This window comes from Mustela nivalis (genome assembly GCF_964662115.1).
Source record: "Mustela nivalis genome assembly, chromosome: 4".
NCBI classification, from domain to species: Eukaryota; Metazoa; Chordata; class Mammalia; order Carnivora; family Mustelidae; genus Mustela; species Mustela nivalis.
The window spans coordinates 129,130,421-129,202,509 of NC_139023.1; positions in this window are offsets into that span (position 1 = coordinate 129,130,421).

Here is a 72,089-nt window from a genome sequence, read left to right on the forward strand (position 1 = left end):
AGATGAAATTATAGGACATAAATTTTTCTGTAAAAAATACAGTGTTGATCCATATATCCTCAATTCATCAATCCTTCTATGTGCTAAATTATAGACAGGATACAGAAAATATAAATGTTTTCATGCTAGAAACATTTTGGAATTATGGTGTAGAAATTAGTCTTCTGTTAATCAAGTAATTCTGCTTGGTTCTAAGATTGTTACTGAATGGCTATTAAATTCCTGGGAATATCATAAAAAACTTGAATAGGTCTCCATATCTCAAATGCTAAATGAGGGGAAAATGGTCAGTTTCATGGGAAAAACAGGTATTTTCAATAAAATGTGAATATGAGAGTTACAATGGCAAAGAGAATGTATTAAAGGCCGGAGGTGAGTCATTTCCTTCAGGAATGTCACATCATTGAGGGGGTTTGTCTGTATTTTAAGCCAAAGACCACACTGTCAAGGGGTTGTTCCTGGAATTCAATAGCCCCATTGTTGTTGAAGCCTGGTTAGAACTCTTAGAGTATCAAAAAAGTAAATATTTGAAAACAATATTCACATTACATTAAGTGAACTAAACTATCCGCAAATGAAGTGGTTATCTCTGGGAGGTATGGCCTGTCACAGCCTCCCACTGTCTAACATTTGCATGTGTTCCCCCTTGCACTTTTCTTTTTAAAAATTTTCTTCACTCTGTGTTGCAGGACCCATGATGTTGCTAGTATACTCACTTCCTCCTTTAAAATATATCCTAAGTCCTGCAAAGAGTAGTCTTTCTTTTCTTTCTAGATTCCATTTTATCCTTTCCCTATTTTCCATTTCTGATTTCCTATGTTCACTGGCCTTGCTTTGCTTTAGACATAATGTTATGAGAATTTATTTTAATAACTTATTTTCTAATCTTCCAGTTTCCATGCTAAACTCTTTTAATATCATCTTCTTCTTTTTTTTTTTCAAAAATGTAAATTCAATCACATCATTTCCTCATTAAAATTATTCAATACCTCTTCGGAGTATTGGTATGGTTAAACCCGTTTTTGTTTTATTTAATTCCAAACAGTCTATGTGACCAATTCTCCTCTTCATTTATCTCTTCTATTTTGCTCAATTACTTATGGATAAAGCAGGCTACTTACACTGTCCTCAATAAGCACACTTTTGTGTCTGTATGGTTTTTTTCATGTCATTTTTTATGCCTGGAATGATCTCAATCACCTTCATTTCATTATTCACTTGAATATGTTCTCTTTAGATCTACATCTCCAGTATCTTTTTTTTTTTTCCAAGAAAGATTTATGAAACCAAGTCTTATGCAGATGCTTCACACCAATCTTTGTTACCAGATATATCAAGCACTGCTGTGAAAAAGAATACCCATATGTTACTAAAAAATAGGAGACATGAGCTTCTTTTATTTTTTTAAGTATTTTCCTTATTTATTTGACAGAGAGAGGGAGGGAGGGAACAAGAGAGAAAGGAAGAGAGAAAGAGAGCACAAGCAGGGAGAAAGGCAGGCAGAGGACAAGGAGAAGCAAGTTCCCAGCTGAGCCGGAAACCTAGTGAAGGGTTCCAACTAAGGACCTGGGATCATGACCTGAGTCGAAGGCAGATGTGCAACTGTCTGAGTCACCCAGGTGCCCCCAACTTCTTTCCTTTTAATTAACCATTTTACTCTGAAATAACTGAATATCCATATGCAGTTACAAATATTAATATAGGTAGACTAGGTACATGTTTTCCAAATGCCTTTAGTGGTAAGTTCTTGCAAATGATAACAGAGGAGAACAATAAGGATAGTGACCTTGTTCTTGTTCAGATTTCTGCAATTTTAATGTACTTCTCTGAGGGTGTGTGCACATGCATGCATGTGTGTATTTAATCCTGAGTAATTTTATCATCTGTACTTTTGTGTACCCACCACCACAGAAAAGAAAGAGAACAATGTCATCACCATAAAAATCCTTCATGTTTCCTTTTCATAAATCCACCCACTTCCTTTCCCACTCCTAGAACCAGCAGTAGTGATTGAAAATAACTAATCAGTTTTATATTCCTACATATATTTTATGAAAAGGTTACATAATAAATGGATAAACAAAATGTGGTATGTACATGCAGTGGGATATTACCCTTAACAAGGAGTGAAATACAGACACAAGATACAACATGGTGGCATTATGCTAAGTGAATTAATTCAGTCACACAAAGACAAGTGTTATATAATTACAGTGTTATGAATTACCTAGAGCAGTCAAATTCAGAAACAGAGGGTAGAACAATGGTTGCCAGGGTTTGGGAAGATGTGAGAGTGGGGAGTTAATGTGTGATAGATAACATCATTTCAATTAGAGAGGATGAAAAATTCTAGAGATCTGTGCTGATCATTGTTGCACATTAATGGAAATTTACTAAAAGCTGTAAATGTAATAATGGTTCAAATGGTAAATTTTATATACATTTAACCACAATAAAAAGTGATACATAAATGGAGTCCTACAGTGTGTCAACTTTTGATGATGAATTTTTTTCTTCATCATAATTCTGTAGAGAGTCACCAGTTATATATATCAATAGTTGACTGCTTTTCATTTGCTGAATAATAATCCAAGGTATGCATGTACTAAGGTTTATTTACCCATTCACCTATTGAAAGGCATGTGGGTTGATGTCAGCTTTGGATATAGAAAATGAAATTCCTATTAAAATTTGTTCACAAACCCTCTGGACAGACATCAGTTTTTATTTCTCAGAGGAAATTGCCCAATTGTGAAATTTCTGGGTTGTATGTTTAGTTTTTTTGAGAAACTGCCAAACTCTTTCCTAGAGTGACTGTGCCATTTCACATACCTGGCAGTATGAGATGAGTGATAGGGTTTCTTGGCATTATCACCTGCATGTTGTGTGATTATTATTATTATTATTATTATTATATTTTAGCCATTCTGATAGCTGTGAAGTGATATCTCATTGTGGTTTTAAGTTGAATTTTCCTAATAGCTAATGAAATTGAATGTCTTTTCATGTACATTTATAAAATCAGTATATATATTTTTAGTGAAATATTTGTTCATGTCTTTTAGCAGTTTTCTAAGTGGGTTTTTATTTTTATTTATTTATTTATTAAAGATTTTGTTTATTTATTTGACAGAGAGAGAGATCACAAGAAGGCAGAGAGGCAGGCAGAGAAAGAGAGAGGAAGAAGCAGAGAGCCCGATGTGGGGCTCCATCCCAGGACCCTGAAATCATGACCTGAGACGAAGGCAGAGGCTTTAACCCACTGAGCCACCCAGGCGTCCCTCTAAGTGGGTTTTTAAAACTTTATTCTTGGGTGCCTGGGTGGCTCAGATGGTTAAGTGTTTGCTTTCTGCTCAGGTCAGGATCCCAGGGTCCTGGAAATGAGTACCTCATTGGGCTCTCTGCTCAGCAGGAAGCCTGTTTGTCTCTCTCCCACTCCCCCTCCTTGTATTTTCTTAAAGAAATAAAATTTTACTTTTGAGTTTTGAGTACTTTCTATATTCAAAGCTGTAGTTTGTATTGTACATGTAATATGTAAACAGCTTCTCCAAGAATGTACTCTGGCTTTTCATCCTCAAGTGAAGGCCTTTTGCAGAGCAACCTATAAATGTGTGTGTGTATGTTGTGTGTGTGTGTGTTCACATCTATATCTATCTATAGATAGATATAGATATAGATATTTATATATAGATATAGATAGATATAGATATAGATATTTATATATAGATATAGATAGATATAGATATATAGATATATCTATATAAAAATTATACAGATATATAATTTTGTGAGGTCCAATTTCTCAAGTTTTGGTTTTAGAAATCATGTTTCATTGCCAGGTTGAAGTCTTAGTTTAGTGAAATATCTTAAATATTTCATGCTACCTATTTTGTTTTTACTTTTTATTTTTTAATATGTTCAGTTAGCCAACATACAGTACATCATTAGTTTTCAATGTGATGTTCAATGAGTCTTTAGTTGTGCATAACAGGAGTGCTCATCACAACTCGTGTCCTCCTTAATACCCATCACCCTGTTACTCCATCCTCCCTATTCCCCTCTCTTCTGGAACCCTCAGTTTATTTCCTGGGTTCAAGAGTCTCTCATGGTTTGTCTCCCTCTCTGATTTCTTCCCCTTCAGTTTTCCCTCCCTTCCCCTGTGGTCCTCCACCCTATTCCTTATCTTCCACATATGAGTGAAACCATATGATAATTGTCTTAATTAACAGACTTTATATGTTGGAGCCAGTTTACATTTATAGAAAATATTTAGCCTAAATTATAGAGAGTTCCCATATAGGACCTCACCCTCTTATCACATTTTTTCCCAATTATTAACACCTTGCTTTAGTGTGGTACATTTCTAACAATTGCTAAGTCAATATTGATACATTAATACTTAATAAAGCACATAGGTTATCTTAGGGTTCACTCTTTGTTTTGTACATTTTGGATTTTGACAAAGATGTAATGGCAAGATTCCACTACTACATGTATCATATGGAATGGTTTCATTGCCCCAAAACTCTCCTGTGCTCCCTCCTCCTGACTGACTGGCAATTGCTGAGCTTTTTACTATCTCTGCAGTTTTGCTTTATCTTGAATTTCATCCCTGGAATCATACAGTATGTAGGTTTTTCAGACTGGCTTTTTCACTTAGTAGTATGTATTAAAAGTCTTTTCATGTCTTTTGTGGCTTGATAACTCATATACTTTTATCACTGAATAATATCCTATTTTATGAATGTAGCACAATTTATCTATACACCAATTAAAGGATATCTTTGTTGCTTCTAAATCTTGGGAATTATGAATAAAACTGCTAAAACATTGTGGGAAAGTTTTGTATAGATTTAAGTTACTTGGTTAAATACCAAGGAGTGAAATTACTGGGTCATGTGATAAGAGTACGTTTGGTTTTGTAAGAATGTGGCAAATGTTTTCAAAAGTGACTATCCCATTTTGCATTCCCATCAACAATGAGAATTCCCATTTTTCTACATCTTCATCTGCATTTGGTTGTGTCAGCATCTTGGATTTTACTCATTACCATAAGTATGTGGTCATATCTCATCATTTGTTAAATCTGCAATTCCCTAATGGCATTTGATGTTGAACCAACTCATATGCTTAAACATCTGAGGTTTTTTTTAAGGTTTTACTTACTTATTTGACAGAGAGAGAGAGTGCACAAAAGCAGGTGGAGAGGCAAGCAAAGGGAGAAGAAGGCTCCCTGCTCAATGTGGGCCTTGATCCCAGGACTCCTAGACCATGATCTGAGCTAAAGGCATATGCTTACCAGACTGAGCCACCCAGCTGCCCCAACTGTGTATCTTCTTTGGCCATGTGTCTATTTAGATCTTCTGCTCAATTTGTTAGGTTTTCTGTTGTCCTTTGTGGAATTGTAAGAATTCTCTGTATATTTTGGATATCAGTCCTTTATCAAGTAGGTATTTTTCAAGGATTTTTCTACTCTTCTCTCACAGGGCTACAATCAAGTTGTCTCGCAAAGATTTTTCTTCTACTCTGTGCCTTGTCTTTTCATTGTCTTAAAAATGACTTTTGCAGAGGAAATGTTCTTAATTTTAATCAAGTTCTATTTATCTTTTTGTTTATTTTTGTTTTTGTTTTTGTTTTTCATATGGTGCGCTCGCTTTTGGTGTTGTATCTAAGAAAAGTCATTGCCAAGCACAAGATCATCTAGACCTTCTCCTATGTTGTTTTCTTGGAATTTTATACTGTGTGTTTTACATTTAGTCTGTGATCCACATTGAGTTAATTTTTGTGGAGGGTTTAAGGTTTTGTCCAGATATTTTTTTTTTGCAAGCTGCTAATGCAAAATTTGCATTTTATTCCAGCATTGACTGAAAAGACAATCATTTCTCTATTTAATTATCTTTACTCACTTGTCATAGATCATTTGACTACATTTGTGTGGATCAATTTGTAGACTATTTTGTTCCATTGATCTATTTGTCTTTTCACCTGTACCACCCTGTCTTGATTATTGTTTTAAGTTGGGTAATATCAGTCCCCTGAATATTTTTTTCCAGCTTATCTTGGCTCTTCCAGCTCTCAATATACATTTTAGAATCAGTTTGTCATAATCCACAAGATAACATGCTAGGGTTTTGATGGCGATTGCATTTAATCTATATATCAAGGTAGAAAGAGCTTAAAGCTTAGTGGTATGGAATTTTTTAATCCACAAATGTGGAAAAGCGCTCGACTTATTTAGATATTTCTAATTTTTTTTCATTGGAGTTTTATGATTTTTCTCAAGTAAACCTTACACCATTTTTCCTCAATATTTTAAAGTATATTTCCATATAAATCTATAATCTACCTTGAATTATCTTATTTTTTTTTAAAGATTTTATTATTTATTTGATAGAGAGAGACACAGCAAGAAAGGGAACACAAGCAGGGGGAGTGGAAGAGGCAGGCTTCCTTCTGAGCAGGTAGCCAGATGCAGGGCTTGATCCCAGGACCCTGAGATCACGACCTGAGCCAAAGGCAGATGCTTAATGCCTGAGCGACCCAGGCGCTCCTATTTTATTTATTTTTTAAAGATTTGTTTGTTTATTTGTTTGTTTAGAGGAGAGAAACAAAGTGAGAAGGGGGAGGAGTTGAAGAAGAGAGTGACAAAGAATCAAACTCCCAGCTGAATGCAGAGTCCTATGTGGGGCTCAATCCCAGGTCCCTGAGATCATAACCTGAGCCAAAATCAAGTCAGACACAATACACTGAGTTACCCAGGAACCTCTTGAATTATTCTTCTTAATAAGTTATGAGGCTTTGGTGCTCGCTTCGGCAGCACATATACTAAAATTGGAACGATACAGAGAAGATTAGCATGGCCCCTGCGCAAGGATGACACGCAAATTCGTGAAGCGTTCCATAAGTTATGAGGCTTTGACTTAAGTTGTGTTGTTTTGTTTTTGTGTTTTGTTTTGTTTTGTTTTGTTTATAGGGACGATTGTTTTGTTTTGTTTTTGTCTGGGGATATCCAGTTGTTCCAGCACCATTCCCTTCTTTTCTTTTCTTTTTTTCAAAGAAGTTGAGTTTATATTTTTCCTTTTTATTTCCATAGTTTTCTTCCTTTTAAAAAATTGAGCTAAAATTGACATATAATCATATTAATTTCAGGTATACAACATAATGATTCAATATTAGTATATATTATGAAATGACCACGATAACTCTAGTTAACATCATTATCATATGTAGTTAAGAATTTATTTTCTTGCGATGAGAACTTTAAAGATTATGCTCCTTGCAACTTTCAACTATGCAATATAGTATTATTATACTGTATATTATACTGTATAATGCAGTATTAGTATCACTAACTGTAGTTGCCATGCTGTATCTCACGTCCCTATGACATTTTCTTTACAACTGCAAATTTTTACCTTGTGACTCCTTTCACTCATTTTGTCCACCACCACTCCACTGTCTCTGCCTCTGACAACCACTGACTGATCTCTGTATCTATGAGCTTGTTTTTCTTTTTTCTTTTTTCTATTTTAGAATCTATATATAAGTAAGTTCATCCGGTATCTTTTTCTCTGCCCAACTGATTTCACTTAACATAATGTCCTCAAGGTCCACGCTGTCACAAATGGCAAGATTTCATTCATTTCTTTATGGCTGAATAATATACACATTACAGTTTCTTTATCTGTTTATTCATTCATGAACATTTAGCTTGTTTCCATATTGGCTATTATAAATAATACAGCTGCAATAAAAAGGGTGCATATATCTTTTCAAATTAGTGTTTTCATTTTCTTCAGATGAATCCTCAGAAGTGGAATTGCTAGATCATATAATAGTTCTATTTTTAATTTTTTGAGGGACCTCCAAACTGTTTTCCACAGTGGTTGCACTACTTTATATTTCCACCAACAATGCACAGGAATCTCTTCTCTCCAAATCTTTACCAACACTTTTTTCTTGTTTTCTTTTTGATGATAGTCATTTTAACTGCTGTGAGGTGATATTTCATTGTGGCTTGACTTGTGAATTGTGATGTTAAACATCTTTTCCTGTACCTGTTGGACATTTGCATGTGTTCTTTGGAAAACTTCTATCTAGATCTTTTGCCCATTCTTAATCAGATCATTTGTTTGTTTGTTAGTGAGTTGTATGCCTTTTTTATATATTTGGAATATTAACCCTTTTTCGGATATATGATTTGCAAATATTTCTCCCATTCTGTAGGTTACCTTTTCATTTTGTCGATGATTTTCTTTGCTGCCTAAATATTTAATCTGATGTACATCAACTCGTTTATTTTTGCTTTTGGTGTCAAATTAAAAAAAATCAGGGCCAAGAATAATCTTAAATATGTTATTGTCTATATTGTCTTCTAGGAGTATTATGTTTTCAGGTCTTACAATCAAGGCTTTAATTTGTTTTGAATTATTTTTGTGTGTGGTGTAAGATAGTGTTGCAGTTTCATTCTTTTGCATATCATGATCCAGTTTCCCAACCCATTTATTGAAGAAACTGTCCTTTCCCCATTGCATATTTTTCATTGCTTTGTCATAAATTAGTTGACCATATATGTGCAAGTTTATTTCTGGGCTCTCTATTCTGTTATATTGATTTATGCATCTGTTTTTATGCCAATGACATACTGTTTTGATTACTACATTTTAAAAAATTTTTATTTACTTAATTATTTAATTTAACTACAGTGTTTTTATAGGGTTTGAAATCATACAAAGGGGATTGTTTTTTACCACCTTTTTAGGTGTAACATAGTAGATTGGCCTGTCCAGGTCCTGCGCTTGCCATTTCTATGGGAAGATTGGGTCACTTCAACCAGAAGTTGTGGCACAAAGAATGGTTTTTTCCCGAGGCCTGCTGATCACATTGCTGCAGGTAGGTTGGATCTGTTGTTGACATGAACATGGGTCTTCTCACTAAGTTCAGCTGAGATGTATCTTTTCGAGTTCTCCAGCCAGATAAACTATACTCTTCTTTTCTTTTTCTTTTTTTTATTTCTGTGTGTGTGTATATCTTTACCTGTTGACATTTTTAAGTTGTACAGCAAACTGCCACTTAATCTAGAAGTCACCCAGGTATTTCTCTTGAAGTCCTGATGTTTCTGGCTAGTTCGTCTTCCTTTCAAACTTCCTTTCAACTTCTTTTTAAACTTCTCTTTAAGATTGTGTTGAACTATTTCCTGTGTATTTAATTATGTATAGAGGAAAGGAACACGAAACAAATGAATATGTGACTTACATTCTTAGAATCAAAAGTTAATAATTTAATCAGCTCAAAGTAATAAAGAGTTATTTATATTTCAAAGGAATTGACTTCTGAACTGAATATCATAAGAAAAACTAGTCAACATGTCTTCATGCATCTTTACTTTAGTTTACTTTACTTTACTTTAAGACTTAATAGTTAAGACAAGTTTTGAAGTATTTAATTGTTTCTGAACTTGCAGAATTTTGACAAGTGAAATCATTATAGATAGGAGCAGATTGCAAAGAAATAGACAAATGTCAGACATGCTCTGTGAATTGTGCTTGTTTCAAATGTAACCAAAATCGAACAAACATAGATAAACATTGATGGTAGATGAACAGAGAAATAGAAAATGTGTTTTTCATAGTAAGGAATTCACCCATTATGTGGCAACCACTGACACTTTGAAAAGGGGGATTATATGATTGAGCTTGCTGTTTCTTGTCAATGTGATAATCCAGTTTGTATCAGCTAGGCAACAGGTGTGCTATCTTATACAAAATAGAACAATCAATAAATATCTGGTTACATGCAGAGATTATGGAAGAAGTAAAGAATAGAACAGAGAATTCAGAGAATAGAAAGTTATAGTGATATGCTATGATGTTCCTTTATTACAAAAATACATGTCTGTATTCATATGTCTCCCCATAATTCAACATAACATTAACAAGTGTTTATTCTGGACAGAATGCAAGCTGAAGGACGAATGTATTTATTTAGGTAGTGTCGTGAGTAGTGGCCTGAGTAACATTTTCAGTTTTATTTGTTGTCATTTTTGTCCTTTATTTATGTGGAGTCCTTCATCTTTTCTGGAGATTTTTTCTTGAATTTTGAGCCAGTTTTATTGTACTGGATATATTATTTATTTCATTCAACTTCACTTCTTTAGGTCCTTCATGCAGACCTCATGGAAATTAGCAAATAAATGCAACAGAAAAATATTCCTTTGACATACCCAAAGTCTCCTGAAGGACAGTGAAAATTTGAACTTTAAAGAAAATGAAAATAAGATAAATAAGCACAGACAAAATCTAATAAAACTTTCATTAATTAAACTCAATTAAAAATCCTGTTTGCAATGTATTTTGAATTAACTCAACTAAAATGTGATTCCTTCTGATTAGTGTCAAAGTAAATATTATGCATAAACTCTATACTATACGATTTTAAGTAGATATAATCTTCCATTTTTTTCAAATAGGTAAGTCCTATTTTTCCCTAAGTGTGAATATTTTCTTTTTTTATGCTCCTCTTTTTAAAGGAAATTTATTACATTATTTTTTACTGGGTAAGTAATTAGTAGCATTAACAATAATCTCAGACACTTCAGAAATAATCTTACATCTGTTAAGATTTTTGTTTTAAAAATGCTACATTTCATATACAGTATCTACATAAAATATAGTATATAGTTAATAACTTATTGACATATTTCCTAATCTATGTCTTCTATGCTCTGGGTGATGCCCTCAGAGCCTCTTACCCCTACTCTTGTGTACTAGACTTCTGTGGAGTTGTCAGTTAGGAAATGTTATCATTCTTCCCAGCTAGAGGGGTAAAGGTCTCACCAAATCTGAGACTTCTCACCTCTACCAAACTCAATAACCTCTCCTCTTCTGGTTCGTAAACCATCTGATTCAATCATTTTAGACATTTCAAATAAAAACAGGTCTTGCTGCTAAAGATAGGCAAAGATGTATGCAGGGCTGCATAACCCTCTATAAGCCTAAATCACAAAAACTGATCATTACTTAAGAACATAATGTTTTGATTGACATAATATTATAATTACCTAAAATATACCTTCAATCTTCCCACCTGCTCTCTTTCCTAATATATTCCAACTCATTTTGGTCTGGATATAAACTCTTCACTAACAGCCAATGCTTATTTTTTTTTAAGATTTATTTATTCATTTATTTATGTATTTATTTATTTATTTGACAGACAGAGATCACAAGGAGGCAGAGAGGCAGGCAGAGAGAGAGGAGGAAGCAGGCTCCCCGCTGAGCAGAGAGGCTGATGCAGGGCTTGATCCCAGGACTCTGGGATCATGACCTGAGCCGAAGGCAGAGGCTTTAACCCACTGAGCCACCCAGGCACCCCAATGCTTATGTTCTTCTAATCTTCTTTTATTTTTTTTTTAATGTTATGACACTAGTTACTAGATTTTTTGAGACTATAATACAATTGAATATCTTCAAAGTTTACTTCTAGTATTAAGACTTTATTTTTACAGTTTCTCATTTGAATTAGCTAGAGTCCACTGGACTATATTCTATACAGCATGTAATGTATTTAATACAGTTTTTGTGCAAGCATCAATTATAAAGCTAAATTACTTTTGTTTTTAATGTGTTTTTCAAACAACAGACTATCAATGTGTAGATGATAAAATCATTATTTTCCTTTGATTTTAGATGTTTATAATATATTTATGATAATTAAGTTTATAAGACCCCAATAATATCAAAGCAGGCTTTGTTGAAAGCAAAATTTAGATAAATGTCTTGCAGAAAAAGAAAGTAACCAATTTTATTTACTTTATTTACTTTATTTGGCAGAGATAGATCACAAGTAGGCAGAGAGGTAGGCAAGGGATGGGGAAGCAGGCTCCCTGCTGAGCAGACAGCCTGACATGGAGCTTGATCCCAGGACCCTGAGATCATTACCTGAGCCGAAGGCAGAGGCTTTAACCCACTGACCCACCCAGGTGACCTGAAAGTAACCAATTTTATAAAACAATTTGGACCTATGAATAAAGTGTATACTCCCAAGAATCCCCATAATCTCCACAATAAAATAAGCAAATTGTAGCCAAAATATTTGTATATTAATTCTGGACCAAATGACTAATTAAAATAAGTGGAAGTGGGGGGAAATATCTTATTCTTCCTTGTAAGCAAACTGACATTGTTTCCAAAAACCAAGTTGAGATACAGTCCATCATAATGTTATTACAAATAGCTGTAAACCAATTAAATCATATTACTTCAAGATTTGAGGATCAAATATAATTTATACAAATATAGTAATGACTACAAATTAGTATTAATAAGAGCAAATTTATAGTAGGTTAACTTTTAATGTATGTTTTATAAAATATTTTTAAATTATCATTATCTCATAACTTTATGGCTTAAAACAATCTACACTTACCATCTCAAAGATAATGTGGACCCATAAACTGAGCATAGTTTACTTAGATGCCCCTAACTCAAATTCTCTAGCATCCACCATAAGAGAGAGGGAGAGACATAGAAATAGAAACAAAACAGGGACAGAGAGGGGGCAAACATAATGAAGCTTGCAGTGTTTTGTAATCTAATCTCAAAGGTGACATTCAATCACTTTTTTGCCATACTTAATTCCTTAAAAGAGAGACAGAATGTTAGCTACTCCCAGGGGAAGGAAATGCATAAGGGTGTGAATACCAGGAGACAGAGACCATTGAGGGCCACTTTAGATGTTATCTACCACAACTTATTTGTATTTTTACATATGCATAATTTTGTGTATCATTAAAAGTAAATATTGAAAATTCCTCCCTGAGGCTACTTGGATTTAGGTTGTTTTATATATATAGAAAATAACTTCTCAGGATGGATATGTTTTCATTTTATAATAAAAAAAATGATGTGGACAAAATGATCCCCTAATAAATGTTAGCTAACATTAAATTAATGCAATATCAGCTCATAACAAAGCTGATGCAAATCTGTTTCATAAATTTACCAAAAAACAAAAAAAAAAAAAAAAGAAAGAAAAAAAGAAATTTTCCTAAGTGGAAAAATGTTGTTCTTTTTTTCCTGCAGGATTTACCAAAGCTGGCATGATTTTCATTATCAACTAGGGGAAAAAACTAACACCACAAGTAATCACTGCATGTGAATTATTCTTTAATAAAATGATTCTCTTGCCACACTTGAATTTTTTTGAACATATTCTAATTGTGCTATTTTTCCACTTATGTTGTCACTTATGTTTTCTTGTGGGCAAGAAAAACGCCAACTGTGTATATTTAAATGCTCCCATTAATTTACTAAAATGAGAAGCAGCCACACAGTTGCACTAAACATTGGAATTTGAATCCGTATTGTGTCAATAGTATCGAAATATCTTTTCTGGATAGTCTACATGTTTGTATGGAATTCTATACACATTAAGGAAAAAAAAAAATACACTAAATTAAAAGGATATTAGCTAAGTAGAATTAAATACTAACCAAAGATCAATGCTTCTTTTCTTTTCTCTTCTCTTTTTTTTTTATCAATATTTTTAATTATTTATTTGACAGACAGAGATCACAAGTAGGCAGAGAGGCAGGCAGAGAGAGAGCAGGGAAGTAGGCTCCCTGTCCAGCAGAGAGCCCAATGTGGGGCTCGATCCAGAACTCTGGTATCATGACCTGAGCCGAAGGCAGAGGCTTATACTGCTAAGCCAGCAGGCGCCCCTCAATGCTTATTTTCTAAATAATATTAAAACTTCACAGAACCGGCAACTGACAGATATTCTGTGGAGATAACAAGGTAAGCACACATCTATGACTCCTCCCTTTCATAAATTCCTCTCACCAATAACAACTGTGAAAACATTCTGGTAGATCCTGATGATGCAGTTAATCTGAATCTTCCCATGTGAGAGCTGTTGACTAATCTAAGGGTGCTAATAATATTCAACTGCTAGTTTGAAATATTCTCAGACTTCACAGTTGGTAATAATCATTATGCTCATTTAAGGAAATGCTTAAGAGTCTATTTAACAATGTGTAGGGTGAATTAGAAAAATTACCCAAAATTAGGGTAAAAAATGGCAACAAACAATAGAAAGAACACTCAATCTTGAAATATATAAATAAGTTAATGATAATGTAACTAAAAATGAATAATGTATATATTTAGTAAAACTGTCACAATAGAAAAATTATATAAAATAAAAGGAAATATTAACCTAGATCTAAAATTACTAATACAACTCAAACAAAGCTAGAAAGAATTTGGTAGACACAGCCAGGTGAGCAACTGACTCTTGATTTTGACTGGGGTCATGATCTCAGGGTCATGAGATCAAGTTCAGTGTTAGGCTCCTTGCTCAGCAGGGAGTCTGTTTGAAATAGTCTCTTGCTCTCCCTCTGCACACCCCTGCCACGGGCTCACTCTCTCTCTCTCAAAAATAAACAAATCTTTAAAAAAAGAAATGCTACTCATTTCTGGGTATTAATGTTGTATCCTGCAACTTCATTAAATTCATTATTTTTAGCAGTTTTTTTTGTGGAGTCTTTAATTTTTGTTGTTTTGTTGTTGTTGTTATTGTTTTATAGCATCACTTCATTTGCAAATAGTGACAGTTTAACTTCTTGTTTACTAATACGGATGCCTTTCTTTTATTTTTCTTGCAACAATGTAGATGGACTTACAGAATATTATGCTAAGTGAAGTAGGTGAGACTGAGAAAGATAAATACTGTATGATTTCACTCATATGTGAACTCTAAAAAGAAAAAAAAATCAAGTGGGGGGGGGAGCAGAATCAGACCTGTAAATGCAGAAAATAAATGGGTAATTCCCAGAGTAGTTAGGGGTGGAAGATGGGGAAAATGGGTGAAGGTGAGAAAGAGATACAGATTTCCAGCTATGGAATGAATAAGTCATGGGAATAAAAGGCACAGCATAGGGAACATAGGCAATGATACCTTAAGAGCATTCTATGGTAAGAGACAATAACTAGATATGTTGTGAACACAGTATAATGTATAAACTTGTCAAATAACTATGCTGTATGCTTGAAACTAATGTAAGATTGTGTATAAACTTCACTTAAAATTTTTTTGAATAACAAAAACAGAAACACGTTGGTGGCCCAGTTAAGAGTCTGACTCTTAATCTCAGCTCGGGTCTGGATCTCAGGATCATGAGTTCAAGCCTCACATTGAGCTCCATGCTGGGTGTGGTACCTACTTAAAAAAATAAATAAATAAGAACAAATAAATAAAAGCAAAATAAAATTTAAAAAGAACAAAAATTTAAAACTGGACAACATCAATTAAAAAAAAGCATCTGAATTGGAAAATATTGGAAACAAAATGCTTTAAGATCCTTGTTTTATAGAAAGTGAGTAAATATTTTTAGATTTATTCTTTGATATTATTATGGTTGTCATGGTAATCACTGAAAATCTTTGATACCTAAATAATAAATTTAAAAAATAGTAAAGAAAACATTAATTCATATGAAAGTAAGAAAAGCAATGTTTTTAAATTAAGACAAATAGCAGAAATATGCCAGTGGATTCAATCCAAATAATACCTATATTCAGGTTCAATGTTAACAAAATAAATTTGGCAGCTAAGAGACAAAGAAAGCTAAACTAAATTAAAACTTCCAAAAAAGGAAAAAAAAAAAAACCACAAGAAATATTGTAGGAATACTGATAGAGTGAAAATCAAAGATGAAAAATATACCAGCCAACTAATAATCAAAAAAGCCAATATCAGACAAAATAATATCAAATAAGAGGAAAATATTCATATTTGTTCCCTGTGGTTCCTCTAAAAAATTAGCAGAAATAGTGGCTTAAAAATGACAGAAATTCATTCTTTCACAGCTCTGGAAAACAGCAGTCTGAAACCAGTTTGGGCTAAAATTAAGGTGACAACAGGGCCCTCCTCCTGGAAAGCTCTAAGGAAGCATCTTTTCCTGGCCTCTTCCAGGTCTGGTGGCTCAAACTGTGCTTTGGCTTGTGGCCCCATCACTCTAATCCTCAAGGCCAAAATCTTCAAATTGCTCTCTGCTTTGTCTTCACATCATGATATCCTATGAATCTAATCAAATCATCCTCTCCCTCCTTCCTATAAAGATCCATATAATTATATTTATGGCTCATACAAGCAATGTGGGGTAATATCCCCATCTCAATATCCTTATCTTTATTATATCTACAAAGGTCTTTGTTTTGTTTTTGTTAACTTTTTTTTTATTTCCATAATATAAGATAACATTCATAGTTTCCACAGATTAGGACATAGATGTTTTTAGGCAATGTTAGAAGAATTTTTCAGATTAACACAGTATCTCTATTTATGAAAAATTAATGCATTTAAAATATAAAAATTCCAAACTTGTTGACAAATGGTTAGGTAGTTTCAAAATATATGAAAATGCATTTGACAGAATTACAAAAAGATGAAAAATTCCTATAATAAATCTTTATTTTAATACATTGTTCTCAGTAACAGATGACCTAGAATTCAAAACAAATAAGAAATTATACACAAGTTTTAATAGCATAATTAACATGCTTGATTTTATAGAGATAAAGTTTATGGATATAAACAGTAGGAAAGTAAATAATATGTTTAAAAAGAAAATGGAACATTAACCCATATTATCATGTACTGTGCATAAACCAAAGATCACATCCTTTGTCCATAATAAATTTAAGTTAGGTATAAATAACAAAAAAACTTTAAAAATTTTTGTAGAGATTGAAAAATATTTTATTAACAATATTTGCTAAGAGGTTTAAAAATATTTACTTTGATAAAAAAAAAATACCACATTTCAAACCTGGCTGCAATAACAGGAAACACAACAGATATTTGTTTCTTTATATTATTTTACTTTTCCAAGATTTATTAAGATATTTAGATCTAGAAAAGCAGGATATAGTTCTATGAGTTTTGACAAATGTATGCAGTTCTATACTCACCACCAAAATCAAGATATAAAAAATTCCCAGCATTCGAAAATACCCATTCTGGCTCTTTGTAGTAAGCACATTCCCACAACCCCAGACACTGATTTATTGTCTGCCCCTATAGTTTTGCTTTTCATATCTGTTTTATTTTTTGATAATTCTGACTCTACACTGGAATTATCCAGAATGTACATCCCATTTATTAGATCCAGTTTACTATTTACAATTTAGTCTGTAACGGTCATAATACTTTACATGTTTATTAAAAAGTAATTACTGAAATGGGAGAGATTTATAATCCACACAAGTCAAAAATGTTATTTTGTGTCTTATGTTAACCCCTATTTATTAATATTTTATTCACTGTGTTATTTTTGTTTCTTTCTGTGATCATTAATCCATATTCATTCACTCAACAAATCTATTCACAACTCTTAGGGACACGGTTACCTTTAAAAGCAAAAAAAAATTTTCCTCATATAAGTAACAGGTTTGTGGAAGGGGCTGGTGTAATTTTTAAATTCCAGTAGAAATGAACACATCAAATGAGACGTACAGAGTTCTTTGAATGTGTGTACCATAGGAAGCAAGATTACCATTTTGTGCCTATTTATCCTGCTTCAGTTTTGATGAGCTACTTTCCTCTGTGGGTTGGTTTTATTAAACTTAGAAAATTTGGGGCCTTTTCTTTTCCCAAAAAATTTTCCTACACATACTCCCTTGGGAATCCAATTACATATATGTTAGACTGTTCGATATTACTCTTCAATATTACTATTACATGCTAACATTTTTACCATTACATGCTAACATTTTTATCTCCTTTAAAACTTCTGCTCTTACACTTCATTATGGGTCATGAGAGGAACCCCTTCTTGCATTTGAGGTATTTGGTGTGGTTTGGGAAACATGCCTGGGAATTATTTTTTTAGCATGTCCCACATAATTTTGTAAGTTATCAAAAAATCTGAAATAATCCATCTTAATTTACACTATTTATAACTGATTCAGTTTTTCTGGAACTGAATGTTGACAGAAAAGTGACTGAACCATAATATAATATAAGTGTGTGTGTGTGAGAGTGTGTGTGACTATTCTGGTGATTTGACATCTAACTTATGTTAAATACAAGATACTTTAATGAGTTAAAGAAATATTTTGTAGGTTGTATGTTTAAAATAAGTTCTCCTTTAAAAAAAATAGTTTATGTTCATAGTGATCCTTGATGAAGGATCAGGCATCATAATATCCATAAATTAAAATTAATTAAAATCATTTATATACTTCCTCAAAAGGGAATCATCACAACAGAAAAAAAAAGTGCCAATTTGTTATAAAAATGAATTCTTTTTAAAAATTATGCCTAAATGAATACATATTACTTTGACAATTAAATGTCAATTTTATCAGGTTGGATTCTATTTTAAGCTCCTCTTTTTTTTTAACTCTTCTTAATTAAAAATATTCTTAGTGATAATTCATTAAGAGTCAGACAAATATTCGATCTCAACCTTTGAAGTGTGAATATGTGAAAAATATTATACTGTTGATAATACAGTAACATTGTGTTTCCATAGTCTTTAGAGGTAAAAAATAAAATAGTACTTTCAAAGCTTACATTAAGCAATCTTTGGTATAATGGAAACATTGTCTTCATTTTGAAGTGTCTCACACGTCTCAATAGATAGATGATAGATAAGTTTATGAGTAGATAGATAATGATAGATGAAAGATTAGGTTGATATATGGATAGCTAGATGAAAGATAGGTAGACTGATGATAGAGATAGATGGTAGCTACATGATAGATAGATAAATAAATGATAGTAGAATCATTAATAGATCATTAGATGGAACTTGGTGAAATATTAAAATTAGAGTAATACTGAATTTAGAATTAGAATTACAATCATACACACTGTTGTAATGTTTAGCATGTTTATTTGTTTTCCACAGTATTCGTGATGGAGTTAGTATAAAACAGAGAAATCATAGTCTTTATCTAACATCACTAAATAATGAGTTCACTCCATTCATATAGCTATACAATAAAGATATTTTAAGTGATGTATCACTGGATTCTACTTCAGAAACCAATATTGCACTCTATGTTAAGTAAACTTTAAATTAAAAAAGATTTTTAGAAAATAAGAATAACTAATTTATGCATATAATCTTGAACAGAGTAATCTTGAATATATGTGTATTTTCTATATAGCTATTAAATAATCTTTTTTTTAAAGATTTTATTTATCCATTTGACAGAGAGAAATCACAAGTAGAACAGAGAGGCAGGCAGAGAGAGAGGGAAGCAGGCTCCCTCTGAGCAGAGAGCCCGATGTGGGACTTGATCCCAGGACCCTGAGATCATGACCTGAGCCGAAGGCAGCGGCTTAACCCACTGAGCCACCCAGGTGCCCTCGCTATTAAATAATCTTAAAGAATATTTAAGAAATAATACAACTTTGGGTTTATATTTGTAGAATATGATAAACTTTGAAATAATTTAAAATGATTGACATTGATTTATATATAAATCAATGTCAATATATAATATATATTTATATTTATAATATATATTTGTATATATGTTATCCTGCTTTATAATAAGAAAGCTAAGCATCAGAAATACTCCAATACAAACAAAGCAAACATGGTTTTTACAATGAGAATCAGTGAAACCCTAACTTTCAGTCCTAATACTGCCTGCATTAAAGGTTCAAGTGAGACAAAACAATGAATAGTCTAAATGGGTTAATTAATATCACATCCAGCTGGAGGGAATCTAAACAATGCATTTACTCCCAAGAATTGGTGAGTGCTGTGAAGTGTGTAATCCTGGTGATTCACAGACCTGTACCCCTGGGGATAAAAATATATGTTTATAAAAAATAAAAAGTTGAAAAAAAAAAAAAAAAAAAAAAAAAGAATAGGGGTAGAAAATAAAGAAAGGGGCACATTTGTGAAACTATTTCTTCCTTTTCTTTGTTTACTAGTTTTAATAAATAAGCCTATTTGCTGTAAGTCCACATCTTTTTAACAACTGATCTCACATTTTCATTTCAGAACTAATATGTTTTTTTTACTTTTATTTTTGACATTTTAGTAAAGATTTTATTTATTTATTTATTTGACAGAGAGAGAAATAACAAGTAGGCAGAGAGACAGGCAGAAGAGGAGGGGGAAGCAGGCCCCCTGCTGAATGAGTCCATGCAGGGCTCCATCCCAGGACCCTGAGATCATGACCTGAGCTGAAGGCAGAGGCTTAATCCACTGAGCCACCCAGGCACCCCTCTGACATTTTAAACTTTAACACTCAATGCACCTTAAAATTCTTCTTTTAAAGATGTATTTATGTATTTTGAGAGAGATGAGAGAAAGCAACTGAGCAGGGAGAGAGTAGAGGGAGTGGGAAAGAGATCAAAAAGCAGACTCCGTGCACAGAGCCTTATGTGGGGCTCAATTCCCAGACCCTGAGATCATGCCCTGAGCCAAAACCAAGAGTCTGAGGCTTAACCCACTGAGCCATCGAGGAGTCCAATATACCTTAAAATCCTTAGTGGTCCTTGCTGATATATGAGCTAAGAAGAAGAAATGGCTCCATTTAAGATTTTTTTTTTTTTTGCATTTTCAAATTTGTTTTTATTAAACTAACAAAGAGCATGTACTATTTTTGTTATTAATATATAACCTTTACATATTTAACATTCATCATTGATACAATTGTTTGTATACATAAAATTTGTTATATTTTTACATTAAGCATGAATTTGTATTTCAGTTTGTAATGAATTATTCATGGTGACTTTTGATTAAAGGAAACAGTTTTAATCAATTTCTAAATCTCTGAGGTTATTGTCTTGAATATATCTAGACTCCTCAAGACAAGTATTTTTTAAAGTTTTTAAATTCCAGCTACTTAACATAGAGTGCAATGCTAGTTTCCAGTGTACAATTTAGTGATTCATCACTTACATCATCTAACACCCAGTGCCCACAAGTGCCCTCCTTAATACCCATTACATATTTAACCCATCCCCCCTACCCACCTCCCCTCCAATAACCATAAGTTTGTTCTCTTAAGTTAAGAGTCTGTTTTAAGAGAAGTATTTTGATCATAGCTATGCAAGATGAATAAATACCAGTGGGTATTTTACAAACATCAGCATAGTAACTGACCAAATCCACCATTTTGATCCAAGTTTTACTTTTTTCCAATACATTTCAGGAAAAAAAAATGTCTTTTATAATCTTTGGTTTGTGGGAATTTGCAGTGCCTGGAAAGACAAAATCTGATTTGTATGTGCCTCCCTGGATGAGACTAACTGAAAAGTGGAGGAGGAATTTCCAGAACATTGGGCTTCCTTTGAAGTTTCTTGGCTGAAAAAGGCCAGATGCTTATTGCTGTTCAAGGTTCTCATCTAAGGAGTCAATTTTTAAGTTTTGAAGAAAACCAGGCACCTGTTGTGGCTACAGACTTCATGGACTTCTTGTCTCCTCGCCCTTATCACAGGCTGCCCCATATATTATTATCCTGACCATTAAAGTTACACTTTACCCCTTGCTTTGTGCTAGCACCTGATGTATTGCTAAGACCCCAATGAAAGTGGAGACAAAGCTCTGCACAGGGCCTTTCACCGCTAGGGCATCTGGTCCTCACACCTCTCCTTTCTCCTGTTAAGGTGTCTGGAGTAAACGTTTCATTTGCCCTCTTGGGGTTTGCTGGCCAAACCCAACATTGGATAATTTTATTATATTACATATTGCAACAGTTAGGTGGTAACATTAGTAAGACAATGATTCTAGATATTCTGGAAAGAGAGCATTTAACAGGGTACCAGTTGAAAAGTGTTGGGAGAACTAAATGGATAAAAAAGAAGGGAGATTGGGGTTCCTGAGTGGCTCAGTGGGTTAAGCCTCTGCCTTTGGCTCAGGTCATGATTTCAGGGTCCTAGGATCGAGTCCCACATCGGGCTCTTTGCTCAGGAGGGAGCCTGCTTCCTCCTCTCTCTCTGCCTGCCTTTCTGTCTACTTGTGATCTCTCTCTCTCTCTGTCAAATAATTAAATAAAATCTAAAAAAGAAAGAAAGAAAGAAAGAAAGAAAGAAAGAAAGAAAGAAAGAAAGATAGAAATGAAGTCACCCAAGCTTAGTAAGTGCAGGAAAATCTACTCCTCTTTCTTCTGGCAGGCATCTCATTTGTTGCTGCTCTTCTAAGATCATGTGGGATGCTATAAATATTAAGGTGACCAAGGCTTGAACTTGTAGACAGGTGCTTCCTAGGACTAATGGAACCACAGAAGAAACATCAGAATGAAGCTGGAACCCACAGGGCCACACTATTGCTTGGCACTGGGAAAATGTTTTAAGCTGGGAATGTTAGAACTAACCAAAATTTCCTGGGCTCCATTGCTATCTGATGTTGCTGGACAGATACTGCCAAACAATATATTGAAAGAGAAAGAACACTATTTCCCCCTCCTCCTAAATTCCAGCACTCCAAATTACCTCCCTTTGGCAAAGCTAACCAGAAGTTGACTGGCAAGAAGAGTCTGTGAGGAGACTGAGGATTCTAGTTTCTGTGTATTATGTAACATTAAAAAGAAGAAGGTAAATGGGGGTCTCTCAGTTTCCAACCATTAAAAAAAAAATCTGCTCAAACATTTGACAAAATATTTGGAAAACATGATGTTTTCATAACAGCATCATGAGCTATAATTCTAACTGTAAACTTCTCCATTTACTATTGTTACAGAAATCCAAGACACTTCATACCATTATTTTTTAAAAGATATAATTTGATTTCTGACTTGTTATTATACTATTCTTGAAAAATGATGTAATTCTGAAAGCTACTGCAATGCATTTTCTTTGAAAAGTATTTATATATTGATGGGAAATTAGGAAAAAAGCTTTTACAAGCATTCTATGAAATGCTACTCCGTAATCTATAAAATCCTGCTCTACATGATACTTTGTGACAGGATCTGTAAAGACACGCTTTTAATGCTTTAGGCTATCACTACCCCCCCCCAAAAATGTAGTAGCATTTACAGTAAAACATATTTTATTCTTTTTTAGTTGCTCATGAAAAAATAAATATGAGTAATTTTTTCAAATTATTGATAATATTGGATATTTTGTATTAACTCATTTATTTTTGCATTCTTAGTAAAGGAGTACCAAAATATCAGTTGAAATTGAGCAGTATAAATTGAAAAAATAAAACATAAATTCACCTTAATTTATATATTTATTAACTGGAAGAAAGATTCATGTAAATATTCTTACAGGAATATTGTTTTCAATAAATGTTAGTTACATATCAAACATGAACACTTTGATAAGCAATGTTTCAGAAGAATGTTTGCTTGGAGAATGTTAATGATGCTGCACAATAGGGATGCTTTTTCAAATATGACTACAAGCAGGAGGTGACTTTCCACCTTCTGAGTTTTCTAATGTTTTCTTTATTGTTCAACATACAGAACTTAGAAACAGCAAGTTAGACTAGAAAGAGCCAGAAGGCAGCAGTATCATAAGGCTATAGGTGTTAACCAGTAACATGGGCAGCCAGAATCTCAGAGAGAATGCTGGAGAGAACAATTTCCTATAGAAGCTAATGTGTGAAAATATTGAGCATGAAGCTTCTGTTTGGAAACATAACAAAGTATCAGTAACTTCCAGCAGTGAGTAAAAAGAGCCAGGCAAAGAATTACCAAGTAAGTATCACTCAAAATATTAAAAGCCCAAGATTTCTTCTGGACTACTCATTAAATACTAGTACATGTTCCTTAATATAGGAACATAATAGAAAATACAGATTTCTTTTATTTTTATTTATTTATTAATTTGCTTATGAATCTTTTTTTTTCTTTTTTTTCTAATTTTTTATTTTTTATAAACATATCTTTTTATCCCCAGGGGTACAGGTCTGTGAATCACCAGGTTTACACACTTCACAGCACTCACCAAAGCACATACCCTCCCCAATGTCCATAATCCCACCCCCTTCTCCCAAATCCCCTCCCCCCAGCAACCCTCAGTTTGTTTTGTGAGATTAAGAGTCACTTATGATTTGTCTCCCTCCCAATCCCATCTTGTTTCATTGATTCTTCTCCTACCCACTTAAGCCTCCATGTTGCATCACCACTTCCTCATATCAGGGAGATCATATGATAGTTGTCTTTCTCTGCTTGACTTATTTCACTAAGCATGATACGCTCTAGTTCCATCCATGTTGTCGCAAATGGCAAGATTTCATTTCTTTTGATGGCTGCATAGTATTCCATTGTGTATATATACGACCTCTTCTTTATCCATTCATCTGTTGATGGACATCTAGGTTCTTTCCATAGTTTGGCTATTGTGGACATTGCTGCTATAAACATTCGTGTGCACGTGCCCCTTTGGATCACTACGTTTGTATCTTTAGGGTAAATACCCAATAGTGCAAATGTGCGAAAGGAATCCATCAAAATCCTTGAGGAGAACACAGGCAGCAACCTCTTTGACCTCAGCCGCAGCAACATCTTCCTAGGAACAACGCCAAAGGCAAGGGAAGCAAGGGCAAAAATGAACTATTGGGATTTCATCAAGATCAAAAGCTTTTGCACAGCAAAGGAAACAGTTAACAAAATCAAAAGACAACTGACAGAATGGGAGAAGATATTTGCAAACGACATATCAGATAAAGGACTAGTGTCCAGAATCTATAAAGAACTTAGCAAACTCAACACCCAAAGAACAAATAATCCAATCAAGAAATGGGCAGAGGACATGAACAGACATTTCTGCAAAGAAGACATCCAGATGGCCAACAGACACATGAAAAAGTGCTCCATATCACTCGACATCAGGGAAATACAAATCAAAACCACAATGAGATATCACCTCACACCAGTCAGAATGGCTAAAATCAACAAGTCAGGAAATGACAGATGCTGGCGAGGATGCGGAGAAAGGGGAACCCTCCTACACTGTTGGTGGGAATGCAAGCTGGTGCAGCCACTCTGGAAAACAGCATGGAGGTTCCTCAAAATGTTGAAAATAGAACTGCCCTATGACCCAGCAATTGCACTATTGGGTATTTACCCTAAAGATTTCTTTTATTTTTTAAAGATTTATTTATTTGTTTGAGTGAGAGTGCAAGTGAGGGGAGGGGCAGAGGGAGAAAGAGAAGGGAAGCATACTCCCTGTAGAGTACAGAGCCCCAAGTCTGGCTCCACTCCATAACTCAGAGATTATAACTTGAGTCAAAACCAAGAGCAAAAACCAAGATGGAGCTTACTTGACAGTCACCCAGGCACCCCAGGAAATACAGATTTCTAGCAGAAGCCACTACATTTCATTATATGAACTAATAGAAATGTATTCATAGTTCTCACAAATGCTATTATTAACCATAATCCCAAATGAAATAATCTTCTAGCTTTCTTACATATGCATATCTGTATGAGCTCTGATATTTGTCTTAACCTGAGCTTATTTCTTTATAAATGCGCCCAATATATAAATAAAATGTTTAACTTATTTTTTACAGGTATCTACATTTTAGAGTTTCATAAGAAATGATGAAAATAAAATAGTTTTACTTACTAAAGCTTTATTACTAGTGCTTAAGTTATTCAAGCATCTGCTGTTTTGTATCAATTGTATTTTCTTACTATAAAAATTATGGGGTAAAATTCAACATGTGTTAATGGAGGAGAGAGATTACAGATGATTTTTAAATTAATGGTATTACCAAATATGATTGCCCCAATCATACCCAAGTCTTTGAGTAAAGTCAAAACAGTATACATCCCAGGCTGAACCAGATCTATTTATAAAATATGAGTGAGAAGCTAACTTTTACTGTTCAATGCTACTGAGCATCCAAGATTGTTTGTTATCTTAGTTTAACTTTACCTATTAATAAGATTAAATCCAGTAATGTAGTCATTGCAAAAAATAGACTGAAATACCATTTTTTGGTATCAAATTTATTGAGTAAATGAGGTAGAACATACCACGAAACAAGAAGAAATCAGAGAAGGAGACAAACCATGAAAGACTCTGGACACACAGAAACAAGTTAAGGGTTGTAGAAGGGATGGGGTGGGTGAATGGGGTGATGGATATTAAGGAGGGCTTGTGTTGTGATGAGTACCAGGTGTTATATGAAACTAATGAATCACTGAACATTACATCAAACACTGATGACCCTATATGTCGGCTAACTGAACTTAATTAAAAAAAAAAGAAAAAACAAACAAAAATACATAAATTAAAAAAAATAGAACAGTAAGTATGGAGATGATAATAATGTAAGGCAAAAGGAAATTCAAATCAATAACAATAATACAAATAGAAAGAATATCATATAGTACATTATATACAAATAAATATATGATATATACAATGATAAGAAAATGTGTGATGAGACTGATAATAAACCACAATACAGAAGGTATGAGATAAACAAAAATAATTAGAAATTTAAGGATATCTTGATACAATATATCTATACAAAGTAGGAGAGCTCACCACATCTCTCTTAGACTATGTTGACTTAAAAAATAATGATAGTAATAATAATGATTAGGATAAAAAATTGTACAAAACCTTTAGGAAAGTAATCAAATGACACACAGAGAACTTTATAATTTTTGAATTCAGTATAAACTTAATATTAGACAAAATTTTCACAAGAAAAGAGAATTTTCTAGCTTTGATATTAAGTTTATAATGGGTTCAAATATCTTTATTAAGTTCTGTTGTCTAGAATTTTAGATACACCCATTTTTTATTCATGGATGTGATTTATTTTTATATACTAATTTTATTTTTATGTGAAAAAACTTTGATTATATACTAAATGTACATTTAAGTGTCTTCAAATGTTGTAATGTCCTGTACATCTCTACTTGATTACTCTCTTAAAAACTTTGTACTGGGGGGTGCCTGGGTGGCTCAGTGGGTTAAAGCCTCTGCCTTCAGCTCAGGTCATGATCCCAGGGTCCTGGGATCAAGCCCCACATCGGGCTCTCTGCTCATCAGGGAGCCTACTTCCTCTTCTTTCTCTGCCTGCCTCTCTGCCTACATGTGATCTCTGTCGGTCAAATAAATAAACAAAATCTTAAAAAAATAAAGTTTGTACTGGGTTGAAAAGAAAATATTATTAAAAAAAAAAGAAGAAGAAGAAGTTCTCAGAAAACTTCTGTTCACTAAATTAAACTAAAATGAGGATCCCCTAAGGGTTATTATTGTTATTTTTATTTTTCTGAATTATGTAAAATAATCTTAAATTTCATCTGAAAGACTATCCTTTTAGAGTAGTCAAAAAATAATACTAAAGTATAATGATGATGGGGGAATATCCCTTCAGATATGGACTCACTGTACTTAAATCAATATAATACTTGAATAGGAAATTAAAGATAGAGTAGATACCATCATATAGGAGAGTAATTAAAGTATGACAAGTTGAAGTGAATATATTACTTAATGTTCCTAGCATATCTTAGTATCTATGTGAAAAAATAAATAAACAAATTTTAAAAAAGTAAAAAGAGATTCTGATGGATTCCTGTCTTATGTTGAGGTCTTTTATCCATTTTGAGTTTATCTTTGTGTACTGTGTAAGAGAATGGTCGAGTTTCATTCTTGTACATATACCTGCCCAGTTTTCCCAGCACCATTTATTGAAGAGACTGTCTTTTTTCCACCGTATATTTTTTCCTGTTTTGTCGAAGATTAATTGACCATAGAGTTGAAGGTCCATATCTGGGCTCTCTACTCTGTTCCACTGGTCTATGCGTCTGTTTTTAAGCCAGTACCATGCTGTCTTGGTGATCACAGCTTTGTAGTAAAGCTTGAAATCAGGTAACGTGATGACCCCAGATTTATTTTTGTTTTTCAACATTTCCTTAGCGATTCGGGGTCTCTTCTGATTCCATACAGATTTTTGGATTATTTGCTCCATCTCTTTAAAGAATACCAGTGGAATTTTTATCAGAATGGCATTAAAAGTATAGATTGCTCTAGGCAGTATAGACATTTTAACAATGTTTATTCTTCCGATCCAAGAGCATGGAATGGTCTTCCATCTTTTTGTGTCTTCTTCAATTTCTTCCATGAGTGTTCTGTAGTTCCTCGACTACAGATCCTTTACCTCTTTGGTTAGGTTTATTCCCAGGTATCTTATGGTTCTTGGTGCTAAAGTAAATGGAATCAATTCTCTCATTTCCCTTTCTGTATTTTCATTGTTAGTGTATAAGAAAGCCACTGATTTCTGTACATTGACTTTGTATCCTGCCACATTGCTGAATTGCTGTATGAGTTCTAGTAGTATGGGGGAAACAGTCATCTCATAGTACTGAATAAAATTCAGATAGGATTAACCTTAAAAAATCAATATATATATTTTAAGAATATGAATAAAAGGGTCTCTGGGTGGCTATTTGGTTAAGCATCTGCCTTTGGCTCAGTTCATGATCCCAGGGTCCTGGAAATCAAGTCCCACATTGGGCTCCCCACTCAGCAGGAGTCTGCTTCTCCCTCTGCCTCTGCCCCACTGCCCCTGCTTGTGCTCTCTCTCCCTTTCTCTCTCTCTCAAATAAATAAATAAAATCTTTAAAAAAAGAATATGAATAAAAATATATTTATACATTCTAGAAGTAGAGTATATACCTAATCAATATTTTAAACTCAGGACTCTAAAAGAAAAGGCATTTATATATGAATAGGTACCAAATATCTCATACATGAATATAATTATAAAGATTAATAAAATATTATTTAGCAGATGTTAATGAAACATATTTCTAATAGGCAAAGGCATTTTATAATAAGCAAACGGGAAGAATCACTTACACTTAATTAGAAAAATGATTAAAAATTATGACATATACAAAGCATGTAGAATTTAGTAGACATTAAAAAGTATGACAAAAAGAGGACACTCAGGTGGCTCAGTCAGTTAACCTCCTGCCTTCAGCTCATGATCATGAGGTCATGATCACAGGGTCTTGGGATCAAGTCCTGCTTTGGGCTCCTTGCTTAGCAGGGAGCCTGCTTCTCTATCTGCAGTTCCCCCTGCTTGTACTTGCTCTCTGTCAAGTAAATAAATAAAATTTTAAAAAATATATGACAAAGTGTATTAGTACACGGTATGTAGGGAGTTCCATCTTATGCTCTTGTGTGAGAATAAAGAAATTCAAGATGCTCAAAAGTATGCATAATGTATTATTTTTTAAAAGAAATCATAACAAATTTCTCTCCTATATACTTATGCCTGTATATGTATTTACAAGAATTTATGTATGTATCTACAGGTTTATATGAGCATAAAAATATTACAAAAGATATACATTATGTTGTTAGAATAGGTGAAATGCAGGTGCCTGGGTGGTTCAGTTGGTTGAGCTGCCAACTCTTGATTCTGGCTCAGGTCATGATATCAGAGTCCTGGGAGCAAGCCCCTTAGAGGGCTCTGCACTCAGTGAGAGTCACTTGAGGATTCTCTCTCCCTCTCCTTAACCCTCCCCCTGTTTGTGCTCCCTCTCTGAAATAAATAAATAAATCTTTAAAATGGACAGAAGAGGTGAAATGTTGTGATACTGAATGCTAACGAGGGTGGAGAGGGGCAAAGAGAAAAAGGATAGTGGGAATGTGGAAGTAAAAAAAAGTAAATCATTAAAAAGTAAATAACTTTTTAAGTAAGAAAACAATTACATTTACGTGTTTATATAAAATCATGTATTATATGTATTATATACATATGTCTTTATATAAAACTAATCACAATTTAGATAACCAAAAAAAAAATACAAAGAGGCTAGGCCTTAAGACATACATGCGTATTCACACTGATAGTCATCTGTTTAGCTTCGGCAAAAATCAAGGTTTGGATAGAAAATGCATGGTAATCATGCTACCAGAATCACTCCTCCACGGTCCCTTCTGGGTATTCTCTTACGGAGCAGTGCCCTTGCCTGCTGAATTCAGATGGAGCCCAGAATCTTTCTCATAGAGCTTCAGGTAATCATTAACAATCTACAGTTTTCATGGTTCTCAGACTTTCTGGATCAAAGTAACTCTGCCCCAACTGCCTCTGTCCTCTGAAGCAATCTGGCATGATAAGTGTCAGAAGACCAATACGGACAAAACTTCATTTTATATCTCAAATCTATTATTTTTATAATCATTGTTAGATTTTAATAAAAATTGTATGTCTAACCTTGGGAGAAATATTCCTCTTTCCTGTACTTTGTTACTGAGGTCTTGTGCCATCACAGTCTGCCTTAAAGATATAAAAGTTAATTACTTTGCATAGAATATATGCTTATTTATGGCCATTAGCTAAGAGCAAATTGTGAATACTCAGTGGGATTCTCATATTTAAGTAGAGATCTATAGCACTTCCTCTCCCCTGATCATTTTATTTATGTGACTTGTCACATCATCTTTTTCCCTCTTAATAGGCTTATCTGTCTTGTAGCCATTCTACAAAATTCAGTATGCAATCATTACAGCACTTGATTAAAAGTATAGAAACCTCCATTAATTCTACTGAGCCCTTTAGAACTATGCAGTGTTCTACATCATTAGAGTTTAGGTCACAATCTCAAATTTTTATGACTCAAGGTAAACTCCAAGCTGCGAGAACCTGATGTGAGCAAGATAGTAAAAATTGAAGCAGCAATATAACAAGGAACATTAAAACCATTAATGAACAAACATAACCATAGAAACTTTTAAGAACCAGAAATAGATCTCCATAAAAAAATGAAGAACCATTACAGTTAAAGACAAAGAATTTCCAATGAAGTTAGAATAATATAAGTACTAGTAAACTCCCCTTTAAAAGGATTATTTGAGGTTTTTTTTTTTTTTTTTTTTTTTTTAGGCCTTAATAAACTCATGACAAAAAGGAAAACTATCTCATTTAGTACTTCTGAAGTTCTGCAGGCTTTTTGTTTTCATTTATTTAAATTTCAATATATTTCATTTTTGAATCTGGATAGCTAGGTACATGTAAAATAGTTAACCTAACACATTTTAATATCTCAATAAGTTGATAAGTCAAAAACATAACTGCATTTTTGACTTTTAACTTGGTATTTCTTCAACCATAATGCACATCATGTAAACAGCAGGCAAAGCAAAAAAATACCCAATTATAATCTTACAATACTAATTAAATTTTGATTTGCTAATCCTAAATTGAAACACAAATTAAACTCATAAATTTCAGAGAATTGAACACCTATAAAACTGGTATTTTATAAAGAAAAATGAGAACTAATTAGCATGACTTACTGAAAAGCTGTTAATTCAAGAGATTTGTTACAAGTAAGGTGACCTGGGTAACTTTCTTTTTCTTTATTTTTTGAAATAATTATTTATTGGTCAAAAATGAGTTTTACCAAGTTGGTTAACTTTGCTTCCTTTAGAAACATTTAAAACACACTCTTCTAAAAGAAAAATGGCATATACCCTGTCATTCAAAATCAAAAGAAATTTTTTTTTTAATTTTGATTACCTGAACACTTAAACACAACATTAAAATAAGTAATGATTTTTGGGACTATTCATTAATATTCATACTTTTCACCTGCTTATGACTTTATTGCTAATAACTGTCTGTTACATAAACATGTCAAAAAAAGTTTGACACTATTTCTTGACTACTCCCACTGATGATTTCAACTGACTTTTTTTAATGCAAAAAAATAATAGAAGGCTTATTTACAGTATTATTTTAAAACTTTATAGAACATTTGAATTTGCTTTTAGAAGTTGAAAATCTTAAGAATCAAAGATTGTAATATTTCTTAATTCAATTGATAATCAGTCCAGAAAGTGAGTGTGTACTAAATTCTGCTAAGGTACATATAAATGCATTCTTTATTCAGCATTAACTTTATCATAAAATATATTATGATTCTGATATTTTATAGTGTATATCTGTGAAAATATTTGTAAACTTTGACCACAGAGCTTCTATTTGATTGCTAGATATCAGTTTATAAAGATATTAAATACATATATTTAAAACTGGTTTCAAGAACAGATATTTTTTAATTATCAAGCATATTGTTTATATCATGATGCTGTGCTCCACTGAAGGTGGCATTCATATTATAATTACAAGCATAAATAATTTATCTTCATTTTTTAAAATTTAGAATTTACTACAATAACCATTTGATCTATTAAGGAAGTTATGCCAATGTTTCTTCAGATTTGTGCCTTATGATTACCATGTTGTCAGTAAAACTGTTATGCTCACAGATTGGATGTCAAATGAATAGTTTGTTCAAGTCACAAAACCAACTCTCTCATTTAAAAAAGCAGACATTATATATATATATAATATAATATTTTATATATATATATGGCACCTAAAAACTTTGCAACGTTTACAAGACTTTTTAAAAGACACTGTATGCACTTGGTTTGCTTTTAAAATAAATAAATAAAAACAAACGTAAGAAGGCCAGCTGGCTTAGGAGGTTAACTTCATCCAGGGGAGGAACACTGATCATGATATATTGGGTACCACCAAAGAAAGTCATTTGTCATTTGGGGTCGCACTTTAAATCTATACCTGCAGAGTTTCATTGTTCACCTAGATCCACACATGGGGGATGCGGGACTGTACCTTGGGTGGCCCATCACCTCGTACCTTGAGGCCCAGCTGGTGGTTGTCCCAGTGTTGTGTGATTTTGCAGGAAGAGCTGACAGGCCTGCCTGTCCCTGTTCTCTGACTTTTATACATACTCACATTTCCACTGACATACAATTTATAAAAATTAAAAAAAAAAAAAAACATGATTTTCTCAGCTCTCAGCTGTGGAAATATTTCATTTTAAATTTTAAAAGAATCTCAGGAAATGAGAGAAATAAATTGCTATAAAGTTATGTGATGTAAGAAATTATGTTTATCACCATAACAAGAGAATTCAGACCAGTCTATACAATGTAGGCAAAGACAAGTCGGCTTCTATTTCCTACACACGTTTTCTATATACTGAGCTTGTCATCTCACATATTGCTCTCCAACTTTTGTATCTGTTGACCCTGTTTTGTATTTAATATGCGTTGTCTGGTGGCATGAGCTCTAAGACATCATGGCTGATAGACCATGTGGCCATCACACAGAGAAACGTTAAGTACTTCCTGGAAAGGGAGGTATTCATTATGTCACATCTCAAAGAATAGAAATAACTATATGCTGAAGTGAAAATGCTGTTCATAGACGTCATCTCATTCACTTCTAAAAAAGAGTATATAGAGAGGATTCATTTCTAAAGAAGCCAAAGTGGAATCTTAACAAGCCTGTTCTGGCTTTATTCACGTAAGTAAAAATAACAACAACAGAGAGAATATGAAAAATCTAGGGCCAAATATAAAACAAATGGAATTTAAGGACAACATATGTAAAACATAATTTTCCCAGCCTACTAAGAACATGTAATTATTCTGATTTTAAGCAATATGCTGATGTGCACATGAAACAAAAATACATTTTCCAACTCTCAGAAGTATATAATCTAATTTTGGAAACAGCACACTATCACTACAAAATCACTAAAAAACACACAAAACACATAGTGAACAATTAGAATTAAGAATGCAATTAATAGCAAACATCTAAAATAATGTAACAGAGTACAAATCAACTGTGTTAGAAAGATTTATATATTAAAATTACCTTAAAAACTATCTCATAATTAATAAATATTTGACAGTTCAATGTGTGAGAAGTACATATAATGTCTTGCATATCATTGGTGAGATTTATATAATTTCACTTGTACTTCTAGGCACAAAAGAACTGTGTCCTCATTGATGTATTGTCAGTGTTACTGACAAGACAGAGTGGGTATCTAAGCTGCAGCCAGAAAATCTATATCATTTTTATATAGAAACCTAAGTGAGAAAAAAAGGTGTCTTTAAAATAAAGTGAAACCAAATGTAAAACTATAATCTGATTATCATCTAAATATTTCCCTTTTTTTTGAGCATGAAAGAATTGAACAGGCTTTCTGAGAAGAGAAACTTACACATTTCAGTGATCATCAATCCTTCTTCCCTTTAGAGAAATTTTAAGTTCAAAAATTGAAAACTTGGTTTAAAGAAAAACCCTACCTATGCATCATTTTTTTCACTTTTACATTTTATTTATATAAAATCACACTTTTCTTCCAATCAGATTTCCAAGATATAATGAGGAAAGTACATTCATTTTCATAAAATATACCTACTGGGTCTTTGAGATAAAATCTTGAATGCACAATAAATATAGGTGTTTACAACTTTATTGGGAATGATATTTTCTATTTTGAAACTTAATGAATGAAGGAATTCTTTTTTTTTTTAAGATTTTATTTATTTATCAGAGAGAGAGAGGGAGAGAGAGCAAGCACAGACAGAATGGCAGGCAGAGGCAGAGGGAGAAGCAGGCTCCCTGCTGAGCAAGGAGCCCGATGTGGGACTCGATCCCAGGAGGCTGGGATCATGACCTGAGCCGAAGGCAGCTGCTTAACCAACTGATCCACCCAGGCGTCCCGAAGGAATTCTTATTTCACAATTATACATTGGCAATCTTATCCAATGAAGTAATTTAATTGCAAAAATACATGTTTAGATTTTACACTTTTAAAGGAATCACACTCTGAGTAATACTAAAGCTATACTTAAGGGGTAATAAAGATTCATACACACTAAACAGTTAAGAAAAATATAATGAAAATATTTTATAGAAGATGGATATGTTGAGAAAGACAAATAAGTATAAGCTAATAATATTAATTGATTTTTAGTCATTAACTATAGTTTACTTAACCTGCTTATAACTTCTGGAAATCTTGCTATTTGGGGGAGAAAAGACATGTTTTAAATCACATCCGTATAACTCAATTGTCTTCATTTCAAAGCTCTTTGAAAAAGATATAATCTTTTTTTTAAGTTTTTATTCCTTTATTTATTTGACAGAGAGAAATCACAAGTAGGCAGAGAGATGCAGGCACAGAGAGGGGGGAAGCAGGCTCTCCACTGAGCAGAGAGCCCCATGTGGGGCTCGATCCCAGGACCCTGAGATCATGTTCTGAGCCGAAGGCAGAGGCTTAACCCACTGAGGCACCCAGACGCCCCAAGGTAATCTTGTTATTACAAGATAACATCAATTTTTGATGTCAACTAGACTCCATATCTCCTCCCACATATATTTCAAGTTAAATTCTCTAGGAAACCATAATATACTACATAAAATGGAATATATGGTAATATATTATGGTCCCTATAATCTGGTGGTAGATCTTAAATAACTGCATGAATCCTGAAGTAACACTTAATTTTAAAATATATATATAAATTATTGAGAAAATAAATTATGGCAATTTAAAAATAACTTTAATAGTTTAATCATTTTAATATTCTCAGACTATTTTATTTGATTTTGCACAATAAAAATGAGAGCTTCAATGATTAATTTGACTTGGTCGCTACGTTGTGAAGTAAAGGTGTTGTCACAACTCAATTCTAACTTTATATTATGAAAAAATAAAAATAGTACAAAAGATAATTGTTTTTGGAAACTCGTGTACCCATCACCAAATTTTACAGTAATGAAATCATGGATAATTATACTTCATCTTCTTTCTTACACATTCCTTCTTTTGGATTATTTTGAAGATTATTCTAGACAGTATATTATTTTTTTCATAAATAATTTAATATATATCCCTAAAATACAGTGGTTCATGTAAAGCATAAATATATGAAATGAAACCCCTTCATATCATCAAATATATATCAGTTCCAAATTTCCCTTATTGATCCTAATTTCCATTTATGTTTAGCTTCTTGAATTATGATCCAAGAAAAATTTACAAATTCCACACTTAAATCACTTAATCTCCTCTACTGCTTTTATTAGTCTTTCCAACTTAACTGTTGCAGAAACCAGGTTGTGCTATAATTCTCATAATCTGGATTTTACTGATGACAACATTTTACATTTCCCTTTCAAAAGATTAGCTAGTTATATCTAGAGACTTGATCAGATAAGATTGAATTTATCAATACTACTATAGATGTTGTTGAGTAATATCTAATCATCTCCATGTATGATGTTAATTGCTATTTATGATCATTCCATATGTGCATTATTTCCTCAGGGATTTGCAAGTTCTGAATTTTTTTTTTCTCATTAGCCTAGATACTTCTATAAGAAACTTACCATCCTATTATTATTTGGTTATGCTGTGGTAGAGTTTAAAAAGAGAGAGAGAGAGAGAGAGAGAGAAATCCTGAATGTTTCCTGTTAATATTCAACCAATATTCAGCCAAGGTGAATTGGTTCTTTAACACCCTCCAAATGTGTTCCAAAGATGTTTTAAAAGTATTATTATTATTAACAATATGTTAATTTTTACATATTTGATGTGTGTTGATCCATTAAGGTTATTCTTTTTTTTTTAAAGATTTTATTTATTTATTTGACAGATAGAGATCACAAGTAGGCTGAGAGGCAGGCAGTGAGAGAGAGAAGGAAGCAGGCTCCCTGCTGAGCAGACAGCTCGATGTGGGGCTCGATCCCAGGACCTTGGGATCATGACCGGAGCCGAAGCCAGAGGCTTTAACCCACTGAGGCACCCCGGTGCCCCAATTAAGGTTATTCTTGATGATGATCAAATATGTCTTCAAGTTCACCCCTGGATCATTTTGATATGACATGAGCAATCATTGATAGATTTCTTGATTTTGCATAGGAAAGAATATTACAAACCCATTTTGCACCAAACCAAGAACAGGCCATTTCTTCTGATTCCTTTTAGTGGGAGCTTGTTCAGAAACTGTGATTAGCATACTAGAATTACTCATTGTTACTAGGTTATTAATTTTTCTACATTGTGTTTTAATAGAGAGAAGTAGAAAATAAACATTAATAAGATATTCCAGCAATCATATCTTTGGAATTTACCCAAATGAACTAAAAATTTATTTTCACACAAACCTGCATGTAAATTTTTATAAGTGTTTTATTAATAATCGCCAAAACATAGAAGCAGCTAAGATATTCTTTAATATGTTAATGGACAAACAAACTATAGTATATCCATGCAATAAAATATTATTCAGTGATCCAAGGAAATGAGCTATCAAGACATGGAAAGACACAGAGAAACACTAAATGCATATTGTTAAGTGAAAGAAGCCAATCTGTAAAAGGTACATACTGTATAATTCTTTGTCTGGAAAGACAAAGCAATGGAGAGAGGAAAAAGATTAGGGGTTGTCAGTGATTTAAGGGGAAAGAGGGATGAATAGATGAAGAACAGAGGATTTTTATATTTGTAAAACTAGTCTGTATTTTACTCTAATGGTAGCTACATGTCATTACACATTTTCCAAAATCATAAAGTATGAAACACAAAAGTGAACCCTACTATAATCTATCAAGGCAAAATGTTGGGATCTCTTGTGGAGTGGAGAGCAGGCATATGGGAACTTTCTGCATTGTCTGCTGAATTTTTCTGTAACCCTAAAACTAAAAATAGTGTACTAATTTAAAATATGTGAATATATATACATATATATTTAATTTTTGTATGTTATGTTAAAATATTTGAATTAGTGGGCTGCCATTACCTCAGGATACTTGGAAGTCCTGCTTTTTAATATAAATGGATACTGTATTGGGTCATGAATATTGATCCTCATCAATAAAATGGTAATTGTAAAGGATGAGATTAACTATTAAGAAACTCTTAAAGCAAAATGTTAGATAAATTCTACAGGATGGCTTTTTAAAAAATAGATTTAGATCTATTTAAAAATAGATTTCTGTTTTAAAAATAGATCTTAAAGACCTTACTATTCCACAAACTAAAGACCTCATAAGTCAAGGCCCATAATAAATAAATAAATATTTCATTACATCACTATTCTGTTTTAAAATTGCAGTTAGAGCTACGTCTTTGGATTTCAGGTCTAATAAAACTTATCAAAATATCTTAATAGCACTTTACTGAAATTCTATCATCAGTCCATGTGTAAAATGTTAACATCAGTTCTGTTGTATCACTAATGGAATATAATGGAATATAATCTCTAGACTCAGATGTCATTGTTCTCCATCAGTTCTTCTTCCTGATCATGAAGATAAGGGGAGCAGTGGTCCTGAAGACTGGTACTGATTACAGCTATCTGGGGACTTAAGAAATATATTTTCTGTATCCCATCCTCAGTGATACGTAGACTTTTTTATTCAAGGGAGGTCCAAGTCCAGCAGTAGGAATCAGTAAATATAAAGATACATCAGTAGAAATCACATGAAGCATATGCAAATAGGAATAAAGATTTAACATATATATAATAAAAGAAATAAAAAACAGATAATATAACATACAAGGGTTGTGAGAGTAGTTCATATGGTGTAACATACACATAATTAGAATTAATAAGAATATTCTATAAAAAGAAATAGAATAAATATTTGAATCTGTAAATTACAAAAGAGAATTTTTCAGAACTAAAGACAGACACTAAATCACAAATCCAAGAAGTTCAGAAAATAGCGGAGTATAAATATTAGAGTAAGTTAAGAAAACAATTCCATCCTATTACACTGCTGAAACCAAAACCAAATACAAAAGAATATCTACCAGAAAATTAATCAAAATAAACAAAACACTGTACCTATCATGGAAAAAATACAAAATTATCAGAAACCATGTGAACAAGAAAACTTTGGATAACATCTTAAAAGTCCTGAAGTCAATTATCATATGGTTTCACTTATTTGTGGAGCATAACAAATAGCAAGGGGAGATGGAGAGGAGAAGGGAGATGGAGAGGAGAAGGGAGTTGAGGGAAATTGGAAGGGGAGGTGAACCATGAGAGACTATGGACTCTGAAAAACAGCCTGAGGGTTTTGAAGGGGCAGGGGTTGGGTGGTTGGGGGAACCAGGTGGTGGGTATTAGAGAGGGCATGGATTGCATGGAGCACTGGGTGTGGTACAAAAAACAATGAATACTGTTACGCTGAAAATAAATTAAAAAAAAATCTTGAAGTGGAAAGTGGGGTTAACACAAAATTCTATATCCTATAGTAATATTCTTTAAAAATGAAGAGGAAATAATATCTGCTCAGGAGAACAAAAACTCAGGGTCTACATAAGAGGATTCTATACAATAATGAATATAAGCTTAATTCCATTATGTGTAAAAACATGGGTCAATGGCATAGATACTGAGTGACAGAACCCAACAGAAAATAATACTACTTTGATTCCTTTCATAGAAAATTAAAAAAAAAAGCCAATCTATGTGTTAAAAGTCACAATAGAAGAGAAGCTTAATGGCTGACAGAGTGCACGAGGTAGGTTCCTAGGGTACTAGTCACATTATATTTCTTGCAGTGCCTTAATTACTCATCAGATGCATACATGTCCCAAACTCTGATTTAATACAGTAAACATGCTATTTTTAATATTTTAATAAAATTTTCAACATTTTTTTTCTGTTTCTGTAATCAGCATTACTTTTTTGTATACCATGACTTTCCTTGCAAAACATGTACAGGTATGTGCATGCATGTTTTGAAGTATATACTTCTATCAATATTTCATATGGTTTTTTTCAATTGTGAAGTGTTTGGCTATTGGGCATTTCAGGAAAAAGTGCTTTATTGTTCTTGAATGGATATTCCTCTGTGCATAAAATAGAATGTTGACTGTCATTTCTTTTTTCACTGATAGTTTGAAGTCCTTATGATGTTCACGTCTGTCTCCTGCAGTTACTAATGAACAATATAATGATAATTGGATTTTCATTCTTTTGAAGGTTACCTGTCTTTCCAATCTGGTAGCTTTTAAATTACTTTGTGCTCTTATTTTTGATGTGCTGCAGTTATATTTTAATTTGTTCTGAAATGGAAATAGATATCTTAAAAAAATAATCCTAACTTACTTTCTAGGCAAATTGATTAATTTCTCATTAATTCAGCATTTAAAACAAGATTTATTTCATATTGTTGTATTTTAAAATTTTACTTTGTATATATTTAAATATTTCAGATGTTTTTAATATCTCACATTTTTCTTTATTTCAAAATTCTCAGTATTTATAATTATTAGATGTTTATATTTTTTAAATCACATCTGTCTGTTTATATGAATTTTTATTGGCAGACTCATTTTCTATAGACTGTTTGGAAAATTTATTTATTGTCCTCTCCTTTTTAAAACTTTCTCTTTTTGAGGACTGCATTTGTTCATACACACAAACATCCCTGCTCTGTGTGTGGAGAGGGAGTTGTTTTGCCGCACTCATCAAGCACATACTCTAGACCAAGAATTAGGGGAAATTTGGAGCTTCTATCTCATGAATACATTTGGGATAATACAGAATCAGCCATATCATTAGCAATTGGCTTGACTGAGTTGCTCATCATGATTTAGAATGTGTATATATTCTTCCAACTCATTGGATAGTCAGTTTTTATAAAATACACCTTTGGGCAGAAACGCTGGCTGGTTTTCTCCCCCTTCTTTCTTTGAAAGGAAAGACCATTCCCTCCTGGTTCTAGTTGTCAGACTGGTGCCCCCATTTTGAGCTTAAAAGTTTAATTCCTATGACTGTTGAAGTCAAACTGATGTTACCACTTTCTGTTCTCATACCCAAAGCACTGAAATGGCTTCAGCTTGTTTATAATTTGGTGTTTTAGTTTAGTACTCTTGAGCATAGATTTTTTTTTTGTCAGTGGAATTCATATACATTATTTCATACAATGAAACACATTATATATATACAGTGCTCTTCCAATCTTTACTATTCCAGGCCTCTGGCCAATCCACACTACTGTTTTCCACTGCTCCTGAATCTGAACATATTCTCAGTTAGATGTTCCTATTTCCAAACAAGTTGGAAAACTAGATGCGTTGTCCAAAGCTCTGCTCAGTATGAGGATTTCTCCAATTCCATGCCTTTTAGAAATACCCCAGTATTAGGAAGTATCAAGTCAATTCATCATAGAAGAGTCTTGCCTTATTGTTCATTCTTAGCTTATCAAAAGAGATACCTTTTGTGATCAAAAGTGCAGTTGAGGGAGAAGTGACAATAGACCTAGCAACATAGGCATCCCTGTGCCTGCTTGTACAGTTTCCAAATTATGACAGGTTGCTCCTGGATGTACCTCTGATTGTGACTTGGTGAGTCAGATTGAAATCAACACTTAATGGACTGTTCGGATTGCATGATCACTTACTATCTTAAAGTCAAATGCTTCATTTCTACTAAGACCCAATGGTACCAACAGAACTATGTGCCAAGTGGTAAGTAATTCACTATTGTAGAAATCAAAGACTTGCTCCAGTTTTCTTTTTTTGTTTGTTTGTTTTCTTTTCTTTTTTTTTTTTTTTTAAGATTCTACCCATTTATTTGACAGACAGAGATCACAAGTAGGCAGAGAGGCAGGCAGAGAGAGAGGAGGAAGCAGGCTCTCCACTGAGCAGAGAGCCCGATGCGGGGCTCGATCTCAGGACACTGGGATCATGACCTGAGCCGAAGGCAGAGGCTTTAACCCACTGAGCCACCCAGGTGCCCCATTGCTCCAGTTTTCTAATAAGCCGACATTTTTATTCTTCTTGGGAGCCTGGCATCAATTTCTCATAATATTCTATCAGGATACTATTAATCTATTACAACTGTAAGAAATATGGTTCAAGTAGCAGATCTGCTTACTCACAAGGAGGGGAATAGTGTATTAGCTAGCAAATCAGATGCTCATATTCTTTCTAAGTAAAAGAAGGACACCAGTCTTCAACACAAGGAAAGGGGCATTTTTTTATGCCAAGGAATATTTCAAGAAAATCTGAAGTTTCAAAACTTTTGAATTTCTTTTTTTTTTTTTTTTTTTTTTTTTTAAAGATTTGACAGACAGAAATCACAAGTAGGCAGAGAAGCAGGCAGAGAGAGAGAAGGGGAAACAGGCTCCTGCTGAGCAGAGAGCCCTATGCGGGGCTCGATCCCAGGATCCTGAGACCATGACCTGAGCCGAAGGCAGAGACTTAATCCACTGAGCCACCCAGGCGCCCCAAAACTTTTGAATTTCTTACAGGTCTGGATTCTACTCTTGCCCAGTCAGAGCTGTGGCCTTAGTATAGCAGAATTACTAAATTTGGAATTAAACCTTACATGAAATTCATCTACCCTTGATTAATTTTAGTCCCTGGTCCTGGGATCTGCAGCTTTTTGTGCCCTGTGCTCCAGATGAAAGTCACTTTATGTGTTACAGAGGAAATCTCTGGTTTTCTCATTTAGCCTCAGGTGGCTGATTAATCACTGCCTGCCTTATTGTCTTTCTTGAACCCATCGATTACTTCCAGTAAGGACCATACAATCCCAGAGTCCTTTCTAATTAATTTCTGACCAGAAAATATACTTGGCATAATTTCATATGTTTAACTAAATATTAGAATATCTGAATTAAAGTAATCAACAGGTATGCTTTCAGCAATGTGGACACTGCGGTTGAATTTGAAACCAAGGTAATAGAAACTGTATCAGCTGAAGCACAAAGAAAAAGAACACAGCAGAAAAGAGTGGACAAAATGACCGTAACTTGTAGTATAACTTCTTGTATAAGAAGTTTCATAAATGTTGAAAATGAATTAGAAAGGGAGAAGCAAGAGTAATGAATGTAGAAAGAAATCCTTGTTGAAACTAAAAAGAGTCATATTGCAAATTAAAAGAAACATATAAAACTACAGATTCAAGAACCACAGCTGAAGCCAAGCAGGAAAGAACAAAAGAAAACACTCCCAGAGAATCAGCATCAAATCCCTCATGACCAAAAGTAAAATTCCAAATGTGAGGTGACAAGGAGCAACCCATTTAGTATACTACAATTGGATTTTTTTTAATAGTGCCACCTCTTCCTTTTAACCTTTATAGTAATTTTTTTTTAAAGATTTCATTATTTATTTTAGAGAGCAAGAAGGTGAGGGATAGAGGGAGAGGGAGAGAGAGAATCTCAAATAGGCTTCTTTGCTGAGTGCAGAGCCTGATGTAAGGTTTTATCTCATGACCCTGAGATTATGATGTAAGCAGAAACCAGGAGCTGGACAGTTAACCAACTGAGCCACCCAGGCACCCCCATAGTAATTCTAATTACAGAAAATACACTGATACCAAAACTGTAACATATTTATAAGTCTTTGAATATTAATTCCAATGTATGTGTCAAATCTAGGTCTGTTTATACTGACATGCACTTATTCCCCATATAAATCATATTTTCCTGCTTTTCATATGCCTGATGGTTTTTGTTGGTTTGCTGATTTTGGTGCAAGGTTGTTGAAAGATTAGATTACATTTTTGAGTCTCTGGATTATGTTGACTTTTTAAAAAAGTGTTATGCTATGTTTTAACAGGAAGTTAATTTACTGCTTTTTGTTTGTTTGTTTGTTTGTTTCTTTATCTTTTTATCCTGTCAAGGCTTACTTTTACAATTCACAAGCATGGGATTGATTCTATAGTTAGTGAAGTTCTACTTCTAAGGGTTGACCCTACTGTAGTTTTTTGTTTGTTTGGTTGGTTGGTTTTTGACCCTACTGTAGTTTTAACTGAGTTTGATGTTAAGTCCAAATAGTCAGAAAACCGTGTAACCTAAAAAGTTATTATTCAATACATAGCTTAGTTTAAGGGCAAATGCTCAAGGAATACCTAGCCATATTTCTTTGACTTTAGCTTTCTTACCATAATTAGGTTTAAGTTTAAAGATATCTTTTTTTTTAAATTTTTTATTTTTTATAAACATATACTTTTATCCCCAGGGGTACAGGCCTGTGAATCACCAGGTTTACACACTTCACAGCACTCACCAAAGCACATACCCTCCCCAATGTCCATAATCCCACCCCCTTCTCCCAAAACCCCTCCATGTTTTCTAAGTCTGAATTTTAATATATTGTAATTGCTCTTAATTGCACTATTATATCTAGGTGAATAGAGGTGATCTTCTGAAAGCCCAAATTATAATTGGCAGAACACAACTATATATTTTTTCTAGTTATCCTAAATGTGAACAATTGGAATAAGAATATATGTGGTATGCTCCACAAATAAGTGAAACCATATGATAATTGACTCTCTCTGCTTGACTTATTTCACTCAGCATAATCTCTTCCAGTCCCGTCCATGTTGCTACAAAAGTTGGGTATTCATCCTTTCTGATGGAGGCATAATACTCCATAGTGTATATGGACCACATCTTCCTTATCCATTCATCCATTGAAGGGCATCTTGGTTCTTTCCACAGTTTGGCGACCGTGGCCATTGCTGCTATAAACATTGGGGTATAGATGGCCCTTCTTTTCACGACATTTGTATCTTTGGGGTAAATACCCAGGATTGCAATGGCAGGGTCATAGGGAAGTTCTGTTTTTAATTTCTTGAGGAGTCTCCACACTGTTCTCCAAAAAGGCTGCACCAACTTGCATTCCCACCAACAGTGTAAGAGGGTTCCCCTTTCTCCACATCCTCTCCAACACATGTCATTTCCAGTTTTGTTAAATTTGGCCATTCTAACTGGTGTAAGGTGATATCTCAATGTGGTTTTAATTTGAATCTCCCTGGGGACTAGTGATGATGAACATTTTTTCATGTGTCTGATAGCCATTTGTATGTCTTGATTGGAGAAGTGTCTGTTCATATCTTCTGCCCGTTTTTTGATATGTTTGCCTGTTTCGTGTGTGTTGAGTTTGAGGAGTTCATTATAGATTCTGGATATCAACCTTTTGTCTGTACTGTCATTTGCAAATATCTTCTCCCATTCCGTGGGTTGCTTCCTTGTTTTTTTGACTGTTTCCTTTGCTGTGCAGAAGCTTTTGATTTTGATGAAGTCCCAAAAGTTTATTTTCGCTTTAGTTTTCTTTGCCTTTGGAGACGCATCTTGAAAGAAGTTGCTGTGGCTGATATCGAAAAGATTACTGCCTATGTTCTCCTCTAGGATTCTGATGGATTCCTGTCTCACGTTGAGGTCTTTTATCCATTTTGAGTTGACAAAGGGTGTTAGAGAGGAGAAGGGAGTTGGGTAAATTGGAAGGGGAGGTGGATCATAAGAGACTATGGACTCTGAAAAACAATCTGAGGGGGTTGAAGTAGCGGGGGAGTGCGAGGTTGGGGTACCAGGTTGTGGGTATTATAGAGGGCACAGATTTCAGGGAGCAATGGGTGTGGTGAAAAAATATGAATACTGTTTTTCCGAAAATAAATAAATTGAAAAAATTTAAAAAAGAATATATGTGGTATAAGAATAAGAATAAGAATAAGAATAATGTGGTATATGTTCTGTAATGTGAATTCAAACACTCAGGTGCTGTGATAGGCTTTAAAACGGTCCTGTAAAAATTTTAGTTCCTAATCCTTAGATTTGTAATTGTTACCTAATATGGCAAAGATATTGCAGATGTGATTACGTTAGATCTTAAGATGGCAAAATTCTCTTGGATTATTTGTGCTCTAAATGTCATCAGAAATGTCTTCTTAAAAGAGAGACAGAGGGAAATTTGACACAGACAGAATAGGAAGAGGCGATAAGAACATGGAAACAGAGATTGGAGTGAAGGAGCCACAAGTCAAGGACTGCCAGCAGCCAGCAGAATTTGGAAGAGGCAAGAATCATAATGTTGCCTAGAGCCTCTGGAGGGAGCATAGCTCTGCTCACATGTTGATTTTGGTCCAGTGATACTGATTTCAGACTTCTGACCTTCAGAACCCTGAAAGAATAAATTTCTGTTGTTTATAAGTTAGGAAACTCATATTAGTTTGCTAGAGTAGTGACAAAAAATCAGTACAGATTCTTTCATTTTGCATTTGATTCAACATTTGGCTTCCCAAAGAAATATCAGTATACTGGTAGTGGTGTGAACCTCAACAGGAACTCTAATTTTCAAGAACTGCAGAAGGAGAATGACAGCAAAGGTGCATAAAGATTGTTCATACCAGTACTTATATCTCCATAGGATTCATTCTTAGTAAGGTTTTACATATGTTTTTGATTCGCTACATTTTTACATATGTTTTGATATGTTTTGTTTTGATTTACATTTTACATATGTTTTGATTCACTATATTTTTCTAACTGAATCCCAACCTGTTTGCCCCCTAACATTTCTATTAACTTTGTGAACTCCCCAAATTATTTAATTAAAATTTCTATTGTTTCATTAGCCACTATCAATTTTTGTTGGCAGGAAGAGAGACCTACTCACCTCATGGTCACCCAAGACAAGCCACTTTTGTAAGTTGCTTATTAAACCTGTCACCAATGTAGAGTGTCCTGCCTCTTTCTTTGGTATCTTCTTGCTCTTGTCATAAGATTATAACTGAGAAATTTTCAAGGAGTCTGCAAACTAATAGTGGGAGAAGTAAAGAAAATACAACATTCAGAACTATGAGGCTGATGCAAAACAAAGAACAGGTGAAGCACAAGGAATTTTTTTAGGCTGGTGAAGTTGTCCTATGGGATATGTTATGGTGAATGCATGACACAGCATTTGCAAAACAGATGGAAATTTATTAGTTAAAGAGCGATCCCTAAGGCTCCCAATTTTAAAAACCCTTTAGAAAGTTGAGGGATTCAGGGTTGAAACCAAACTGTGACAACTGAATCTAACTTAATTACAATGTATGAAATAACCTCACTAAAGGGTGTGGAGGGAACATGTGTGGACTTAAGTACCTTTGACTATGATCATAAAACTAAAGCAGGTGATCATAAAACTAAAGCAGAAGAATTATCTTGAGCATTATACTCTTGTTGATAATTTTCCCCCCATTAAGTTAGAAGTTAATATATTTTTTTAAGATTTTATTTATTTGACAGACAGAGATCACAAGTAGGCAGAGAGGCAGGCAGAGAGAGAGAGAGGGAGGAAAGCAGTCTTCCTGCTGAGCAGAGAGCCCGATGCGGGGCTCAGTCTCAGAACCCTGGGATCATGACCTGAGCTGCAGGCAGAGGCTTTAACCCACTGAGCCACCCAGACACCCCCAGATTAATAATTCTTAAACAATTATGCTTGAACAATTAAAGTTCTGTTGTTTGAATATACTCAAACAATTAAGTTATCAATGGAGGAGATTAAGGGGACAGATTTTTCACTCTTGGAATAGAAGTTTATATATATGAACAAATGAAACTGGTAGAATATTTCCATTTTAATGCATTAGAGAAGGAGGTGTCAGTATAAACTCACATTTACCTTAATATATACAGAAAGGGATGCACATAGATATATTTATAGGCATGTGTGCATATACTTGGTGGTATGCAGATGTTTATTTCCTTCTATTCCCAGCTTAGAGGATTTCGAAGACACGTCATCCCAGTAGGAATGAAGATACCCAATACCCAGATCTTGGTTTCTAAAACAATTCTTCAATATAAGTAACCAGGACTTCTTGGAGAAATAGCTCGTTCTAGGAGTGAAGAGGAGGATGTGCAGGATGACCCTGGAGTATCTTGTAGTGCCAGAAAGTAAATAAATGCTAATTGAAAACATGATGATCAGAGTATATTAAATGGACACAGGAAATGAATGAAAAAGTTTTCATTGGTGAAAGCTGGAATAATTTGAGTATAAAAATAAATAAAGTAGTATTAAATTATAGTCCAACATATCAAATAAGTACCTATGATTTCATGCTGATATAAATGAGTGATTGAAAAAAATGAGCAAATAGTTGATGATAAAGAAATCTCTCATTTAGGGGAAGTCTAAATAATTTATGTAGATTCTATGCATTCAAGGAGGGAGGACTTAAATCCCTGCTCTGTGTGGCCTGTGTATAGTGACTGCCTTCCAAAGAGTAAAATGTGAAGTGGAGCGTGATAATAAATTTTCAGTGGAGAAATCTAGCAACACTATCTCATCACAGTTAACATCAATAGTGATAAGTTAAGTTGATGGTGTGTACTTTTGATATGATATGATGAGAATTGCACTTTGCCTCTGTGATCTTCCTCTCCCAAATCCATAACTCTTACTCTAATCATAAAAAAATCAGACAAATTCCAATAGAGGGGCATCCAACAAAATACCTGGCCAGTAGTCCTCAAAACAGTAAATATCATCAATAAAACAGAAAGTCTAGGTAACTGTCACAGCCAAGAGAGGCCCCAGGAAACATGACAGTTAAATGTAATATCATATTCTGGTCAGGATCTTAGAATAGAAAAATTACATTACATAAAAAATGAAGAATTCTGAATAAACTATGGATTTTAGTCACTGATAATCTATCAACATTAGTTCATTAATTGTGATAAGTGTACCATTCTAATGTAAGATGCTAATAAAAGGGGAAACTGGTTGCAAGGTATATGAAAGATCTTATTACTGTTTTTAAGATTTTTCTGTAACACTAAAACGGTTCTTAAATGGAAATTTTACTTAATTTAAAACTAAGTATATAGTTTTAAGTATATAGAAAAAAATACAATGATTCCAGGACAACAAATGTATTTTTTTTTTCCCATGGAGGTTATTTTAGAAAAACAAAAAATGATTAAAGCATTGAGGATTTGAATAGGAAGAATAAACAAACACTGAAAACTGAAAGATACAGGTGAAATACTTATTTCACTTGAAATAAGAGAAAATCATTATATATGGGTGAATCCCTGATACTTGTGTTGACATGAGTTGGTACAGCAGAAGGAAACACATTATTTTATACTTTATATCATTTGTTCTAATTGTTCTTTCAAGTAAATTGTGAGTGGCACCTGTAGGTAAACAGAGGGTTCTCAGAGCAGGCTTTCTATTTCAATCACCTCTATTTGTAAGTAGAAGAATTTAATAATTATGAGAATCACCTAGAACTTTAATCCTTAGACTGTAAACAGAAAATTAAAGTACATCCTCACCTACCACTCTTAAAAAGCTATTCAGAAAAACAAAGTACTTGGTATGTGTGAAAATTGTGGTTCATAAAATGAATCTGAATATTATTGGCAAAATAGCTACTCAAAGCACTTTAAAGTTCTCTAAAAAGGGCTAAAACCTGTGAACAAAGTTTCCAAAAAGACAGAGTATCTAGGCTAAGGGAGGAAAAAATGAAACAAGATGAAACCAGAGAGGGAGATGAACGATAAGAGACTCTTGATCTCAGGAAACAAACTAAGGGTTGCTGGAGTGGATGTGGGTGGGAGGGATGGGGTGGCTGAGTGATGGCCATTGGGGAGGGTATGTGCTATGGTGAGTGCTGTCAATTGTGTAAGACTGATGAATCTCAGACCTGTACCCCTGAAACAAATAATACATTATGTATTAATAAAAATAAATTAATTGTAAAAATTAGTCAGTTTTGATGAAATAAGTATGAATTAAAATAATCTATCTTTTATAACTCATAATATTAATAAATATTTCAGAACTAGGCAAATAAGTAAAAACTATATAAAGAAAAGTGCATATTAATGTGTTGATTCTGCTAATATAAATTGCCAGAAGCTTTTTGGAAATTAATTTTACAATTCATTGCCAGGATCTTAATATCTTTTCTTAGTCAGAGACTAGACAATAAAACAGGAATTGTATTAGTTATATAAAATAACATATTTATAAGAGAAAATTGTTTACAGAAGCAAGAAGTCTAAAAAGTAAAAGCAATAAACAATCAGAGAACATGAGTGTTGGAGGCATTATCATCCTAAGGACAAGATAAAAAAAAAAAAGAACTTGGGTTTCCAGGAATCAGGAGATTGAACAAGGCATTCTTTGCAATTATAATTCAGATATTTGATGAATGGGTCACCTAAATATCTTGGTACCTCAGAACTTGAGAAGAGTACTATGAAATGCTCTTGCTCAGATGTCTCAGGAAGAGGTATTTTATTTATTTATTTATTTATTTGGTTGCTTGGTTGGTTTTTGAATTTTATTTAATTTATTCAGTTTCCCAGATTCATTGTTTATACACCACACCCAGTGACCCGTGTAATACGTGCCTTCCTTTATACCTACCACCAGCCTCATTCATTACACAACCCACCTCCCTTCCAATACCCTAAGTTTTGTTAATCAGAGTCCACAGTCTCTCATGGTTTGTCTTCTCCTACAATTTCCCCCAATTCACTTTTCCTTTCCATCTCCTAATGTTCTCCATATTATCCTTATGCTCCTCAAGTAAGTGAAACCATATGAAAATTGACTTTCTCTGCTTGACTTATTTCACTCAGCATAATCTTCTCCAGTCCTGTCCATGTTGATATAAAAGTTGGGTATTCACCCTTTCTCATGGAGGTGTAATATTCCATTGTATATTTGAGCAATATCTTCTTTATCCATTCATCTGTTGAAGGACATCTTGACTCTTTGCACAGTGTGGCGATTGTGGTCATTGATGCTATGAACATTGGGGTACAGGTGGCCCTTCTTTTCACTACATCTGTATCTTCAGGATAATACCCAGTAGTTCAATTGCAGGGTCAAAGGGTAGCTCTATTTTTAATTTTTTGAGGAATCTCCACACTGTTTTCCAAAGAGGATGCACCAATTTGCATCCCCACCAACAGTGCAAGAGGGTTCCCCTTTCTCCACATCCTCTCTAGCATTTGTTGTCTACTGTCTTGTTGATTTTGACCATTATAACTGGTATAAGGTCTCCATGTGGTTTGATTTGAATTCCCTGATGGCTAAGGGTGATGACATTTTTTCATGTGTCTGTTGGCCATTTGTATGTCTTCTTTGGAGAACTGTCTGTTCATGTCTACTGCACATTTTTTAATGTGATTATCTGTTTTTTGGGGGGTTGAGTTTGGAGGAGTTCTTTATAGATCCTGGATATAAGCCCTTTGTCAGTATGTTATTTGTGAATATTTTCTCTCATTCCGTGAGTTGCCTCTTTGTTTTGTTGACTGTTTCCTTTGTTGTGCAGAAGCTTTTGATCTTAATGAAGTCCCAAATGTTCATTTTCACTTTTGTTTTCTTTCCCTTTGGAGACATGTCTGGAAAGAAGTTGCTGTGGCCAATGTTGAAGAAGTTACTGCCTATGTTCTCCTCTAGGATTTTGATAGATTCCTGCCTCATGTTGAGGTCTTTCATCTATTCATCTATTGCAAGTCTGTTTGTGTATGGTGTAAGAGAATCGTCGAGTTTCATTCTTCTAGACATAGCTGTCCAAATTTCCGAGCACTTTTATCTATCTATCTATTTATTTATTTAATTAAATTGATTTATTTATTTTCAGAAAAACAGTATTCATTATTTTTTTCACCACACCCAGTGCTCCATGCAATCCGTGCCCTCTGTATTACCCACCACCTGGTACCCCACCCTCCCACCCCACCCCCACCACTTCAAACCCCTCAGATTGTTTTTCAGAGTCCATAGTCTCTCATGATTCACCTCCCCTTCCAATTTACCCCAACTCCCTTCTCCTCTCTAACACCCCTTGTCCTCCATGATATTTGTTATGCTCCACAAATAAGTGAAACCATATGATAATTGACTCTCTCTGCTTGACTTATTTCACTCAGCATAATCTCTTCCAGTCCCGTCCATGTTGCTACAAAAGTTGGGTATTCATCCTTTCTGATGGAGGCATAATACTCCATAGTGTATATGGACCACATCTTCCTTATCCATTCATCTGTTGAAGAACATCTTGGTTCTTTCCATAGTTTGGCGACCATGGCCATTGCTGCTATAAACATTGGGGTACAGATGGCCCTTCTTTTCAAGAAATCTGTATCTTTGGAGTAAATACCTGAGAGTGCAATTGAAGGGTCATAGGGAATTTCTATTTTTAATTTCTTGAGGAATCTCCACACTGTTCTCCAAAGAGGCTGCACCAACTTGCATTCCCACCAACAGTGTAAGAGGGTTCCCCTTTCTCCACATCCTCTCCAACACACGTTGTTTCCAGTTTTGTTAAATTTGGCCATTCTAACTGGTGTAAGGTGATATCTCAATGGGGTTTTAATTTGAATCTCCCTGATGGCTAGTGATGATGAACATTTTTTCATGTGTCTGATAGCCATTTGTATGTCTTGATTGGAGAAGTGTCTGTTCATATCTTCTGCCCATTTTATTTATTTATTTATTTATTTATTTATTTATTTTTTTGTGGAGACTGTCTTTTTCCACTGGCTATTTTTTTCTGCTTTGTTGAAGATTATTTGACCATAGGGTTGAGGATCCATATCTGCACTCTCTACTCTGTTCCATTGGTCTATGTGTCTGTTTCTGTGCCAATACCATGCTATCTTTGTGATCTACTACAACTTTGTAGTAAAGCTTGAGATCAGGTAACATTATGCCTTCAGCTTTGTTTTTCTTTTTCAACATTTACTTAGTGATCCAGGGTCTTTTCTGGTTCTATACAAATTTTAGAGTTGTTTGTTCCAACACTTTGAAAAATGTTTGTGGAATTTTGATCGGGTTGGCCTTGAAAGTATAGATTGCTCTGGGCAGTATAGACATTTTAACAATGTTTATTACAATCCATGATCATGGAATGCTTTTCCATCTTTTTTTTGTCTTCTTCAATTTTTTTTTCCCATGAGTATTCTGTAGTTCCTTGAGTACAGATCCTTTACCTCTTTGGTTAGGTTTATTCCAAGGTATATTATAGCTTTTGGTGCTATAATAAATTACATATATTCTCTCATTTCCCTTTCTATATTTTCATTGTTAGTGTATAAGAAAGTAACTGATTTCTATGCATTGATTTTGTACCCTGCTACATTAGTGAACTGCTATTATGAGTTCTAGTAGTTTGGAGTGGAGTCTTTTGGATTTTCTATATAAAGTATCATGTCATCTGTGAAGGGAGAGAGTTTGACTTCTTCTTTGTTAATTTAAATACCATTTATTTATTTTTGTTTTCTGATTGCAGTTGCTAGGACTTCTAATACTATGCTGAACAACAGTGGTGAGAGTGGACATCCCGTCATGTTCCTGATCTTAAAGGGATGGCTGTCAGCTTTCCCTCACTGAGAATTATATTTGCTGTGGGTTTTTCGTAGATGTTCCCTCTATCTTTATACTTGGAAGAGTTTTAATCAGGAACAGATGTCATATTTTGTCAAATGCTTTTTCTCCATAAATTGAGAGGATCATGTGGTTCTTCTCTCTTCTCTTATTTATTTGTTCTCTCATATTGATTTGCCAATGTTAAATTAACCTTGCATCCCAGTGATAAATCCCAACTGGTCATAGTAGATAATCTTTTTAATGTACTGTTGGATTTTATTAGTTAGAATCTTGTTGAGAATCTTGGCATCCATATTCATCAGGGATATTGCTCTGAAATTCTACTTTTTGATGGTGCCTTTGCCTGGTTTGGGGATTGGGGTAATGTTGGCTTCTTAGAAAGAGTCTGGAAGTTTCCCTTCTGTTTCTATTTTTAAAAAAACAGCTTCAGAAGAATAGGTATTATTTATTCTTTGAATGTCTGGTAGAATTTCCCAGGGAATCCATCAGGTCCTAGAGTATTGTTTTTTGAGATGTTTTTGATCACTGCTTCAATCTCGTTACTAGATATTGGTCTATTCAGGTTGTATATTTAGGAAGGGGTATTTCTAAAGGGTCTCAATGGAGCTGCTTTAGGGATTGCCAGAAAAATCTGGCTCAACCTGCTGGTGCTGGGGTGAACTTCCAATTGAGCTAGGTAATGCTGGCAAGATAAAGGCAAAGCTGTCATTTTCCTGTCTTCCTATCTTCCATTATCCCTCTAGTGTCTCCTATTGGAAAAATGCAGAGGTTTAAACTGACAGAGATGTATGAGTAACACAGTTTGCTGAGTTCCAGCTTTTACATCACAGAGTACAAGAGGTAGACTTGGAGTTGATAGAACATAATTGTAGATAAATTCCTATCTAAAAGTTTATTATTAATGGTTTATAAACAGAGATGTAAAATACACCTTTGTTCCTTATAATGGAAACAACACAAATGTTAATCTTCTATAATATTCATACATAAACATAACATAAAAACACAAGAATAACATAAAACTATGTCTCCATACATTCAGGATTTTTTCATAGTTCTCTGCAATTTCTTTCATGCCATGGTCATTTCTTCCATAGAGCTTCCAGAGTCGATCATTTTGAAAAGTCAAATATGACTGGAGGACAGAATACTTGAGAGATAAATGAGCACAAACTGACCTAGCAGTCAAGATTTACTTATTCTTAGTTTTAACACTTGAATATGAGACAGATATGTATAAAAACATGAATTTATTTTGAATATTTGTAAGACTGTGGAAGAAATAGGTGATTCTGGTTTCTGAACCAATTAACCAGAGGTGAAGGTATATCACAATAGTAGAAAAACATAAACAGAAGTGAGGGAAAAACGAGTTAATAACATAGTCTCTGGGTGTTCTTATATCAAGGAGGAGAATGTGATGCCAAAATAATATATTCATGAACTACAAAAATGTGAGGACATTAAAAAAAATTGTTGCTATGCTTTTGCAGTTGAAACTGATGAAGAACTAATGATACACATTTTTATTATTATACATATTACATTTAAGTTAATAATATCTTTAATTACATCAACAGATTTAGAAATTAACATGGAAACACAAGTATAATAACAAATTATTATGATCAAATTAAAAAAATAATAATCTATTGAATAGTTAACCATGTAGGCATACTTATTTAAAACTGTAATACATTTCAGTACATAATAAAGGTCTCAAGGAAATGTTATTCAATAATAATACAGAGTGCTGTTAAAATGTACTCAATTTGAAAGTATGGATAACAACATTCACTATGAACTGCTCTTAGATTTTACTAATTAGCAAGTATTTTGACAGGTATTATGCTACCAAGTGTTTTGGGACACCCTTTGCTTTATGCTTCAGAAATTCTGTTCAGCATGATGAATTTAAATAGTATCCTTAACTTGCATATTTTTTAGCCCTTAAAGTACATCTCATAAATTAAAAACAGTGGGTGTATTGTAAAATCTAATTAGTTTTCAAGCTTTTTGTCAGTTTTTTTTTTTCTACTAGTAGTGAGAAAATATGCCATATATAGGATATTACTTCTCTTCAAGTTTTGGAAAGAACATTACAAAACTCCTAGTATTTAAGATGGAAAATTTTATAAGTTCATTGACTCTTTCAAGTCATTAGGGGAACATTTATGCAGTAGAGCAGTAATTCACTGAATTTCAGGCACTGGTGGCTTAATGTAGTTAGTACAACATAATTTATACTCAGGGAGTAGTTTTTATACCTGGAAAGATCTAAACCATTGCCTACTTAATTGACATGATTTTTTAAAGAGAGATGGAGCACCCTAATATTTACATGAAAAGAAAATTGGAATTAACTTACTTCTTCAAGGTCAGAGAAAAAATTAATTATTGAAGTAAGACAAAATTTTGCTTTCTTTGCTGATGTTTCACTTATGGGGAAAAAAATCACTATTTTGGTGTGAACTTGTGTAAGTATAATTCTAAACTTTTTTTAGGTAGCACTTTCAAAATATACAGGCTTATATAATATACAGCCCTAAAATTATACAGTACCTCTGTCAATTATACAAGGGTCAGATTATAAAGTCAGCAAGTTATGCAAATATCACAGTCTAATTACCTCTGAACAACCTCTCTGGAAGGTGCCACCAAAAAGGCATGTAGATTTCCTCTCAATAATCCAACATAGTCAGTTTTGCTATCAGAAAATATTAGCCTTCTCCTTAATGCTAAGTGAATCACTGTGCTTAATTTTAGGGACTGTGAAAAATGTGTAGCATTAAACACGACAATCATACTCAGTGTCATATAATCAACTTTGAAGATAAAGGGGAACTGCAACTGACTGAAGGTAGGGAAGGGTGATCGTAAGGAAGTTATTCTAACTGGAGTCCAAGGAGATGTGGGGCAAACAAAATGTTTCACTTTTGTCAGAGTGGCACCAAACTTTGCCATTAAAACAGAGTAGGAAATAATTGGGATTTTACACACTCTTAAAGTCTGGGTGTGTGCTACAGTGACAGTAGAGAGTAGTTGGGAGCCACAGACACACACAGAATCCACACTCAGCAGCTATTTCCAAAAGTCTTGACAGTGAACTCAGAATTCCAGTTTAAAGAAAGGGCAGGAGACAACCATCCTCCAGTAGAACACTGAACAAAAACCATCTACTCCTCAACTTCTTCTCTCATGTAATCATAAAGTCATAAGCTACTGTTGGAAAAATGAGAAACACTCCTATTCTAGATCACTGACAAAGATGCACTGCTGCTGAGGGAGGGGTAGAAACAAGATCTATGTGCTCCTGAAGGAGAGGAAGGAAAGACCCCTGCCCACCACAGGTTTTTCAGCAAATAACTAGCTAGTAAGGTACTTAGCTTGTGAGAGGCATAGAAAACTCTCTTTTTAAGGCAAAAGTTCATCAGGAAGGTTAGAAGAATAAGAAGAAAACTTTGACACACTGAGAAGCAAAAAGAACAATCAGACCAATCACCCTGTACTGATATAAATCATAAATCTATTACCACTAAGAGAGGAAGGACACACAATCCCACAAAGGACCTCCACAGACAGAGCCAAATGTCATGTTCATGGTTCTGAAGGATGTGCGGGAACATTAACAAAGGGCCAACCCAACACCAGGCACACAGGGGTTTCCTAGAACTGACCTGGAGAGGATAATTCAGAAAATTAGAAAATAGAAATTAGAAATCTCTAATTAGAAAATTGGAAATATAAGAATGTGTGCTGTTGAGGGGCGCCTGGGTGGCTCAGTGGGTTAAGCCGCTGCCTTCCGCTCAGGTCATGATCTCAGGGTCCTGGGATCGAGTCCCGCATTCGGCTCTCTGCTGAGCAGAGAGCCTGCTTCCTCCTCTCTCTCTCTCTCTCTCTCCCTGCCTGCCTCTCTGCCTACTTGTAATCTCTGTCTGTCAAATAAAATAAATAAAATCTTAAAAAAAAAAAAAGAATCTGTGCTGTTGAGAAGGAGACGGAGAACAGAGATAAAAGCCCTCTGGGCCTTCAGATCTCACATAAATCAGACAGTAGCAGCAGAGGTTACCCAGTATTAGACATATCAGAAATAATTTTAGCTTATATAGTCATTATTAAGATGTTAAAGGATCTAGTGAAAAAGTTGCAAATAGATGTGGAAGATGGGAAGTTTCAGTGAAAAATTTTAAACTATAACAAAGGGTTAAATATGAATTCTGGATTATATATAATCTACTACTTAAAGCATATTTATAGAAGACAGCACAGATAAATAATTATTATTTCAAATGGTTTATCAATAGACTTAAAAGTTTATCGAAATCCTCAGAGTCAAAATATAGAATAAATCAATGGAGATTAATGTGTTGACAATTTTCAAACTTTAAAACAAAGGCACAAAAGAGTGCACAAACTAGGGATGCCTGGGTTGCTCAGTTGGTTAAGCATCTGCCTTCCGTTCAGGTCATGATCCCCAGATTCCTGGGATTGAGTCCCGCATCGGGCTCCCTGCTCAGCTGCTATCCTGCTTGCCCTCTGCTGTTGCTCCTTCTGCTGTGCTCTCTCTCTCTCTCTGACAAATAAATAAATAACATCTTTTAAAAATGCACAGAGGAGAACAAGAAATCCAGGAACTGTGCAGAAATATTACATATATTTGAAAACACCCAATTGGGAAGGAAAGGAAAAAAGTATAGAAGAATTATTTGAAGAAATGATGCCTATGAGGATTCCAAATTTAATACAGGACAGCAATGCACAGATAAGAGTCTCAAAGAACCCCAGACAAAAAATATTTTTTTCAAAGATTACAGTATAATCAAGCTAATGAAAACTGAATATAAGGGAAAAAATGTAAAGCAGTCAAAAGAAAAAAAAAAGGAATTTTATATACAGAGAAACAGATCTGAGAAAACAGCAAGCTTTTATGTTAAATTTTGGAAGCCAGAAGACAATGAGAGGACTTCTTTAACATACTGAAAGGAAAAATTGTGAGTCAAGAATTATATATTCATCTAAAATGTCTTTCAAAATCATGGTAAAATGTATTTTCCAAAGAATAAAAATGTGGAAACTCCATTGCTAGCAAACACATGCTGGAAAAATTTTAAACAAGTTTATTAGACAGAAGGAAAATAGAATAGATAGCAATGTGGATCTGTATAAATAAATAAAGCCAAAAAACTACATAAATAAAGAAAGCTGAAAATTTGAATAAATTATTAATAAGTATAAAAGTATTATTTTATTTAGTTCTAATGTCTTTAAAAGATAATACACTATCAGGACACCTGGATGACACAATCAGTTGAGCATCTGACTCTTGATTTGGGCTCAGGTCATGATCTCAGCATCCTGGGATAGAACCCCACATAGGACTACATGCTCAGCAGGGAGGCTGCTTGAGATTCTCTTCCCCTCTCAATTTCCTTCTCCCCCAATATCCTCACTTCTGTCTCAAATAAAAATGAACAAACCTGGGCGCCTGGGTGGCTCAGTGGGTTAAGCCGCTGCCTTCGGCTCAGGTCATGATCTCAGGGTCCTGAGATCGAGTCCCGCATCGGGCTCTCTGCTCCGCAGGGAGCCTGCTTCCTCCTCTCTCTCTCTGCTTGCCTCTTTGCCTACCTGTGATCTCTCTCTGTCAAATAAATAAATAAAATCTTTAAAAAAAAAATGAACAAACCTTTATTAAATAAAAGATAATATACTTCCTAAACCAAAATAGTAGAAACATAAATAGTTAAAGCAAAAATATTTGTAATGTAATGTGAGGGTAACAGTGTATGTGAGGATCCGAGAAATGGAAGACAGTACAATGTATTCTACTGTAAGTTAAGTGGTACACTATTTTTCTATAGACAGAGATGTTACAGAACTATATTGTAAAACCTAGAGCAAATAATTGAAAAATAAATAACTTTAAATAGTGATCCCTCACTGGTGGAGATAAAATGTAACAAAACACAACTGTGCAGAAGAAGAGAAAAACAAAGAACAAGATGGTATATATAATCTCAATCATGGTAATAACTAAAATGTTAATAGACTAAATGTTGTTAAGAGGCAGAGATGGTTAGATTAGATTTCAAAAAAGACCTCATTCCTCAAAATAAGACTTTTTAAGTGTCAAGTTATGCATAAACTAAAATGAAAAAAATGGAACATACATCTCAGACAAACACGAACCAAAAGAAACCTTCAGCATCAATAATTATAGCTGAATAGACCTCAAGACATGGAATTTTATCAGGGAGACTGAGGAATATAATATATTAATCAAATGTTCAATCTACCAAGTGTATATAACAATTCTCCTTCTTGCTTTAGGCTCATACACTGCATTACCGTGTTCACATTTCACCCCTTACCCATTTCAGCCCCCTCTTCTTTCTAACTTGCCATTTCTAATCTATGGTATTTCCTGTGTCCTATGCATATGCACACAAGGTGACAATCTAAGCAAAAATTAGTTTCATTCAAAGTTGTGTTTCTCAAACTTTTTAACCTTTTCCATGCCTATATCAGCTTTAAGATTGCACATTATTGATTAGTGGCTCATCATGGCTAAGAATTTTAATTCTAAGGAAAGTTAGAAGACATTTGTGGTTACAATAATTTTTTTTTAGAAGCTATATCTTTCACTTCTAACTCATCATTACATATCAAATCCTAAATACCTGACCTTCTTAAGTGCTTTTAAATTCTTCTAGGAATTGAGAATAAATCCATCCACAATTTGATGAGTTCTTAGTCCAGATTAGTACCTTAAATATAGTCATTCAATAAATAACCATTTAGCAGTAGCTATTAAAAAAACAACAACAACAAAACACAAACAAAAAAACAAACAAATGATGAATGCTGTAAAGATTATTATTTTCAAGACACTTTAAAAATGCAAGCATGCCAGAAGAGATATGATGATAACTTAAATATTACTCAGGATTTAAAGGTTATAATTGGAACTATAATTTCAAAGTAATAATAAAGTAAGCAAAATATTAAACTGGATATTAAAAGCATTACATTTACCATTTCTAATTCCATATTAGATGTAATAACAAAATTTGCTAGCCCATTAGAATTTACAACATGTCTTTACATATATGAACTCACATCAGTTAATAGAAATACTATATATTAGGATACCACTCAGTCGTTAAGCATCTGCCTTTGGCTCAGGTCATGATCCCAGAGTCCTGGGATTGAGCCCCACATCAGGCTCTCTGCTCAGTGGGAGCCCTGCTTTTCCCTCTCCCACTCCCACTGCTCGTGTTCCCTCTCTCACTGTGTCTCTCTCTGTCAAATAAATAAATAAAATCTTTTTTTTAAGGAAATGCTGTATATTGTTACATATTATTAGACTTCATTTATATTCAGAGGAAGTAAGTTTAACATATACATAATTCCTAACATCAAAAAACAAACTCTGGTGGTGTGACCATAATGCTATTCAGTTAGATATAAGACCAATTCCTCATTTTTGTATCTATGATTTGGAAGAAAAGAAAAAAAGATACAACTCTTAAAATATGGGCATGTTAAAATGTTACACTTTCTAACACTGAAAAAAATATGTCTTTATTAAGACAAAGGCAGCTGTCTGAAACATACATTATGCTCAAAGTACAAGATTGTACTTACAGAATGTTATAAAACCTTCTTCAAAAAAAATTAACATTAATAAATTATTAATAGTATAAAATAAAACATTAAAAATGGACCATAATGATTTTCCACCTATGATGTTTTTATAAGTACTATGTTAACAAATACATTAATTACCCTATATAAATAGCACTCTGCCTTGCTTTTGGAGATATCTATTTTTACATGCCTTTTTATTAATGATAGCCTTCTAGTTGCTACACACATTAACAGTAGCAATCTTTGCCTCTCTTCCATGGAATTAACCTTCATATAGGTGGTTTATCCTTTATTTCTAGGATGTCTAATTAAACATTCCAGTCCATGACCACAGCTTTTAACGATCTTATTCTTCCACCTCCTCAGCTCTTAGTGACCTCATGTTTTACCTAAGACAATCTGCTTCAATTATTCCTGCTTATCAGAATCCAAAACCACCTCTTCTGTTATGCTCTGAAAATAACGGACTCTCCTCATTGTAAAACCACTCAGAACATCATTCTTCACATTCTTCCATTTATCAACTACTTTCCAATTCCTAACTCATTGCATCCCAGCTTCTGTTCTACCACATTATTGAAATTAATTTTCTCAGGGTACTCATTTATTTTATAATTATCTCTGCATTGTTCGTGTCTCAAGGCATTGTGAAAAAAATCCAGACAAATGGAATGTGTTCATGAATATGGATCTAAATAGTGGAGTTACATGAAAGATGGATAATTTTTCATTTAAAAAGAAGCTCATTTAAAATGTTGTTCCAAATGAGAAACTATATGTTTTAAATTACTAGAGAATGGGTCTTAATATTTTTTCTGTTGTTTATAATGAAATAAAAAAGGATGGCAGTGAAGATTCAATAACCATTGTTTGAGTTGACTCAAGATCTCAAAATACAACAAGAATAAAGAATGATCAAATGTGTGAAATTCAATTAAAAGGTTTTAGATAATATATTAACTTAAATAAATACAAACATATTTAGAAATGGTTTAAGTTGGCCAAATTTTACTTAGAGAAAGCTATGCCAACAGAGGAACTAAGGGCAAGTGCAAGCTTTTTCTGTAAATGTGCAAATATATATAATATATACCAAGTAGGTTAAAGAATAAGATCTTCCAACAGAATGCAAGATAAATAACAATTTTTAGCTATGACTTTAACTGGAAACGTGGTCACCAAATTTGGTTGTATGTAAATCTTCATGTGTGAAAAAGGCAATCAATCCACTGTACTGGGAGGAAAAACACATTTCAGTTTCTATTTTTTTGCTACATGGGAATTAAAAAAAAAAAGTAAGTCCAGCTTATTAGCTAAACATGATATCTAAACGTATATATATATATATACTTATATGTCCACATATGTATTAGTATTTGATGTCTATATCTGCTTATAATCTGTCTTTCCCTATTAATAACTTTAGGGTTATTACTGAATAATAACCCTGAATGACAGAGTCTGTTAAGTGTCCAACTCTTGGTTTTGGCTCAAGTCATGATCTTAGGGTCCTGGGATCAGGTCCTAGATCCAACTCCACACCCAGCCCTCTTCCTCTTCCACCCTAACTTATACTGTTAATCTCTCTAAAATAAATAAATTCATTAAAAATAATTTTAGGGGCACCTGGGTGACTCAGTAGGTTAAGCGCCTGTCTTAGGCCCAGGTGAGGATCCCAGGGTCCTGGGATCAAGCCCCAAGGTGGGTTCATTGCTCATTGGAGAGCCTGATTCTTCCTCTCCCTCTTGCATGCCCCTCTGTCTACCACTCTGCCTACTTGTGTTCTTTCTCTATATCAAATAAATAAAATCTTAAAAAAAAACAACTTTAATTCTTTAGTGTTAGGGATTGTCATTATCATTCTTATCTATTTATTCTTAGATTTCAGAGTTTTCCAAAGAATTAGTTTACTTGTAAGTAGGCACATGAATATATATTGTTCTTACATAAATTTAAAAGGGTTATTTGAAGAAATAATGACCAAGAACACTAAGAATGAAAACACAACAAATAACAAGCAAATGAAGAGGTGAGTTTCTACACTTATATGTATATTCTCTGTCAGCTCATGACACGAGAGAAATAGTGGCTACATTAACAAAAAAGCAATAGAGGTTTAATATTGGAACAAAGACCATTACATATTTTAAATATTTTAGTGTTATTATTATTATTATTATTATTATTATTATTTTTTTACCTAGAGAGAATGAGTCTGTACACGTAGGGTGAGGAAAAGACAGAGGGAGGGGGAGAGAGAGAAAATTGTAAGCAGACCCCATGCCCAGCACAGAGAACATAGGGCTAAATCTCACAACCCTGAGATCATTATCTGAGACAAAATCAGGAATTGGTTAACTAACCGACTGAGCCACCCAGGTACCTCTGGAAGAAATACTTTAAAAACCCACCTTCTTAATAGTGAGAAAGTCTTAATTATTGTATATTAGCTTAGTATGGAAATCCCATTAATATGTATTCTTATTGTTTGTTTTATAAGATACATTTCATTTTAGCAGAGTAGTACAGGCATATGATTTACAGTACAAGTGTTTCACATGTGTTTCTAATGCTAAAGACATTTTACTGATTATTGATATAAAAATTGGGGGAATTTTTTAAAAGATTATTTTTACTATTGACAACTGTACAGGAATTTTTTTTTTAAATCCAAAGATGGTAGATGAGAAGGTTTAACCTGGTTCTTCATTGCTGAAAGAAACCATTTGAAACTGATAACTAGCACAATTACAGATCTGGTTAGCAGATCTGATTAGCAAAAGATATATAAATATATAATGGAGATTTCATGGAACAGTAAAGAATTTTTAAATAATTTAATTGAAATTGAATGTCTATTGTTTTAAATTTATAGCCTGGCATTTAGAATGCACATTGAACTGAAGGATGGACAATTCATCAATATTGCTTCTGTCTATAATAAGAGATTTAAATTGAATCCTCTGAATTACAGAGCAGTGTCTCACATATTAAGCAAACTGCTATAATCCATAATTGAGGGTAGAGTCATGAAGTCAAAGGAAGCATTCATTAAAAGACAAGGAAATTGTCTTATTGAGAGAAAATAACTTTTGGTATTTCAATAAGCTCATAGATTTGTTAGCAAAAATTAAAGCATAGCAGGACAATTCTTATCCAATATCCACTCCTATCTTTGTATTTTTATTGGGGTAGCAGTGTGCCCAGCTAAATAATAATTTACCAAAGTTATTTGCAGTTAACAATGGCTATTCTGTTTAACCAATGAAGTGTAAGTGGAATACTGCCAAGTAACTGGGGAAAACATTTGTAAGATAACTTGGGGTTGAGACAACACCAGTGATTCTGAATTAAGGTCAGAATAAAAAAATATTTACGATAATCATATTTCATAAAAGGCTGTAGATGTATCTGGTACAGTTCTTATGTTATTTTTTATCTGTTTTTTCTTGAAAAAATATGTACAGATTTAGCATACTTCAGTATATTAACAAGACAACACTAATGAAGAAGAAAGTCCATATTTTAAGATTGGCAGAATGGAAAGACAGAAAGAATTTGGTTCGTTAAAGAGATTTTTGACAGCATCCAGTTCCAGCATCCATATACCTATGCTGTGATGTAAGATATAAAGTAAATCCCTTACCTGTTTGGTCCACTAAAAGTTAGTTTCCATTACTTGCAACTGGTTATATTCACAATATGTAATACAAATTGGTATCATAGACATTGCATGGAAAGTATTTACATATTCAAAGAATATTCAATTTGATTCTAACTCTCTAATTTCTACATTCCTACACAGTACATGTTCTAGTTACAGTGAATCATCTTTACTCTTCTCATTAATGTCTTCTCTATCACTTACAGTCTAGAAAAATGTCATATTCAGTATAAATCTGTTCTTGATAATTTCTCCAAAGACACAAACAGCATTTTTCTTGGTTGATCATTTTTGGTGTTGTTATTATTTAATGTTTATCATATTACATCCTAATTTGGTCTTCTCTTCTGAAATTCCTGAAAGACAATGCTTTATATGGTAAATACTTTATATTTGCATATAATTTTGTTACTGGCTCATAGTAGTCAGTTGTAAGAAAATGTTAAATAAATTAAAGAATGGCACTTCCATAATCCTTTTTCCAGAGAGTTTTAAGTTATTTTTTTTTACTCTGAATGTGTTTAACTGAAAGAAAAAATTAGAAAAGTGTCCAGAAAAAAAAAAAAGAGATCAAAAGAACAAAGAACAACAACAACAACAAAGTTGATTGCTTAAAGGATTCTATATACTCTAAAAATTTTGGCTGGCAAAGAGTTGCAAAGCAATAGTATGACAGACATTTTTATCTGAGCTTTACAAATATTAACTTATCTAATGTTTGTAATATTCTTGTGATGTGTGCGCGAGCTTCACCAATTTTCAGAAGAATGAGAAAGGGGATACATAATTTTATATGTGGTGCTTTATCAGCATGAGTCCACATACAAAAAATACTAAATCAATATGTAATTTGCCCAGCTCCTTGCTTGATTAGCTGACTATGAATAGACTCTGATGGAATTTTCTAATGAAGCTGAGGTATCAAACACAACCTATTTTATTTTATTTTTAAAAAATTTTTCTGACAGAATCTTTTTTTTTTAAGATTTTATTTGTTTATTTGACAGAGAGGAAGATCACAAGTGGGCATAAAGGCAGGCAGAGAGAGAGGGGGCAGCAGGCTCCCCGCTGAGCAGAGAGCCCATGCGGGGTTGGTCCCAGGACCCTGAGATCATGACCCGAGCTGAAGGCAGAGGCTTAACCCACTGAGCCACCCAGGCACCTTCTGACAGAATATTTTAAAACAAAACAAATATAAAACACATTCCAACTCTGAAACCTGCCAGCATGCCTTGCTTTATCACAAGATGCATGCTAGACCATAAGACTAAGCAGCAGAGTCTTCAGGAACATTTGGTTGGGAGAAACAGAAAAATCAGATTTTATGTAAGCCTGGGCAAGCCCCAAAGCTAAGATACATTCTCGAATACTAGAGCAGACCTCATCTTTTCAGATCCTCGGAGGTCTTCTAATTCACAACATTCACACTAGAGTCTTCATATTCTTTGTCAGTGTCAGGTTGCTGTCATTCTGATGCCTTCTGAAGTTTCCACTAGGCCCATGGGGAGATGACAACTTCACATTAGCAAAGTGGGCAGTGTTTGGGATACCCAAACGCCTCATGCCATGAGTGTTGTTGGAAGGCATCCTAACCTCAGTAGGTATACTTCCCACAAATCTCACAGTTGAAGACCATGAAGCTTATATCTATAGAGTAGGGAATGGGTTTGCCATCCCAGTCAAGGGACAGGTTTTGGGGGTTGTAAGTGATCTCATACTCCTCATCTTCACCTTCACTCACACTTATCTGCTTGTGCCTCTCTACTTTTCTACTTCTCACTATTCCCTTATCCTGGCCCCCTTGTTTTGTGCATTTTTATGAGGAAGATGATGCTCTTCCCCAAGAATCTCTACGTATTCATAGATATAGGCGTCTAGGAAGGCAAGGTCCTTATTCCTCTCAGTGTCTCATTTGACTTTTGGTGGGATTTTTGGTAAGCAGCAAGGTGTCAGGTGACTCCAGGGACTTTCCTTTGGTGTTGAATAGCCTCTGGGCTTACTCTTCTAGGGCCGCACCATACTTCATACCTTAAGCTAAGAGAGCAGATTTTAATCTGTACAGACTAAGGGATGCCAACTCTTCCCAAGGAAAGAATGCAGACATGTCAAAATGGAGTCCAGCACGAGTCAGGGCACTGCTTGTCTTTTTGGCCATTCAGGAAAGACACCATTCTCCCACTTCTCAAGCTCATTACAAATCTTCCTAAAAATCCATTCCAATATTGGAGCAGCTTCACTCAATCTATGTAATCTTGAAGGTGGTCAAGAAACATCTCTAGGCATCTCATATTTGATGTTATTCCTCTCTCTAGGAATGTCAAATAATTCACCAAAAATGGACAAGTATATGATATAATCAAGCCTCTCCCAAGACCTTCAGGTTAATATATTTGAGGTTAACAGTCATGGATAACAAGGTAATGACCATATCTCTCTTCATCTATGAACTCCACCAAGTTCCATGCCTGTTCATTTGGATTCTCTCAAACCTTCAGAAGGTCCTCAAATTCCACCGACATTGGCAGACAGATCTCATTTGGGTTCCAGTGAATTCCTTTATTTGCTTTAGTCTACTATAAAATTTGGGTCTTGAATGACATTGAGTTCTTCCTTCCTTAACCCACCATTATCATCATCATACAAATCATACAAATCCCAAATCCCACAGGTTTTTACTGATTTCCATGTAGCTCTCTTGCATGGCCCATAAGCAGTGGTCAGAATTGATCTGCTACCAAAGCATGGACTTCTTAGCCTCTCTTTGGCCATGATGTCTATAAGTCATTCCTTCTCATGATACTAATGTTGCTGCTCCGGAGATGCTTCCATTTGCCCTCTGCCTTTACACCTCAGTTCAGACCACTGGGATGGCCACAAATGACTTCAAACATTGTCTATTTTAATGCAAAGAAATGGATGAAATGGTTTAGAGATATAGGAATGTTAGAGGGGATTTATCATGTACCTTTTCATATATCTTTAAATATCTCCTCACAGATGCCTTGGATCATGCTATTGAAAAACTCGATGAGGAAAGCACTAGCATTGAGATTTCTACCTACTGAAGGCTAGAAATAAGGCAGAAGATGCTACCATTGATATTCATTCCTTGAATTTATTAGAATTAGTATACTATGAGACTGCAAGAAGCCAAATAGTTATAATTGCCAGAGATAAATTAGGTCTCAGGTTTAAAAAAAGATTTGTGGTTGTGGATAAGTGATACTTAGGTATCAATAACTAAAATAATTAGATAATGCAATTAGAGATTACTTGACTTATACAGCTGAAACTAGAAGTCTTTCAAACAGACATATCTTTGTTTGCCATAAAAATTAATGGTCCATTCTGTGATTCCCAAACATGACTAAGCTCACAGATTCATCACTTCCTAAGGGAAGTTTATACCATCTCCAGAAGATTTTCCAATCACACTACAAATATATATAACATAAGTCTCATTCTTAACCTTTCCTAAAAGGACCAAGACTCTTTAACTGGGTAACCAGGCCCTAGGGAAAGAGAAATAAACCAGTATTAGAACTTTTGGACATTTCTCTAAACTGATAGTTTTTTCTCAAATACAGAGTGCCACTCAGGTCTGCTGGTTAGGCTTAGGGGTCATGGAGATCAGTTAGTAAGTATAATTTATCCCAAGAATGTCTTACAGTGAGCTCAGGGCATATAAATTCATCTTACATATAAATCTACAGTCAGTGAATACAGGTTTAGACCAGATACACTTAAAAACTGTCAGAATAATCCAATTTGATACAAAAACTTTGAAGGAAATTTATTATGGAAGAAAAGGCCAAGTACATAGGCCAAGTGTCAGGGAGGACCAACTCCATTCCAGAATTTAAACTAAAAGCAATACTGCATCCATAACTGAAGAATAAAGCTCAGTACAACCACTAAAAATTGAAAATATTCTTACCAGAGTTCCTTTTAAGTTGCTTATTTGGCCTTTACAGAACAAAATTGTGTGTGTGTGTGTGTGTGTGTGTGTGTGTGTAGATACACACTTTGCTCTAAAAAAAACCCACAAAAAACAAAAAACTTTTTTTTTTCATTTTAAAATGATAAAATAATGTTTTTAGAATACTTCATGTAAAATGGAATACACAAAAATTTTATTTTAAAACTACTTTTAGGACTCTTTTTCCAAGAAGCCAACCAAAAAAAAAATTATCAAGGTTTCAAAAATAAAAATGTATTCCCAAAAAACAGTTTTTGTAAAAAAATAGGGTAAGGATAATTTATAAAAATGGTACAACACAGAATGATTTAGAGGTAAGAATTTAGTATAAATCTTAGGATTCCAGATGGAACATGGATTTTTTTAAGTAAATATTGTGTTTTACATTAAATACAAAAGACATATTCTATTCTCCTAATCAGAAATAATAGAAGTTTAATGGAAAAAGTAGTACAATTTAAAAATCTTTGGCTAAATAACAAATATTATATATATTGAACAAATAGTTTGAAACATATTTAAGGTGATTTTAGCATTCTCACTGTCTATATCATGCACAGAGAATAAGTTGGAAAGAAATATATTTTGAACAGAAAAAAAAGTGTTAGTACTATGCAGAAACATAATCAATCATGGAATAAGATCTAATATAAGCAATAGATATTCATGCTATCATTATGTGAAGTAGCCTAAGAAATTCATTATTCTTAACCTTCAATCATAGGTTTACCATATGCACCCAAGGGAAAACAACTTTTTGATGCATTTTATAAAAACATAATTATAATTTCAAAATCAAGCATGAAAAAATATTGCAAGGGTGTACCTGTGTTATATCATACAACATAAGCTCTATGGAGCCAGGATGTGGGCCTTGTTATTCTTTTAATCTCTTATATTCTCTAAAAGAGTACTTTGCAGAACTTTTCAAAACCAATGTCCTACAATAAAATCTGATTAGATTATTCTGTCATTATTCTTCTGTGTCCTGTAATAACATTCCCTCATTTTCCTCATGTTTGTGCTGAGGTATGATGTGTTTTAAAATTTACATACTATTGAATAAATATTTCAGTTTGGAAAACTTTATTTCCTCTGATGCTTTTTTAAGAACTAGAACATCTGGGATATGCCCTGTTGAATCAATTCTCATGTATTCATTTCTTTATATTATTGGCTATACATCTGTTATACTGTCTTCATGGGTTAAATTGTTTCCCCTTATAATTCATTAAAGTCCTAACCTTCAGTAGCATAAAATATGACCAACTTATAAATCTCTAAGATCTTTACGTAGGTAATCAAGTGAAAATGAGGTCGTTAGGTTAGACCTTCATCCAAAATAACTGATCATCTTATAAAAAGAGGAAATTTGGATACTGACGAGCACACAGGAAGATATCATATGAGGTTGAAGGTTGAAAGGGTGTTCCTCTACAAATCAAGAATGGTGAAAGATTGCCAGTGACCTATCAGAAAATAGAGAAATAGAAATAGAAATAGAGAAAATAGAGAAGGGACATAAAATAGATGCTGTATCACAGCTTTCAGAAGGAACCAATCCTAGCTATACCTCGATCTCAGATTTTTAGCTTCTAGAACAGTGAGAAAATAAATTTCTGGTTTTTAGGACACCAAGTTTGTTATAGCAGCCCTAGCAAACTATGTACAAAAATCTTTAGAAGATAAAGGCCAACTTTTATTCATTAAATTCTAGAGACAATGGCAAAATTTCTCTTAGAACAAAAAATGGAAGGGCATGTTCCAGAATTACAAGTAGGAAAAAAGGATGTAAAGCAAAAGAAAAAACACTGAAAAAAAGGAGGATATAACATTAAGTCCCTGGTAGAGTTATAGCAGAGAATGTCTAATTTGTATGGAATAGAGGTGTGCTATGATAGGGAAGCATGAATCATGATACTGGAATCAGGATAAATCTGCATGCTTTATTCATGTTAAAACCAGGAAATGAACAGCTACCAGGAAATTTTAAGGGCTAGAAACATTCAGATTTCCATCAGAGCAGAAAGACTTAATTAAACATGTGGGTATTTAGTATAAACTTCAAAAAGTATGTTAGTTGGTAGTAAAATTAAAAGGTCTTAGAGTAAAATATATTCTACTCTAGAATAAAATATATTCCACTCTAAGTAACATAACATAGCAAATAAAATAAAATAATATCCACCTATAAACAAACTTTGAAAGAGTACAACCGAGCCAAAAATTAAGAAAAAATGACAACAAAACAAAAATCAGTACTCTAAAGAAAGACAACTAAATTCAATCTGGTGAGTATAAGCTTAACCATGATGCTTATTAATTTGAATACAAAAAGTGAAGCACATTATTTAGAATGCAGAAATTGTGAGACTGTAGAAAAGAATAATATTCACTTACATGCAAAATTAAAATGATAGAAAAGGTTATACCATGCAGACACTGATTATACAAAATCAAGAATGGCTATATTAATATAAATCAAATTAGAATTCATAACAAAAAGTGTTATAAAGGACATAAAGGGATATTTCACAATAACAAAGAGGTCAATTAATAAAAGTAGTGTAGGAGCGCCTGGGTGGCTCAGTGGATTAAAGCCTCTGCCTTTGATTCAGGTCATGGTCCCAAGGTCCTGTGATCAAGCCCCCCATTGGGCTCTGCTCAGCCAGAAACCTGCTTCCCCCTCTCTCTTTTTCTGCCTGCCTCTCTGCCTACTTGTGATCTCTATCTGTCAAATAAATAAAATCTTTTAAAAATTAAAAAAATAAAATAAATAAAAGTAGTGTACAATACCAAATATATATGCTTTTAATAATAGAGTTTGAAAATACAAGAAGCTACAATTGAAAGAAAAATAGAAAAAATCAAAATATTTTCAGAGACTTCCACAATTCTCTCTCAGAAACTGACAAAATGTTTAGAAGACAAAAACACTATAAGACATCAACATGATCTTATTGACATAGACAGAGCAATAGCAGAATAACATTCTTTTTTTTAAATTAAATTAATTTTTTAATTATTTTTATTTTTTTATAAACATGTATTTTTATCCCCAGGGGTACAGGTCTGTGAATTGCCAGGTTTACACACTTCACAGCACAGAATAACATTCTTTTTAATTGCACCTGTGAATTGACCATGATAAACCACACACTTTTTCATAATATATAAAATGATTAAATTATGTATAGACCATTCTCTGAGCAAAAGAGATTATATTAAAGTCCATAAAAAAATAGTATCTGGAAAACACCTAAGTTTTGTAAATTAACATAACCTAACATTATTTTTTTTCATCATGATAATTGTACTCTTTAATCCCCATGCCCTCTCCCCCTCTCCCCCCACTCACCTGCTCTCTGGTTAACCATTGATTTGTTCTCTATAGTTAAGAGTCTGCTTCTTGGTTTCTCTCTCTCTCTTTCTCTTTTTCCCTTTACTCATTTGTTCTGTTTTTTAAATTCCACATATGAATGAGATCATAAGGTATTTGTCTTTTTCTGACTGGCTTATTTCACTTAGCAATATACTCTCTAGCTCCACCCATGTTGTTCCACATGGTGAGATTTCATTCTTTTCTATGGCTGAATGATATTCCATTGTACATATGTACCACATCTTCTTTATCCCTCCCATGGATGAGTCTAAGTGATGGACATTTGGACTGCTTCCATAATTTGGTTATTATAAATAATGATGCTATAAACATAGGAGTGCATGTATATCTGAATTACTGGTTTTTTGTTTGTTTGTTTGTTTTTTGTTTTGTTTTGTTTTTTTAATGTCTGGGTTGCATACCCAATAGTGTAATTCCCGAATCAAGAACTTCCATACT